Source organism: Aquarana catesbeiana, linkage group LG06 (genome assembly GCF_042186555.1).
Source record: "Aquarana catesbeiana isolate 2022-GZ linkage group LG06, ASM4218655v1, whole genome shotgun sequence".
Classification (NCBI taxonomy): Eukaryota; Metazoa; Chordata; class Amphibia; order Anura; family Ranidae; genus Aquarana; species Aquarana catesbeiana.
Window position 1 is genome coordinate 56,762,351 of NC_133329.1, and position 72,089 is coordinate 56,834,439.

The window sequence follows — 72,089 nt, forward strand, 5'->3', positions numbered from 1 at the left end:
CATCCGTTGACTTCGGGCACCTTTGGGTCTTGGCCGTCCTGGTAGGTTTGTCCGTGTAGATTGGCCATCAGTGGTGTTCCGGAATCCCCCATACGGTTCCTTCTCTGGATGTTTCACACACATTGGACTCTCGGTTCTGTTGACCGGCTCATGGACATCTTAGTCCTGTAAGGGAAAATGGATTCCGTTAGAAAAGACATATATAGTCTCCTTTTTTTTTTTACATGATCTGTGTTTGAGATCTCAGTGTTAAGCTGGTATCCTGGGCTTCCCCAGAGCCCCTTTTTTTTTTTTCCATTGTGTCATCAGTCCTTTAACTAAACACTCTGGATAGCAGGACAATGTATGAAACATTTGCTATGGGAGACCAAGCTCCAGGGCTTATTAACATGAGGACATTTCTTTAGAGCTGTGGATACCAGACATGATTGACTGACATTCTTCAGAACCATTTTTTTTTTTTTAGCTTACTTGTAGCGGTTCTGGAATAATAACAATTAAAACATTTAAGTTTGACATGTGACACTTATTGTCAGTACTAAGATATTTGACATTATAGTCAACCTTCTACTTGTGAGGAATAAAACAAATAAAATCTCCCCCCTTTGGGGTGTCAATACAATTCGTTTGAGGCAATCAAACTACCTTATGCGGGTGACTCCTCATCTTTTACCAAAATATCAAACCATTTAGGCCTCCTGATATTAATGTCTTTAGGATTCGGTCTTCCTCTGGAATCACCGTCTTAGGCGACTTCTTGAAATTAGGCTGTTTGGAGCGACCTGTGTATGTCAGAGGAATGAAGTGACCACTGAAAAATAGGAGAATAATTAATATCTAACAACCACCATCCCCCGGTAGGGATTTCTGGATCCTCATTACTGTGACCTGGGGAAAAACATGGTGTTAGAGCTTCTGTCTCCTGTACCTTTTATTCAGTGCATTCCTCTGATTTATTTTAACATGGGCGCTTCAAAGGCTCTGTGGCACTTGGCTGGCCACAGGATTTGCCCCTTGAAGAATGCTATTCACGTTCCGTACAGCAATAAAACCGTGTAACATATTCATAATTTGAACGATTTTGGATTTTGCATTGCTTACAGGTTGATCAGAATTGGGTCGTGGAACCCGGTTTCTGTACTTTCTAGGGGCTACTGGCTCAGTTTGATCAGACATATCCCCATCAGAACCACTGTCTTCATTCTGGGATAGTTGTCTGGGCCTTAGTTGCTCCCTATTTTTCCGGGGATTTTGGGGTGTCCTACCCTGTGATTGCTCCCTATTTACCTGTGTAGGCCCCCGGGGGCCAATTACACTGGTGAGGGTGTCTACCCTTAGGTTTAAATCTGACCCGTGGGAGATACACCCTATAGTTTCTTTCAAACTTTGGGGCAGGATCCCATGGGTGATACTCCCGAGGTGGTCTTTGCTCCCCCCTTCTATTTGGTGGGGTATCTGGTCTCCTGCTGGGGAAACTCTTTGGCACGTCTCCTCTGACTATGTCAGCGTATGTCTCCTCCTGAAGCTCAACATGTAATGATTTAGGAGATACATGAATTTCATCCGCAAATTTATTCGAGGGTTCAGGCCCCCTTTTGTTTTCACCAGTCTGTTGGATAGAATACAAATTGTTACTCTCTTTTACCAACGACTCCGGTGAACACCCCCCTTTGTAATCTTTTGCTAAACTCACTTTTATGTAGTTAGGTAGGGCCTCGAAAAATGTGGAATTAAACTCAGGGTGGTTGTGATCTGGCTCCTTTTCTGCTACGTGGGAAGCATTTTTGAGCACAGCCAGATTTTCGTTGGGGCTTTGATTACTGTTACATCTGAGGTTGGGTATAGCCGCTGTAGCCGCGGTAACATTTTCATAAGGGCCAAATTTTAGATGACAGCAGTGTTTAATTTCTTGCTATGAAGCACCATACAGACCTTTTAAAGATTCGCAGAATCTACGGTGTTTGGTTTCAAATACCCACGGCAAGAAATTAATCCTAGACTGGTCATCATCTAGGCCTAAAACTGATAGGGTATTTTCATAGGTCTCGATGTGGTCAATAACGCACATGGATCCCTCTTCCTTAAAGACTGGGACAGCATCATTTACAAATTTTATTATTTCTGCTGTGTCTTGGTTAGGGGTGTCTGTCTTTTTCTCTGATCCCAAAGAAAACTGGTTAGATCCCCTTTCATGTGGTGGTTCACTTTTTACCCCTCTTTGCTCTACAGATGGCTTGGGGTAGGATATTGGTTCTTTTTCTGATTCCTCCTCAGTGTCTGACTCCCAACTTTCATATTCAGAATCAGATTCAGAGTCAGATTCTGAAGTACTGTCAGACTCGTCACTAAAGACTGGGATAGCATCATTTACAAATTTTATTATTTCTGCTTTGTCTTGGTTAGGGGTGTCTGTCTTTTTCTCTGATCCCAAAGAAAACTGGTTAGATCCCCTTTCATGTGGTGGTTCACTTTTTACCCCCCTTTGTTCTACAGATGGCTTGGGGTAGGATATTGGTTCTTTTTCTGATTCCTCCTCAGTGTCTGACTCCCAACTTTCATATTCAGAATCAGATTCAGAGTCAGATTCTGAAGTACTGTCAGACTCGTCACTAAAGACTGGGATAGCATCATTTACAAATTTTATTATTTCTGCTGTGTCTTGGTTAGGGGTGTCTGTCTTTTTCTCTGATCCCAAAGAAAACTGGTTAGATCCCCTTTCGTGTGGTGCTTCACTTTTTACCCCCCTTTGCTCTACAGATGGCTTGGGGTAGGATATTGATTCTTTTTCTGATTCCTCCTCATCGTCTGACTCCCAACCTTCAGATTCAGAATCAGAGTCAGAATCAGATTCAGAGTCAGATTCTGAAGTACTGTCAAACTCGTCCCTTTCAGGGATGCGTATCTGAGTATTACCCTGGGGCATAAACTTCATTTGTTCTATTAATTTTTCTAATTGCTTAATTAGGGATTCCTGCCAACTTCCTGAATTTCCACTGCCTATTACTCGGCAACTTCCTAAATTTCCACTGCCTATTACTCGGCAATTTTCGTCAGGAGACTCGTTTTCCTGCAGAAAACTCTCCCTCTGCTCTATTAATTGTTCCCACTTTTTACTTATTTGGTGAAGTCCGTCCATAATTATTTTAGCGTCTTTTTCTGATTGTTCAAATTTATCTAGAAAATCTAAGATATCATTCCTCTGTTGGGTACTTTGATATTTAAACTCATTATGAAGATACATCAGGATAAGGCATAATTCCACAAGAAGGCGATCACACCTTTTTATTCCCTTTACCTCAGGGAATCTGTCTGTGAGTCCACGGATTTGCCATCCTACAGTCCACATGCCCTTTTTTAAATTATTGGCGTGGTTTCTAAGGCCTTTAACAAATACTTTTAGATCAGACTCATTAGACAAACTTTTTCCAGCTTGATCCGCCGTTTCCATTTTATAAATTATTTCCAACATTTCCTGTACCTGTATCAATTCTTCCTGAGTGCTCATACTACCACTAAGGGCTGACTCTTGATAATCCCCATCAACATAAAATTCACTTTGACCAGACATTTTGACATAAAATAAAAAACATTTTTTTAATTAATAATTAATAATTTCATGCAAAATATTATGTATGTCACCACTATAACTATGATTGATCTTGTACAAAACATCGACGTTAGCTCAGCAGTGCCTCCATTATGTCGTGAATATTCAGTCAGAATAAGTTGTGCCTTTTTAAGGACAGGTTTCCCGCACAATAATTATCCTTGAGTAATTTTTTAACGAAGATATTTTTAAGATACAAAATCAATCAATATGACACAGTCTATGCTTGTGAAACTTATTCACGAGACGTGTGGTCATACGAAATAGAAATTTATTGGTAAACAAACACAAATAATCACATGAATTTACGATACCGATTGGGTTACATGAACGTCTTGAAAATCAATAAAAACACTTGCAAAATGGGCGTACCATCCCTATGACCTAATACCACTATGATAACTTCTCAGTAGAATCAATAACCTTATGAACTTGACAATAAAACAGAACGTCTGTATTTCACACGTGCAACCCTTACTTTGCTGCAGGTAAGTAAGTGGTTAAAATTGTGAAATAAATTAGACGTTTGTTTTGTCAATAAATGTGGCAACTATGCAAAAAGAAAAATATAATGAAAAATTTGAATCTTTAGAGAAAAATCTACAAGGCGGTTATTGATTCGGGAGAATGATTATCCACTGTAAAATATTCAATACATCAATATTTGAGAGAACATATCAATATTTGAGAGAACATACAAGGTAAAATCAACATGACATAATTAGACATTCCAAGATGGCTACAGTTCCTATTGGCTGGTTACCAGAGTTAAGATGGCTGCCGTAGTTTCAAAATGGATACTCCTAAAGAGGATTTACTTCTTGTGACCTCCGAGTTCTAAGTATTAGGTGTTGAGGAATTTTCATGAATGTAAAGATATGTATTCATGCATGGTGCATGAGTGTCAGTCTGGGAGTGTATTGTCTCCCAGTGTCCCCCCTTCAGGGTGGATCCCTGAGCTCTCCCCCTGAGCTCCCTTCCTCCTTTCGTTGTTCCCTTCCTGCCATCTTCCTTGCCTCTAATTACCATTTCAGATAATAAGACCATAAAAATTATAATGGCTCTGCCCAAAAGGAGGTGGCTCACTTCCCATTGGGTTAGGAGACGTAATGATTAACTTCCTCTGGAAATTTAGTGAGTTCAAATAATACCACCTTCAACCACCAGGTGTCTCACACGTGTTTTGAGTCCATCCTTTTAAATTAATACATTCTATTTTCATAAGGTGTATAATGGTAAGGATAAGTATATACCTTTAAATATTCTGGTACTCGGTCTAATGTAAAATACACTCAGTATAAGTTTGATTAATCATCATTACATAACTTGGTTATATAACTGTATCTCTATAAATGTAAATCTGTAAAAACTGGTCTATCTAGGAAATACACACATTGTTATATATTTCATCAATACCACATAAAAATGATTATCTATATGGATACCTGTATAACTTCTGGTACCTCCACTGAACATTTGTTTATCTTAAGTGTAGGCTACAATCTTATATGATTATAATCATGATTATATGTTTTTCCTAATACTAATTCATTACTTAAAATACTTCTACTTATAAAATCACATTTTTATATCCATTTTCTTCATAGCAAAGTTGTTGGGTCCGCAGACGCCAACATTATAATGTCTCTGTGACCTACAATGTCATAGATAGTTTAAAATGACTTATAATAACCTTATCGATACTTTAAAATATTTTTGACTGGCACAATATTCAACTTTCTCTAACGTGTTGAGATGGACCGTGAACGTTCTCACTGGGTGTTTAGAAATGACTTGTTTGTCTAAACCATCCTAAAAGTTCATACAATGAGTTTTGTTAGCCAAGGTGTTAGCTATTTAAACAGTTCTTCACTCGAACACAATAAGTTAGCTTATCTCTTGCGAGAAAAGTCTATATAACCTTGTGTCCTGTGGCAGCTTTTGTTTATTCCCCATACTATGTAAATATCTCCTTGTTTTGTGACGAGGGCAGCCTTTATTCCAACAGTTTCCTTTAGAATACATGCTTGTAAAAGTCTTCAATATTTGAAGAAGTAGAGAAGGGCTTGTTCAAACATGAGAACGTCCATTTTGTCCTAAAGGTCAAAAAGGCAACAGTTCATCTGCTGTTTGAGGCCTAAGCATCTCTCATGTTTCTGCCAGGAAATATAAAATATGTTTCTTCATGAATTCACAACAACCCCTTCACTGCCAGTGACAATTTACAGTAATCAGTGCATTTTTAATCGCTGTATTAATGCCCATGGTCCCAAAAATGTGTTAAAATTGTCCGACGTGTCCGCCACAATGTCGCAGTCACGATAAAAATCACTGATCGCCGCCATTACCAGTAAAAAAAAAAATTATTAATAAAAATGCCATAAAACTATCCCCTATTTTGTAGACTCTATAACTTTTGCGCAAACCAATCAATATACGCTTATTGCGATTTTTTTTTTTTTTACCAAAAATATGTAGAAGAATACGTATCGGCCTAAACTGAGGAAAAAAAAAAATTTTTATAGATTTTTTGGGGATATTTATTTTAGCAAAAAGTAAAAAATAATGCGTTTTTTTCAAAATTGTCGCTCTTTTTTTGTTTATCGCGCAAAAAATAAAAAACGCAGAGGTGATCAAATACCACCACAAGAAAGCTCTATTTGTGGGAAAGAAAGGACGCCAATTTTGTTTGGGAGCCACGTCGCACGACGACCGTGCAATTGTCAGTTAAAGCGACGCAGTGCCGAATCACAAAAAGTGCTCTGGTCTTTGGCCAGCCAAATGATTTTTGATGATAACCAGGGCGCTTCTTGGTTAAGGAAAATACAACAAAAGTAGAAACTGGGCTATTTCTTATTAGATTACGATGATGGTTGAATAACTATGATATCGTTTAAAGATAATATAAACTCGGAATATTAATAACAGTAATTTGTACTTGCCAAGAGAATGGCAGGGGTAAAATAGAGGTTGTGTTATATAGATGAGATATATGCAGGGGATTGATTCAGCTCTCAAGTGGTACCCATTTAATGTTCAACTCCAGGATCTAGACAAAATCTACGCTTGTAGTGTAGGGGTGAATGAGTAAGATGGAATGCTTACCCCATTGCTTGCTTCATCAGGGTCCCTCCTGAGGTCCCACTAATCCTGCTAAGCCTCCTCTCTAATGCTTTCTTGGCCATGGTCGGACTTCTGCCTCCTTCATGTACAATACAAGGTTAATAGCCCTTTATTGTACGTGATGACTCTGAGGGACCTCCCCCAGCCCTGAGTACAAGAGGAAGAAGAGCCCCAGAGCTGAGCAAAGCAGGGGTAAGAAAAGTAATACATCCTCTGCAGCCCCCCCCAAACCTAATGAGTGTAACACCCTCTTAGATAGGTAGGTTGTTACATTTGTGTGTTTACATTTTGTTTTTGGCTCCTCTGCAATCAGTGGAGCAGTTTGTGATTGCTTTGGGTTGTTCTGGACTTCACTGGATGCAGTTTTGATTAGTTCCCCGTTTCTTCTGGTGGATTCTAGAATGTAGTGGGCAGGAAAAGGCAAATTGGCAGCCTGAATATTTACGTTATCTCAACCAATTCCTCTGGGAGGGTGCCTACTAGATGGTTGGGGAGTACATAAATAGTCTGGGGTCTGGAGCAGCCCTGTTCTTTTCCAGGAGGAGAAGTTCCCAGCCTGAAGGGCTGCTGTCCTTCTAGGCATCACAGCTGATTTTCTACCTGTCCTTATCGGGGTCCCAGCTATGCCAGAGCTGGGGGACCTATTTTATCAAGAATCTCTGGAACTAATCAAGGGATTTGACCTGGAGTCTGGTCTGGAGGGCTTGTGGGTGTATGTCTGGCTGATATTGGAAGGAGGCATCCAAGTATCCAAGGACATTGAGAGTACAGACTCGAGTCTAGGATCCTGGTGACTGTTTGCTGTTACTATCCCTTGTGCATCGGTGCTAATTCTTGCTTAACTAGGGCAATCCTTATAGTATCTCAGAGTTGCTCATTGCCTTAGCTGCAACTGGGAACTGGGCTAAGAAGCTTTGACAAAGTTGAGAGTGTCCTCTTATTGCTGAACAGTGTTACTGGAGTATCCCACAGTTCCCTTTGCCCCATTCAATTTTTTTCAACAACAAATCTCAAAAAGACAAACCCCTAGACTGTTCAGTGAGCCAGAAAAAGTGATTGTTGCTGTGTACCTGGCTGCTGTTTCACTAACCTGGGAAAAGAACCTGGGGCTAATCAGCAGGCCCTTTTGGAGGTGAGCACTACATGTGTGGGCCCGTCTGGGATTTCTCTTTAGTGTATGCAGCCGTTGCTATCAGCAACCAATGAGAGGATTGGAGTTTGGCATGTTCTGTGGACGGTCTAGTGTATGTGGATACAGAAGAGGATTGATGCAATAGTGTGTTATAGGGGCAAGGTTATTCTGTTAGATAGAACCGCTGCCAGGCGGGTGCATTTTCTAGTGGACTGTAAAGAGTTTGGGTGGGTGGAGCGAGAGAGGCTCTGGCGTCAAAGAGACTGGAGGTGGAGTTCAGAGCTGCACAGGTAGAGTGCAGACGCGGGAGAAGGAGCGTTCAGCATGTGGGCAACACGTGAAAGCACCAAGATGGCGGCACACATCTGATTTTTTGGTTACCAGATCGTGACAACTACCCAGAGTGATACTGCTCGGAGGTATCCAGACTGGCTGGCAGTGCTGCAGGAGGAGTGGCTCACTGATACAGGAGTGCACTTGGCACACAAAGAGTGCTTGGCCCTATGTACCACAAAGGGGTCTGAGCACATTGCAATAGCCTGCGGGCAGTGCAGGTAGGTAACCGCTAAAATAGAGGCATGGAATTGCTGTGATCACTGTGGAGAAGCACTGCTAGATCTACCACCAAATGTACTAAGAGTTAATTGGGACAGCAGTTTCTGCACTGAAATGGCAGAACTGTCTGGACAAGCTGCAGCAGGGCAAGAGGCTGTCAGCAAATCTATCAGCACTTAGCGCGGGTAAGGCCGAGTTGTCTTTAGGGCCAGGACAGAAGACAGCCAGCTATACCTCTGGTCAGGGGCATAGATTTGCTCTAGGGAAGGAGACACAACGTCTAGCACTATATGGGAGAAGCCCATATAGAGATAGAGCACCTGGGAAGCCAGATGCTGCGATGGCACCAGGTGAGTCTCAGGAGAAAGAGAATGAGAAGGGGACAGACCTGGGGTCACCCAAGTTTGGGGATGGATTTGAATTGCTAGAGGAGGAGGATTGGGATCCCTCAGGAGAGTCTGAACAGGAATGGGACAAGGGGATGCCCTAACTGAAGAGTGTCCAGTACCAAAAGTGACTGAAAGGGTGATTGACCCTGAGTCTGCAGAGGAAAAAGGAATCAGTTACACTACTGGAGTGTGCCCCAGGGCTACAGTTAGAAACGTGTAGCCAGGAGCTGGCTGATATTGCCTGCTTGTCAGGAGACACTCTGCAGCATTGCTACAGTAAGACTGCTTCCCACTAGTGCTCAGCTAAAACTCTATGTTAACACATCTTGCCAGCATAGTGATCAACACCAGGGAGAAAAGTAAAGCATCTTGGGAGCTGTAGTCCCAGGACTCAGGTTTCACACTCAGGCTGGACTGTAATAGACTACAAATACTAGCCGCCTGGAGTAGGAGAGGGGAATGCTGGGAGAGGAAATAAAAAGCTTGTGCTGGGCTGTGATCGTGCTCTTGGGACCCCGGCCTGGATCTGCAAGCAAGTGACTCAGGCAAGTGTCAGAATGTGCTGTAGTAAAGTAAGTGAAATGTAGCGCTAAGAAAAGATAACACAGTGAAGTGAAAAAAACTCTAGTATACATCTAATATAGTGATGAAGTCCATCATTGTGGGATAAATGATGTGAAAATAAGTTTCATAAAATGAATCCAGTCCTAAAAAGGAAAATGGGATGGGAGTCCACAACTATGAAGTGATAATCTTCAAACAAGTAGAATGAGATGGCTGAAATACGAAACATCCAGGATGGTGAGTCCCCGCTAAGTATATGAGATGAAACACTTTTACTGGAACCGGTGGACCCGGATGTCAGCGACACCGACTCATAAAGGCATGGATATCCAAAGTATAAAAAATTAGGTGATTGTCGCTACCCTATAGCCACTGAGTAAATACCAAAAGGTTATGAAAAATATGCAGGTGCTAAGCTTATGAACCAACTGGGCGGCACAGTGGTGTAGTGGGTAGCAGTCTCACCTAGCAGTAAAAAGCATTGCTGGTTCAAATCCCAACCATGACACTACCTGCCTGGAGTTTGCATGTTCTCCCTGTGCCTGCGTGGGTATCCTCCGGTTTCCTCCCACACTCCAAAGACATGCTGGTAGGTTAATTGGCTTCTGTCCAAAAATTGGCCCTAGTATATGAATATGAGTTGGGGACCTTGGATTGTGGGCTCCTTGAGGGTAGGGACTGATGTGAGTGTGTACTCACTCAGGTTGGACTGGTGTCTTTATTCAACCTTACTAATTGTATATATATATATATGTGTCCCACTAGTGGGTGTGGTAACAAGGTGGGCATGTGATAAGTGTATCAAATCATAACTGAAATAATCAAACAATGAGTGACAACAAAAAAAAATATAATGATAAGTAGCATATATAAAGTGAGTATGTGTAAATGTGTAACTAGGTAAGGCTGGGAAAGGCACTCAGGTAATTAATAATAAGGCACACATACTTCCTTAATCAACCAACCTTATACCCAGCCTCAATTCCTAATTGTATCAACGTATGAATTTAAGTTGCACAATTTTGTATCTTGATTAGTTACAGGCACTTATGCACATACTAGCCACTATTATAATGTTACATTGTTACATAGTAGGTGAGGTCGAAAAAAGACACGTCCAACCTATGTGCAATGTGAATAAATATCTATGAAATATCTTTGTATTAAAACATTTATTTGATCATTTGCACGTTTTGGATATACTTCACTCTGGGAGATTCATTTTAGTGAATAACATTTCACTTTGGCACATGCATCATTTGTTTTTTATAATTTGTGAAATATCCTTTATTTATTGATTAAGTATACTTCCATCACTCTAATAGGGCGTACACACGGTCGGACTTTGTTCGGACATTCCGACAACAAAATCCTAGGATTTTTTCCGACGGATGTTGGCTCAAACTTGTTTTGCCTACACACGGTCGCACACCACGCGGTCACGTACACCACGTACGACGAGACTAGAAAAGGCCGGTTCAGAACCAAGCGCGGCACCCTTTGGGCTCCTTTTGCTAATCTCGTGTTAGTAAAAGTTTGGTGAGAGACGATTCGCGCTTTTTCAGACTCGTGGCTTTCAGATCGTTTTCTGCCGTTCAGTTTGTGCTTGTGGGTTTGTATCTGCTCTTCAGTGCGTGCAGTCAGTTCGTATCAGAGTTTCCTGTGTGATCTTGCCTGCTTGTTGCTGTTTTTCAGGTCGCTCTTCACAGGCCTTGCTGTTCTTCAGTGCGTTCTGTTACTTCGTTCTGAGTAGCCGACTGTTTTCTAGCCATGTTTCGTATGCGTACTCCTCGTAGAGTTCGTGCTGTGCGGGGGCTTGGTGTTGGGGTCCTGACCTTGACACAAGTCCAGTCCATGAACAGGGTGGGGAGGAGTTCATGGACCAAGAATTGGTTGCTTCAGCGTGACCAGTTCTCTCATATGCCTTTGCTCCGTGAGATCCGTGAGAATAATCCTGATGATTTCAGGAACTTTCTCAGGATGACGGACCCCGTGTTTCACCGTTTGTTGGCTTCGCTGACCCCCTATATCAGCAGGCAGGATACCTGCATGAGGCAAGCCATCACTCCGGAGCAGAGGTTGGTCGCTACCTTGCGGTATTTGGCCACAGGGAGAAGTCTGCAGGACTTAAAGTTCTCGACAGGCATCTCCCCCCAGGCTCTGGGGATCATTATCCCAGAGACCTGTTCTGCCATCATACAGGTCCTGCAGAAGGAATATATGAAGGTAAGATTTTTATCCTTTTATATCACATTTTATTGTATTGAATGTTTGATAATATATTTTATTTCTCTCCTCATTCCCTAATTACCATGATTGTAATATGCTGTGAATGTCCCCTTTGTCCTCATGCATGCTGGAATTTTATGTAATTATTATTTTCGGTCCTTCATACATATTTGCCCTTCACTAACCTCCCCAGCATGGTGTCTCCTGCCCTATATTCACCTCATGTAGTCACTTAACAATGTATTTTATCAGCTCCATAGTAGTGCTTTACCCCAAACACCCCCTAAAATGTTTGGTAATGTTATTTTTTATTTAAATTCAGGCAGAGTGGCAGAGGCTTTTTTTTGTGGTGTCCCCAAATAATTTTTAGTAACCCTCCCTCCCCCAACTGCTGAGTCAGCTGATTCCAATTCTCTATCTATCCTCAATCATCTATCTGCTGACTTTGCCAAACCCATACACACTATACCCACCTCTTTAGTGCTCAGATTTATGAATGAATTCCCCAAAGCATGTAGTGCAAGGGCCTGCCTGTATACTTTTCAATGGTACTGTTTAAAGTTTTTGTAATAGCAGAATGTCCAAATGTCCTCAAATGTGTACAGTGTGTATTTATATCTTTGTATTATGACACTTCTTACCTGTCCAGTGGGCTGCCAATAGTGTAACTAAGGAGGGGCTGTTCCAAGTAATACCCATTATTTAGGCATTCATCTCTCAATGAAGTGAAGAGGGTTACCTGTCCAAGAGTTCCCCCCCTACAATGTTAGAAATGGCCCATGAGAGGGGGGGAGGGGGAATATGATAGGTGTACCTTATACTTTGGCGTTGTTAAATTCCCCTTAATAAATGCTATCTGGAGGTTGCCCCATAATGTTTGTGTATAATCTGCTTGCCATGTTTCTGTGAAAAAATAGTAATGTTTATTGTTTTTTCCTCAACAGTTTCCTTCCACGCCACAGGAATGGCAGACTGTGACCTCCCACTTTGCCCAGCGGTGGGACTTTCCTAACTGCGGAGGGGCAATTGATGGGAAACATGTCCACATCGTCCCACCACCCAACTCGGGGTCGTACTATTATAATTACAAGGGGTTTAATAGTATAGTGATGTTGGCGGTGGTGTCGGCTAATTACGACTTCTTGTATGTGGACGTGGGGAAGAATGGCCGGATGTCCGATGGTGGAGTGATCGCCCAGACGGAGTTCTACAGGCGTCTCCAGAATGGCAGCTTGGACTTGCCAACTCCAGAGGACAATGTGGAAGGTCTCCCATTTGTGTTCGTTGCTGATGAAGCGTTTGCGCTGGGGGATTCCATTCCCGATGAGGACCCTCACCCCGGAACAGAGGGTTTTTAATTACCGGCTGGCCAGAGCCCGAAGAGTGGTGGAGAACACATTTGGAATCCTGGCCAGCCGGTTCCGACTATTTCTGACACCCATCCATATGGCGGAGTATAAACTGAACCATATAATACTGGCGTGCTGTGTTCTCCATAATTTTTTAAGAAAACATTCTGCCAACTATGCTGGCTCAGTTGGGCCTGAGGCCGGAATCCTACATCCAACAACACCGACGGCGCTTGAAAGTGGCCGTCCTGGCTTGCCCTCCCTGAGTGCCCGTGATGTCCGGTTACGCTACCTGGAGTTCTTTGCAGGGGCTATCAATATGCCAGACAATATGTGAAGCCTTTTTCAAATAAAAAAAAAAAAAAGAAATTCTTTGTGGACATTTACTGCTTGTGTTTGTTTTAGCTGACCCTGACAGAAATGTGTGGAGTCCAGAAAATGTCGTGATTGTGTAACCTTATTATACAAAGCACTGTTGGCTGGTATTTCCTACATGCAAAAACACATTTCACTCCAAGTGCACTTGCAACTGCACTGAACCTGCACTTGTAGTGTAAAGTGGATTTGTCCTTAGGAAATAACCCCCATTTTTGCATAAAACAGCAACTACATCACCCCAAAAGTGTTGTAGTGTTGAGACAATAATCCACACATTCTTGGGTAAGCCACTTTTTTTATACCTGCACAATCACATGTGCATTTACCAAAGGTTTTTAAAACAAACCAACATGTTTGTTGTATAACAATTTTTGCAGTAGTCAAAAATCGAAATATCCATTTCGGATAAAACAGGCCTGTGTAAAACCAACAAGAAAGCCAAAAAACTTGAACTTACAAAGTTCACATTAGGTAAAACCTGAAGGCTATATCAGACATCAGTATTTAGGAACTGGGTTTGATATAGCGTTCAGATGGGGGGAAATCACCCCTGGAAAAGCCAAATTTGGAAGATGCACACCAATTTACGAATGTCAACATGTGCTATCTGCCATCAGGGGGGATCAAGGGACGTGCTTTGGGGGAGCAAGCCCTTCCTCAATGCTACTTTACAATTGAGGAAGGGGTTGCACCCCCAAAACGCGTCCATTGATCTCCCGTGATGGCAGATAGCACATGTTGGCACACTGTATGCATCCTCCAAATTTGGCTTTTCAAAACATTGCAAAACATTTTAAAAGATTGGACCACAATAAAACAAGTGATTTTGTGGGGTTTAAATTCGCCCCAAAACATCAATGATGTTATTATTTTTTTAATCACATCATTGATTTTTTGCTGGATGTTTTGCAGTTCGGAATTACACCCCATGATCTCCCCGATCAGGATCTGGGCACTTTCAGAAGTAAAGCGTTCTCTATCCCTCACATCACGATCACCTAAAAAGAGATAAAGAAAAAAAAAAAAGGTCTCAAAAATCTGCCACCATCCATCTCTTTTACCTGAGCCTGTGGTCGCAGACACTCACCTGTTGTGGTGCCAATCTCCACCACATCTTCTTCTTCCTCCTGCTCTTCTTCTTGGGTTTGGGGTATTTCACCTTCTTCCATAGGTGGGTGGTCTGTGTTCTCCTGGGATGAGGGGTGTCCTCCGAGTCTTTTCTCCTCTATGTAAAACAAAAATGGTATAATTAGCACACAGATATTTGATGGCAGAACTAGAAATAGGAAACATTGCTTGGAAGTGGGGTACAATTGTCTATTTTAGCCAAGTTCCAAGATGTATATTTTTTATTGGCCTTTGTCAAGCTGCAATACTTTACCTGTTTGGTACAAGCTTCACAGATGTAGCCCCCCCTATAGTATACACTGGAGCACCTGTGTGGCCCCCCTAATAAAAATGGTGTTCTGGGTTCCCACACTAGTGCTCCAGTGTCCAGATGTGAAAACAGCTGCTCAGTGTCCCTTCCTTACACACAATCTAGTTGGCATTTCATTCTAGTAACAAACCCATCTACAAAAACAAATATTTGGCATCCAAGTAGGCCCAAAAAAATGTGTGAAAATGCATATAGCCTAAACAATGGTGTTCTAGAGGCCGAAAGAAAAATGTTTGATACTGAAATAAATGGCTTAATATTGTATAAAAAGCCTTCAATAATGATGATTTCTCGTGAGACGAATTTTGGAATTATTTCTGCTTGAGTCAGCTTAAATCAAACTGTGTGTTTTATTGTACACACATAAACTTGGAAAATACTTACAAAAATAGTACATTCATATTCAGAATTAGTATTGTTTCATATAGGCAAAAAATGTTCAAATATAGTTCATTTGTTTCAAAGATCTGAAAAAAGTTCTTAAAGTCATTAGACCATGTGCTTCCCTTTGAATAAGCTCTTCAAGATGGCCGATTAACTTCTTGTGTCCTGGAAGGAATTCTGTGTGCATAGGAGAGCTGTGTCTTGAATAGGTATATGTGGCTTGGAAGCAGAAGATGTGTGTGCAGAGGCAGAAGACTGAATTCCTTGTGTCTATATGAACTCAGTCTTTCAAATTCGCGCCCAAACACAAATCCCTCCCATACACTCCCTTTTCTCCTCCTTCCTAAGAGTGGGGGCTAGAGTGGATATACAAGCCTCTTTAACATCTGTTTCACTTTAACCAACCCTCTAAACATGAAACAGGATATATGTGAGAGAGCCTATAAGACCACTTAAAACATAAACGCATAAATCAAACAGAGTATTGGTTACATAGGAAGATTTTCAACCCATACATATATTATTTACAAAATCCATCAAATTCTGACAGGGACCTGCATTTTCAGTCAGTGAGTCGTCATCTGGATATCACTAGCTCAAAGTCCTATCACTCACACAAATATGGAAAATGCATATTCTTTTTAATAAAGCCAATTAAAATTTAGATATTGAGAATATAACATTCCCCTCTGAAATATGAATAACAATCATATTTTATCCATTCATAACATACATGTCCCATTCATACTGACTGATCCAATAACTCCAAATGTATTTCCATCACCAACCGAGTCTGCAATACCAAAACCCATCTTTCTCTTAAGTTTATTTTGCAATAAATCATCTCCTTTCTTGATTTCATTTCTAATTCGATAATATAATTTTTTCATTCTAAACATCAAACATAACTGAAATATAATGAATGAATATAATGAATAACATAATAATAATAAAAAGAATAACTATAGGATGTGATAAAATATTTCCTGCTGCTGAGGTTATTGAAGTTTTTCCCCAAATTGATACACTATTACTGAATTTTTTCCACCAATTACTTCCTGAAAATTCTGACCATTGATGAGATATCTCTTGCAAATTACCTTGTTCATGTTTAAACAATATTTCTGCATTCTGAAGTTCCTTAGCCAAAGCTATCAATAAACCTTTATCCTTATGAATTACATTTGCCCATTCTTCCCAAGGAAATTCATCTATCTGAGATATATTATATTGTGTGGGAAGAGCACTTATATTTTTCATAAGCATATTTGTTAAATTTGTTCTAAACCCATTAATACTTATTGCTACAATGTCTCCTTCTATACAATACAAGCCTTGATTTAGGTTTTCTGTATTTGTACAAGAAGAGAAAAAAGTTTTAACCCTTTCTGTATCTGACATGATCTGGAAACAAACTTTCTTTTTATCTACACGAGTAATTAATTCAGAAATTGTTTCAACTTTTTCTATTCTTGCTGAACATAATGTATGATTATGATAACAAGAATGAAAAATACTTTTATCTTGATTAGGTAAACATATAACTTTAGACTGAAATTGTAAACATGATGACAAATCTAATTGTTCTAATTCAGAATTTTCATTGTTAAATGCAAAATCTGTATACTGTAATTTATAATACAATAATTGTGTATTGCTGACGAGTAATCCCAAGACAGTGATTGGAACCAAAATTTGTTCTTGTCCTGCTATTGGAATCATAGAAGAACTATAACAAACATCCTGTTTACATCCTATCCATTTATTTACCCATAAATCTGTATGATTTATAGCATATACATATTCTCTGGGTAAATTCTGTAAAATGCCAAGAGGGGTTATTCCACTCTGAAATGCTTGTGCAATTATTTTAAAATTAGTGGAATATTCAGTCTGGATCTCTAAACATGCTCTGGCAATATGAGAATGTTGTTCACTTAACATTAAATCAAGAGTAATATTTTGAAGATGTAAAATAGATTGACCCATTATATTAGCTGTTTTAATAACCATATTTTCTAAAATTTCATTTAAATTTCTCTGTATTTTAATCCCGTTACTACCCACTAAACCAGCTGTCTCAAGATCAGACTTTAAAGTATTAATGTCCATACTATTAGTAATACTCCCAATTGTGCCAATCCCTCCTAAAATACCTTCAACAATACCACGCTTATTTCTGTTATGATTTCTATTATTAATTCCAAACCATCTTTCAATACCCAATTCCATATTAACCAAATGTCCTTGACATTGTGGAAACCTTGTAGAAATTTTCCATTCTGAAACATTAAAGTTCCACAATATAATGACAAACTTTCCCTCTCTCAAAAGAGTTCTGGATTGGAAATGGTTAATCTGAAATGGATTTGCTGAGACACTTTTCTTACCAACACATGGAGTTTTCCTAGGAGACCTTACAACAACACTTGCCTTCGCACATTTCATTGGATAATTTACTATTGATATGCAACATTCATATATACCAGTATCATTCAAAGATACTCTCATTTGTTGATAAACAAATGTATTATTGATCCAATTCACACTACCATAAATTCCTTTATGAATTATCATAGTAGAACTGTGAAGAAAACTTCCCAAAAATTCATCGTTCCTTTTCCAAGTTACCAATGAATCTTGAGGTACATATATTTTTGTTTTACATATCAAATGCAAACTATCATTATCTTCAAAAATGTTCAAAGATTGTTACCTTTTACAAATACTGACCAAAAACTCCTTCCCAAAATATTACATTTAAAAGTTCCGGGTTCTGTTGTTTAACCTATAAGATCCCAGCATTTTAACAAAATTTGTTTTGGATTCTATTTTAACGTTTACCTCAACATTATTACTATGAATGAAATATAATTCTATACAGCAATCATATCCCTGTCCTACAAATACATATCCATAAAATTCTTCAGCTGTATTAATATCAACATATCTAGAATTATATTCTGTCATTTGTATTAAGATCAAACTCTTGTCCTCTGTATTAATATCAATGTCTTTATCACTTTTATCATCTATATTGATATCAGTGTCTAGATCTCTTTTGTCTCTGAATAATGTAATGATTTTGTTGTGTAATTCTTCAATCCTGTTAACCTCTGCATAGCTGGAACAGTTTGTGATATATTTTACCACAGATAAAATTGTCACTAGGAAAAAGATGAATCCTGTGATGATGATAAATCTTCTCTCTTTAACACTTTCTTTTGTTGAACTGTCATCTTTCTTCTTTTTTAGAATCCATGATTCCTCCAGGTTAGTGAAATATAATTCATTCCTAGGAAAAATAAAAGCAGCATCATTTATCTCAGAATATTACATTTGTTATACCCACATTTTTATTTATACATGCTTTTTCACTAAATTGAGAAATCCTTGAACTAGTACCATTGTCCCTTGAACATCCAAGATGTCAAATGGACCTTCCCAATTACTTTGCCATGGTCCACTTCTCCTGAACCTTTAATTCTGCCTGTGACGTGTATCTCACCATCTCTGGGTGTGACCTTACACATGGCAACTCTTTGATCACCATTTTCTTTCTGTATAAACTTATGCTAACAGCATCTAATTTTTGATTTAAATAAATCTTTCCATTCTTAATTATTAATCTTGATAAACCGTTTATCTTGAATAAAAGATAATTTTGGTTTTAATAATAAAATAACAAAATGTTACAAGAATAAGATATGTGTGTGTGGATATAACAGCAATTCTCATACTGTGTATATGTCTTGTGTATACTGGAGTGAATGTCTGTTGCAACATCTGCTGGAATGCATGTCTGACAAAAAACTCTGTTACAGGCATTCTACTCCCAAAAAAACAAACCCCCTCCTTTTCTTATTCAGAAAGGTTCTTTTTTGTCTTGTAGTCCCACAGATGCAGACTCTCAATGAGTATTCCCCCCTCCTTTTTAAAAAAGTGGGTGTCACATCACTCTCAAATTCCTAAGGGTGGGGCTATGAGCTCTGTGAGTAACCATTTAACTTATACAATACAAGTTTCTTTAAACTTCTAAAACAAATACTACATATCAGTATATATACAAATTGTCTCTTAGTAATCTCCTAAACAAGGAATATTGTAAAATAAGAAATTATGATCTTTTAACTCAAACTTAAAAATGTGTGGAAGGACCATTTTTTTCATACAAGTAACTGCATGTAACACAATTCTGTTCAAATTGTCCTGTATCATCTATAACCAATACACTCTTATGCAAAAGGAGCACAAAATACCAAAAAGAAATATCTTTCCTGAATGACATTCAATACCTTTAAATAACATCCTAATATCCCTTCTCAAATCACAAGCATTGCAGTATAATACACTTCAGAGGGACACTAACTATCCTTGCTGTATACTGCCAACAATAGTTCATTGTGAAACAAGTGACAAAGTAAATTCTTCCTGTCAATAATTCAAATGAAGAATACTTTGTAACTGAAAAAACTGTACCTGCAAACTGTGAATGATATGATACATGAAATCTCTGTCCTATTCCCAAGATGTTACACATTACCTGCATGATTTTACCTATAAAATGGAATCCTCTGCCACTACTGGGATTTGCTAGTATACCTCAAACTAGAAAAACATGATTAATCAACATCCTAGCAATAATTAAAATATCTTTGTACACAGATTAGACAAGATTTAATTACTCTATCTACTGTCTCTTTCAATTTGTCCAAATAGAATTTCTCTTTAAGAAATTCAAGCAATTTTTGCTTACCAATGTGATCTAAACTGTCATAGTTAAATTTAGTGAATTCCACCTGTAGGTGTTGTGGTACATTAAAATATAGAAAATCCATCTAAGTCATGATATTAGATCCAGTTATCATAAACAAAATATAGATATTATATCACCCGATGAGAACTCAAAAGATAGATCCACCTTTTAATTCTCTGAAAACGAAGGAAAATCTTATATTTGTTTTTTCCACAACATAATTTTGACCATATTCAGGTTAAAATCACTAATTCTCCAAACAAATCTGCATCCTTTGCTAATTAAGTACAAAGCTGTTAATTACCCCCTTATCAGGTGAACTAAACCTCTCAATGTTCCATCTGAACAAAAAATAAAAAATTAAAATCATAATAATCATAACTGGTAAAAATTAATAAAAAATTAATAATCCAAAGGATTATCCTTGAAAGTATTAAAAATAGATCAAATAAAAACCAAATCTCTGAACCTCAAATCATAACCTTATTATCCATAGCAAAGAAACAATAACCAGAAAATCCTTACCATCCATGCAGTTCATTTAAGGACTGCTAACATTGTTTTTCACAGTGTTATATGATACATAGTGATACCTTTCCTGTCTTAATGGACTATTTGTAGTTTGCAATCTTTGCATTTGGGTCTTAAAAGGGAAATTAGTTTGATTATTATGGCCTCTATACCTCAAATTACTACACCAGCGCACAGAATACACTTCATAGCGTCTTGGCATCGTTTTCGGATAATACAACGTCTTTTGTATATCATTATTATTAGCCATCACACAAAACCTAGCTATGTGACCCTCTCTTTTGCAAACTAAACATTTAAGAGTAGTTTTTTTTGCATATACCTTTCTTTGAGAATATGGCGATGAAAATTTACATTTCTGTTGAATATTACTATTATTCAAATCAACAGACTTCATGCTTTCATTGTCTGAGGAAATATTAACCTCCTAAAATGACTCCACTGAGTCAACTCCAGAATCAGCATCATTATCCCTCGCCTCTGACTTTGTCACGTGTTCATAAGCTAAACACTGAGCATGTGCAGAAGACTGAGCTTGCAATAATTGCGTTTTAAGCAAACTTATAACATTCTCTTGTTCAATTTCTTTCTGAGTTAAAAAAGCAATACAACTTTCTTTTTCTTTAACCGATTCCAATAATGCATTCATTTTATGTTCTAATGCATCTTTTTCAATCATTAATTTTTCAATATGTAAATTCTCCTGTGTTTGTGCAATTTCTGTTACACTTTGCCTTTGTTTTCCTGGCATATCAAAAACCATTGCATTGAAGACTGTAATTAATTTCATCACATTGCTTAATTTTCTCTTAGATTTAGCTAATGAAAATCTAGTTTTATCAATTTCATTATTTGCCTGTAGGCATTGCTGAAACATAGATTTCCACAACTTAGCATCAGAAAAATGACTGGCTAAACCTTCAAATTCTAAATTACTTTCTTCAGCTAACACATTTATAAATTCCATATTTTGGTACTCACCGAATATAAAATTTTTCCGTTTTCCGCTGGACCCTAATTAAACCGTCTGTCAAGACTTCTGTATCCAAAATCCTCTGGTCTTCACACAATCATCAAAAACGTCAATCAAACGATTCTTCTAGGTTCTTTCAATAATTGCAAAGTTTTTTCCTGTTCCTCACTTTTTTCCCCTCTGTTCAACGGAATAAGTGGCAAAAACTTCTGACAATTGAAACTGGCTGGCGTCCGCCAATGAAATAAATGGCTTAATATTGTATAAAAAGCCTTCAATAATGATGATTTCTCGTGAGACGAATTTTGGAATTATTTCTGCTTGAGTCAGCTTAAATCAAACTGTGTGTTTTATTGTACACACATAAACTTGAAAAATACTTACAAAAATAGTACATTCATATTCAGAATTAGTATTGTTTCATATAGGCAAAAAATGTTCAAATATAGTTCATTTGTTTCAAAGATCTGAAAAAAGTTCTTAAAGTCATTAGACCATGTGCTTCCCTTTGAATAAGCTCTTCAAGATGGCCGATTAACTTCTTGTGTCCTGGAAGGAATTCTGTGTGCATAGGAGAGCTGTGTCTTGAATAGGTATATGTGGCTTGGAAGCAGAAGATGTGTGTGCAGAGGCAGAAGACTGGATTCCTTGTGTCTATATGAACTCAGTCTTTCAAATTCGCGCCCAAACACAAACCCTCCAAACCACAAACCCTCCCATACACTCCCCTTTCTCCTCCTTCCTAAGAGTGGGGGCTAGAGTAGATATACAAGCCTCTTTAACATCTGTTTCACTTTAATCAACCCTCTAAACATGAAACAGGATATATGTGAGAGAGCCTATAAGACCACTTAAAACATAAACGCATAAATCAAACAGAGTATTGGTTACATAGGAAGATTTTCAACCCATACATATATTATTTACAAAATCCATCAAATTCTGACAGGGTCTTGACCTGCATTTTCAGTCAATGAGTCGTCATCTGGATATCACTAGCTCAAAGTCCTATCATTCACACAAATATGGAAAATGCATATTCTTTTTAATAAAGCCAATTAAAATTTAGATATTAAGAATATAACAGATACGAACGAATAATGGGCCCATGAACATTAAAGTTGCCCTTTTAAACGTTACAATTAATAAAAGCATATGGAGCAGAACGAACGGAATAAAGACAGAAAGAATAGGAACACAGCACAACTACTTACTTTTTTGCAGCACTCTCCAGATCTTTCGGTACTGCTCTGGCTCTCTCAACTTCAGGTCCGACCACCGCTTCCTGAGCTGATCTTTAGATCTTCGTACCCCAAATTCCTGTGAAGGCTTTTGATCACTTTAGCAATGATTTTGGCCTTTCGGATGTTGGGGTTGGGGTAAGGCCCATATTTTCCGTCATAGTCGGACTTCCTCATGATGTCGACCATCTCCAACATCTCCCCAAAGGACATATTTGTGGCCTTAAAACGTCTCCTTCTGGATCGGGACGTGTCCGGATCCGGGCTTTCCTCCTCCTCCTCCTCATTGCTATAATTAGCACACACCTGCTCTAAATCCGCCATCATGCTCTTCACCCACTGCGCCAAACAAAAAGGGGCGGGGAATAGACTAGAAAGAACGTCAGGGGCGGGCGGAGTTACATGCATGCCCAGTGTGTATAAAGCGTAACACGCGTGCGTATTACGTACGATCTGTGAGCGGAGGAAGGAGCATTGGACGCGCCGATCATAAGAACGAAGGTAAGAGACAAACTTGTGCCTATACTGCTTCTAGATTGAGGCCTATATTGTAACAAGATTAGGAGAGTTTTGTCTGACATTAGGCTTTGTCTTGTGTTGTGTCTTGCAGTGAACATGGATATCTTACTGAAAGACAATGACTTCATGTCAGTATTCATAGATATGCTAAGGGAGCTGCCCTGTCTGTGGGAGATTAAACACCCCCATTTCAAGAACCAAGCAAAGAGGAAGGCAGCACTGGAGCAATTGTGTGAAATTGTGAAGCAGGTGATCCCCACGGCAGACATCACCTATTTAAAGATATTAATTGGTTGCCTGAGGAGCACATATCTAAGGGAGCGCAAGAAGGTCCAGGATTCACAGAGATCCGGAGCAGCAGATGACATCTATGTCCCCAGGATGTTGTACTACGACAGGCTGCACTTTCTGGTAGGCCAGACTGAACCCAGGCCATCCCTCTCAAGTCTTCCTTCCACGCTTCCTTCCCCCCGGCTGAGGCTTCTGACGCCCAACCTGGGCCCTCCAGGCCACATGTGGAGGAGCCCAGATTGAGCCAGGTATAGCATTCCTCTAAATATTTCTGCTTGTCCAATCAATGATGTTAACTAGATGTTAGTTGGGAGTAGTAATTTATGATTGTGATTGATGAAGCAAAAACTAAAACCATGTCCCTTTTTCATACACAGGGAAGTCTCAGCCAGGAGGTGGCCGGGCCGAGCCGGCTGGCTGATCTGCAGGTCCCTCCACCCCCCCTGAAAAGAGAAAGTGGCAGTAGGAGGAGTGCCCTAGAGGAGGCTGCTATAGGATTCTTTTGGAGGGCTACAGAGGTCCTGGGAGCACCCCACACCATGGAGGAGAACATTGCTGCCTTCATTGCATATAAAATGCAGAGGATGGAGGAGGGCCAAAAAGCCATGTGTGAGGCCCTCATATCAGAGGCTCTGGAGAAAGGTATGAGGGGCCAAATTACACCTCAGACACACCTTTGGGATGGTCCTCCTCCTCCTCCTGCAGGTCCTCCTCCTCCTCCTCCCTCTCCTCCAGGTCCCCCCAGTCCTCCTCCAGGTCCCCCCAGTCCTCCACCTCCTCCAGGTCCTACTCCTCCTCCTGCCACATCTCCAACTGCACAGCCACAGCCCGGAAGGAAGCGTGGAAGGAAGACCAGACAGTGATTGCCCTGGGTTCAGTCTGGTCGGCCAAAAAATGCAGCCTCTTGTGGTACCACAGCCTGGTAAAATAGATGTCATCTGCTGCTTTCCAGATCTCTGCGAATCCCGGACCAGACTGCCCTCCCTTAGATATGGACTCCTCAGGCCACCAATTTTGATGTTGAAGAATTGATGTCTGCCGTGGGGGTCACAGGCTTCACTAATTTCTCCTGTTGATCCAGTGTTGCCTTCCTCTTTGTTTGGTTCTGAGCCCTTAATAAATGATTTTTGTTTTGAATTCTACTCTCCTATGTGTTTTACTTCAAAAAAGACAGTTGGTTTGTGAGGATTCAGGTACATTTCAAATATACAATGTGAAATGAACAAGGGACACCAACACCAAACAATCTCCTGGAGATTAAATAATAAAAGATATCAATGGTGTTGGGGTAACTTGACACACAAAACACACACAAAAATATTCTGGAGTAAAAATAAAAATAACATTGAACAAAGATCAGCCTTGAAAAAAATCCAAACATTAAAGAAAAAAAAAGGCTGAAAATACAAAAAAAAAAAAAAAAAATGTCAGATGTGACAACTAATAACAATATATTCAGGGAATCCCACTAAAAAAACACAAATAAAAGTTTGTGAGAAGTGTGTGTGAATATGAGCAGCAAAACTACTTAATTCTTGTCACATTATAAAGAAGAAGAGAGTGCGCTGTATTAAACCATTTTGAACATTGCAGCGTGACGAAAGTGCTGTATCCATTGCGAACGCTAAGTTTACCAGAATGAGCTGTCCCGTCTCGGAATTTCTTCTGAGCATGCGTTGCACTTTGTGCGTCGGAACAGGCCACACACGGTCGGAATTGACGCGATCGGATTTTGTTGTCGGAAAATTTTATCTCCTGCTGTCCAACTTTGTGTGTCGGAAAATCCGATGGAAAATGTCTGATGGCGCCCACACACGGTCGAATTTCCGACAACACGCTCCGATCGGACATTGTCCATCGGAAAATCCGACCGTGTGTACGGGGCATAACAGCGCAGCACCAACATTACATCACATTCCCATTTAGTAATAGCTACTTAACAAGCTTCTTTAGACACAGCGGAATATTTAAAAGCTTTAATATTTCATTATAAGGGAACGCTGGAAAGGTAGAAAGTAAAAAAAAAGCCAAGAGTCTGGCTGGCTGGTTGGTTTGGTTGGCTCTCCTCAGTTCTTGAGGTCACTTGGAGCCATCTTTACAGTAGTAGCAGCCGGGTTGGCTGCCCCAGTGGAAGCCGATGCTGGTCAGGACTGAGGTGGTATATCGCCCGCTAATGTAGCGTAGTACAGTCCCCTCGAACAGTGGAAAATCGTTGAAGCTTGTGCCTGATGGTTGCCCAAATTTAAATATTCTTCCACGGCTTGTCACGAAGACCAGCTCTTTTACATAGGATGCAACTTTCCCTGATACCTGAGTGATGTTTTCACCACGGTACAGCAGGACCTCAAAAAGAGTACCGGAGGAGCTTCCATAATAAGGTGCCCAGATGCCACCATATTGGAGCTGGATCCTGGAGAAAAACGATATAAAGAGATGAGAAGAAAGACTAAGCAGTATTATAATTTTTCCAATGCCGCGTACACACGGGCGGACTTTTCGATGGACTAGGTCCGGTGGACTTTGACGGACTTTACGACGGACTTTACGACGGACGTTCGAATGAACGGACTTGCCTACACACGATCAACCAAAGTCCGACGGATTCGTACGTGATGATGTACAGCCGGACTAAAATAAGGAAGTTCACAGCCAGTAGCCAATAGCTGCCCTAGTGTTGGGTTTTTGTCCGTCGGACTAGCATACAGACGAGCGGACTTTTTGACAGGACTCGAGTCCGTCGGAAAGATTTGAAACATGTTTCATTTCTAGGTCCATCGAACTTTTGGGGAAAAAAAGTCCGCTGGAGCCCACACACGATCGAAGTATCCAACGGAGTCTGGTCCACCGGATCAAGTCTGCCGTAAAGTCCGCTCGTGTGTACGCCGCATAAGGGTTGTGATGTAAGGCTGAAATCAGAGCCCTCTGTGTTAAAGCGGTGTTCCAGCCTTTTTTTTTTTTTTCAGCAACTACAAAAACATTATAGCTGCTGACTTTTAAGGGCACTTACCTGTCAAGCGAGCCCGTGATGTCAGCCCCCTGAGGCCAATCTGTCCATCGGATCGGGTGCCGGCGCCGCCATCCAAAATAAGGGAAACAGGCAGTGGAGCCTTGCGGCTTCACTGCCCGTTTCCTAATGCGCATGCGCGAGTCGCGGGGCGCTTTGTGAATGGCCCTGTCGTCTTCTGGGACACACACATGTCCAAGAAGACAACGGGGCAGCTCGCCGAAGAAGAGGAAGTAACCGAACAGCTCCGCGGAATAGGCAGATTAGGAAGACTGCCTAGCAACAGGCGTTTCTGGTAAGTAAAAAAATTGTTTTTTTTTCAAATTTTTTTTATAGATTTTTTTGGAGAATGTTAATGTAATTTTTTATTCTAGGGTGGACCTCCGCTTTAAGTCCATGCATGCTCAGTAATGTATCTTACAAGTATGTCACTCACAGAGATCACAGTACTCCCCCTGACAATGCCTTCATCTGCTTTTCTCTCCAGGAGGTTGGCGCTATTTTTGTACAAGCATTATCCAGGGTCACTATCTACTTCCTGGAGATGATGGCCAGTGATGGCCGCTCCATTAGGGCCGCAGGGGCGCCGCCCCATAATCCATGCGCTCAGCCCCTAATCTACATGCAGGGCACTGGATACATGGATTTCAAAGGGTTTTTTTTTAAGCACATGATTAGAGCTTGAGGCTCTAATTGGCTTCAAAAAAGTTGTGCGACATTAGCAAATTAATATTCGCTAACGTTTTACTGCTTCTCCTCCCGGCAAATCAGGAAGCAGGTCCTGAGACCCGATTGACCGTGAGTCTTAGGACTTCCAGCCAATTGGGTCTCAGGACCCACTTACTGCTCTGCAATGGCCCAGGCTCTTCCCTCGGTAAGCTGGAGCGCGGAGCAGCATCGGCCTCCTAAGGTAAGGCCACTGATCGCTGACGTCCGTCTCCCGCGTGTGGGGGGGGCAGGTTTGTTTGCCGCCTCCACCCAAAATATTGAGCACCAGCCACCACTGATGCTGGCTCAGAGAGGACACAATCATGTTAATCCTGGTGAATGTGCAGTTCTTGGCTGTGTTCACAAATGTCTCATACACATCACCCCCTGCTGTAATTTCTCACCTTGTCGCTTGCTACAAAGTTACAATGTTGCAGTATGATCACTGGGAGAGAGGAGACTGAGGAAATGCTACCTCCTGCCTGCAATACACTAATGACCTCAGCTGAGCCTAGGCAATTTACGTTACAGATTTGTACATGAAATGTGCTGAAGATGTTGATGTGATAGAAAAGAGATAGTGTGAAGTCCTTACCCAAGTACATGGCTGGGGTTCTCCCTGACGCGAATGCCTGTTATTTGCCCGTTCAGTTGATCCGAAGAGTAGGAGAAGATAGTACCTCCACCAGCTCCAAACTCCCCAGTGTAGGAAGAGAGCCGCGACTGAACTACAAGGGTGAAAAAAATGGAGAGCAATCAAACAGGAAGGTGTCTCCTACTGGAAATGTGTATATTGCATGTGAGTATACATATAGTGTACAGAGAGATTGCTGTGAAAGCAACTTAAAATAGGCACGTCTTAACAAAATGAGTGTGGTTTTAATCAAATATGTTGATATTTGAGGTTGGAGATTTAGGGGATATGTAAACAATAGGGATGAGCCGAACACCCCCCTGTTCGGTTCGCACCAGAACATGCGAACAGGAAAAAAGTTTGTTCGAACACGCGAACACCGTTAAAGTCTATGGGACACGAACATGAATAATCAAAAGTGCTAATTTTAAAGGCTAATATGCAAGTTATTGTCATAAAAAGTGTTTGGGGACCCGGGTCCTGCCCCAGGGGACATGAATCAATGCAAAAAAAAGTTTTAAAAACGGCCGTTTTTTCAGGAGCAGTGATTTTAATAATGCTTAAAGTCAAACAATAAAAGTGTAATATCCCTTTAAATTTCGTACCTGGGGGGTGTCTATAGTATGCCTGTAAAGGGGCGCATGTTTCCTGTGTTTAGAACAGTCTGACAGCAAAATGACATTTTGAAGGAAAAAACTCATTTAAAACTACCCGCAGCTATTGCATTGCCGACAATACACATAGAAGTTCATTGATAAAAACGGCATGGGAATTCCCCAAAGGGGAATCCCGAACCAAAATTAAAAAAAAAAAAATGACGTGGGAGTCCCCCTAAATTCCATACCAGGCCCTTCAGGTCTGGTATGGATATTAAGGGGAACCCCGGCCAAAATAAAAAAAAAAAAATGACGTGGGGTTCCCCCTAAATTCCATACCAGACCCTTCAGGTCTGGTATGGATTTAAGGGGAACCCCGCGCCAAAAAAAAAAAAAAAAAAACGGCGTGGGGTCCCCCCAAAAATCCATACCAGACCCTTATCCGAGCACGCAACCTGGCAGGCCGCAGGAAAAGAGGGGGGGACGAGAGTGCGGCCCCCCCCCTCCTGAACTGTACCAGGCCACATGCCCTCAACATTGGGAGGGTGCTTTGGGGTAGCCCCCCAAAACACCTTGTCCCCATGTTGATGAGGACAAGGGCCTCATCCCCACAACCCTGGCCGGTGGTTGTGGGGGTCTGCGGGCGACCCCCAGATTCCGACCCCCCCCTGTGTGAAATGGTAAGGGGGTACTTGTACCCCTACCATTTCACTAAAAAACTGTCAAAAATGTTAAAAATGACAAGAGACAGTTTTTGACAATTCCTTTATTTAAATACTTCTTCTTTCTTCTATCTTCCGGCTCTTCTGGTTCTTCCTCCGGCGTTCTCGTCCAGCATCTCCTCCGCCGCATCTTCTATCTTCTTCTCCTCGGGCCGCTCCGCACCCATGGCATGGGGGGAGGCTCCCGCTCTTCTCTTCATCTTCTTCATCTTCTTCTCTTCTTCTTTTCTTCTCTTCTTCTCTTCTTCATTTTCTTCTCCGGGCCGCTCCGCAATCCATGCTGGCATGGAGGGAGGCTCCCGCTGTGTGACGGCGCTCCTCGTCTGACAGTTCTTAAATAACGGGGGGCGGGGCCACCCGGTGACCCCGCCCCCCTCTGACGCACGGGACATGACGGGACTTCCCTGTGGCATTCCCCGTGACGTCACAGGGAAGTCCCGTCAAGTCACCGTGCGTCAGAGGGGGGCGGGGTCACCGGGTGGCCCCGCCCCCCGTTATTTAAGAACTGTCAGACGAGGAGCGCCGTCACACAGCGGGAGCCTCCCTCCATGCCAGCATGGATTGCGGAGCGGCCCGGAGAAGAAAATGAAGAAGAGAAGAAGAGAAGAAATGAAGAAGAGAAGAGCGGGAGCCTCCCCCCATGCCATGGGTGCGGAGCGGCCCGAGGAGAAGAAGATAGAAGACGCCGTGGAGGAGATGCTGGACGAGAACGCCGGAGGAAGAACCAGAAGAGCCAGAAAAACCAGAAGAACCAGAAGATGAAGGAAGATAGAAGAAAGAAGAAGTATTTAAATAAAGGAATTGTCAAAAACTGTCTCTTGTCATTTTTAACATTTTTGACAGTTTTTTAGTGAAATGGTAGGGGTACTTTTGTACCCCCTTACCATTTCACACAGGGGGGGGGCCGGGATCTGGGGGTCCCCTTGTTAAAGGGGGCTTCCAGATTCCGATAAGCCCCCCGCCCGCAGACCCCCACAACCACCGGCCAGGGTTGTGGGGATGAGGCCCTTGTCCTCATCAACATGGGGACAAGGTGTTTTGGGGGGCTACCCCAAAGCACCCTCCCAATGTTGAGGGCATGTGGCCTGGTACGGTTCAGGAGGGGGGGGCCCGCACTCTCGTCCCCCCCTCTTTTCCTGCGGCCTGCCAGGTTGCGTGCTCGGATAAGGGTCTGGTATGGATTTTTGGGGGGACCCCACGCCTTTTTTTGGGTTTTTTTGGTGCGGGGTTCCCCTTAAAATCCATACCAGACCTATGGAATTTAGGGGGAACCCCACATCTTTTTTTTTTTTTAATTTTGGCCGGGGTTCCCCTTAATATCCATACCAGACCTGAAGGGCCTGGTATGGAATTTAGGGGGACTCCCACGTCATTTTTTTTTTAAATTTTGGTTCGGGGTTCCCCTTTGGGGAATTCCCATGCCGTTTTTATCAATGAACTTCTATGTGTATTGTCGGCAATGCATTAATAGCCGCGGGTAGTTTTAAATGAGTTTTTTCCTTCAAAATGTCATTTTGCTGTCAGACTGTTCTAAACACAGGAAACATGCGCCCCTTTACAGGCATACTATAGACACCCCCCAGGTACGAAATTTAAAGGGATGTTACACTTTTATTGTTTGACTTTAAGCATTATTAAAATCACTGCTCCTGAAAAAACGGCCGTTTTTAAAACTTTTTTTTGCATTGATCCATGTCCCCTGGGGCAGGACCTGGGTCCCCAAACACTTTTTATGACAATAACTTGCATATTAGCCTTTAAAATTAGCACTTTTGATTTCTCCCATAGACTTTTAAAGGGTGTTCCGTGGCATTCGAATTTGCCGCGAACACCCCAAATTGTTCGCTGTTCGGCGAACTTGCGAACAGCCAATGTTCGAGTCGAACATGAGTTCGACTCGAACTCGAAGCTCATCCCTAGTAAACAATTAAAACTAAGCACATCATGAAAAGATGCATAAGGAAAGGTGACCTGCTAGAATCGGTCCACCAATTCTAGTGTTTGGTGGTTGCTGGAGAGTAAAACACTTGATAGTTTCCTCGGGGGACTTAGCTGGTGACTTCCTGGCTCTGTACCCTTACCATGCTCATTATGAGGGGTTCCCACCATCCCTGCAATAAGTCCCCATGCTTACACACCTGCTGTGCCTATTATAAGGGGTTCCTACCATCCATGTGCTGAGTCCCTGGGTCTGTACACCTGCTGTGCCCATTGTGAGGGGTTCCCACCATCCATGTGCTGAGTCCCTGGGTCTGCACACCTGCCGTGCCCATTATGAGGGGTTCCCACCATCCCTGTGCTGAGTTCCCGGGTCTGCACACCTGCTGTGCCTATTATGAGGGGTTTCCACCAACCCTGTGCTGAGTTCCCGGGTCTGCACACCTGCTGTGCCTATTATGAGGGGTTCCCACCATCCCTGTGCTGAGTTCCTGGGTCTGTACACCTGCTGTGTCCATTATGAGGGGTTCCCACCAACCCTGTGCTGAGTTCCTGGGTCTGTACACCTGCTGTGTTCATTATGAGGGGTTCCCACCATCCCTGTGCTGAGTTCCTGGGTCTGTACACCTGCTGTGTCCATTATGAGGGGTTCCCACCATCCCTGTGCTGAGTTCCTGGGTCTGTACACCTGCTGTGCCCATTATGAGGGGTTCCCACCATCCCTGTGCTGAGTCCCTGGGTCTGTACACCTGCTGTGCCTATTATAAGGGGTTCCCACCATCCCTGTGCTGAGTTCCTAGGTCTGTACACCTGCTGTGCCCATTATGAGGGGTTCCCACCATCCCTGTGCTGAGTTCCCAGGTCTGTACACCTGCCGTGCCCATTATGAGGGGTTCCCACCATCCCTGTGTTGAGGTCCTGGCTTTGTACACCTGCTGTGCCCATTATGAGGGGTTCCACCATCCCTGTGATGAGGTCCCGGGTCTGTACACCTGCTGTGCTTATTATGGGGATTCTCACCATCCCTGCTGGATTTTTGGTTAATTTCTATAATGTGGAGAGCGGCTATTTCATTCAAATAGGGACAGGTGAGTATGAGACTAAGAAGGGGAGAGGGCTACCTTACCAAGGGTCCAGCTACATTTTTAAACAAATAAAGTGGATGGTGGCTCTATCTCCTGGTTAACATTACCAGTCTTCTGATTTAATTTGTTGCTTGGGGTGACCCTTTAATTTATTTTCGATTGATTTAAATTAAATAATTTATGAATTATTATTATATTCCTCTATCCCTGGGTTCTGTTTGAGGTGGAAGGGGAACTTGTTTGATGTGGTTCTTCTGGGTACACCATCTGCATGGAGTTTGTACATTGTTTATTTGTAATTAGCTCCTTACAAATATTTCTGCTTCCTCCCACAATCCAAACACCCCCTAGTAGAATAATTGGCACCTGACCACACTGATTCCAAACAGGGTGAATGGTTCTATGTACCTTGTGAAGCGATGGCTAATAATATGTCAGCACTAGATAAATAGTTGAAATAAATTATCATCGTCAATCATCATTAATCAATCATGAACATCAATCATCATCCACTAGTACAATAGATTTATAGGGTGCTGTAATAACTCATACTCACTTTTTGATGCTGCTGTGGAGCCCAGCGAGAAGCACACACACAGGATGGTCAGCATCTTGTCTTTTTTCAGTTATCACCTAGAAGTTATGTGTTATAGTAATACAATTTACTGTAAACCAAAACCATAATTCATACAATACAGACCTTCATTGGGACTACCACCTCTGACACCCCAAAGGCAGGATAGCACCTCCAGAGCCAGGGGCGGGCTAGCCCTTCACCCCAGGGCTGAGTCCATGGTGAAGGAGTTTATTGGTATAAAGATTACAAAAAATTTTATCCAACAAATGATAAATTTCATAATTCATACCCCAGCAGAAGTCTTAGAGGACGAAACGCGTCGGATCTGTTTGTTTTACCCTAACCATTACCTACTGCGCTATCCAGCCCATTTTGAGCCTAATTTTTACTGCCCAGTTTTTATCATTTGTTGGATAAAATTTTTTGTAATCTTTATACCAATAAACTCCTTAACGCTTCAAACGGATTTACACCATGTGGAAGTTTTTCTTTTGTTCCTTGCCCCTTCATGTGGATGGTCGTTGATGAGGTGGTATCTGGCTGATGATTGAAGCTGGTTCGAAAGGACACCTGGGTCCGGTCCAACCCACTCAGAGACACACCATCTGGTGATATTTTCTGCTCCTTCTAGCCAAGTCTACCGGCAGGATCCAAATCCGAACAACTCTACTGTTTGATCTACTACACCATTTCACGGTACAAGCCTTTCTGACTCACCGCCAACGGCCTGTGAGTCCACCCTGTCTGGTAAGGACATTTTATGTTTACCTGCCTGAGATTATATTGTCATGTTGAGAGAAGATCTTACCCCACATGCAGAGATGTTCCTAACAGTCCCTGTTTAACACATATGAGGACCGGGAGCACCTACAGTGCCACACAGACACCGTGACCAACTCATTCTGCAGTGACGGACACTAATATTTCATATATTTATTTGTCTGATACACTCAGGGATTTGGGACTACATAATGAGTCTGATAGACACATACTGTTGAATTTACCTATACTACATCTATGTGTGTTATTCATAATATATTCATTTTGATCCAGTTTTTAGGTCATTTAATTATTTGGGTCACTTCAGTCACAATAGATTCACTGTATCACGATTGATTATTATGAGTTATATGTAGTTTATTCTTCAATACTCCTTATATTTATTTTTCACTAGTTATTTACTTTTCATTGTTTCTGAGGAGATACCTCTGTATTTATACTTTTTGAGAATATCAGGGGTTCAACATTAGGGTAACGACCCCCTCTTTTATATTATCACTACATACTGTATTTTGTTGCTTTTTCACTAATACCTTACTAGCGCCACACTTTGTTGTTCCTTATATATTCACAATAGTCAGATTGTTGTGTTGGCGGCTTCATTTCTTCCCCCCTCTCAATGAGAGTTGGCGCAACATTTCCCACACATATTCCTACAATATATTTTTTACTAGTAATGGTGGTGATCTGCGATTTTTAGCAAGACTGCGACATTGCGGCGGACAGATCGGACACTTTTGACACATTTTTGGGACCATTGACAGTTATACAGCGATCAGTGCCATAAAAATGCACTGATTACAGTGTAAATGTAACTGGCAAATGTAAACATATGTGTCAGCACACGTCCCTCACTCCAAAACAATCGAGTATTAATCTGCATGTTTACCCCCTAAGCATATATCCCCCCCTCCCAATTCCACCTCCCTACTGAAATTCCCTCTTTCCCAGCACAAATCTTTGCCCCCCCAGCTCAAATCCTCTCTCTCCCCATATGCCCCCAGCATAAATCCCTCCCCAAAAAGAACATTTTTTCCCCCTCCTAGCACAAATCCTCTACCCCTCAAATGTCCTCCCTGAGCACAAATCCTCTCCCCCCTCCCATTCCAAATCCCCTCCAGCACAAATTCCTTTCCCTATCTATCCTAGCACAAGTCCCTCCCTCCCAAAGTTCCCCTCCTAGCACAAATAATCCCTGATAGCACAAATCCCCCCCCCAAAAAATAAAATTCCCCTTCTAGCACAAATCCCCTCCCCCCTCTACTATATCATGTTTTCTGGCACAAACCCCCAAAATTACCACTCCTAGAACAATTCTTACCCCCTGCTCCTCCCCCCAAATTCCTCCTTGCAACACAAATCCCATTCCCCAGTCTCCTTGCAGTACCTCACATGATACCACAGTGCCCAGGGCAGCTTCCCCTCCTGCCCACCCCTTGTCCCAGCCCTGGCATCAGGATTTTATCAGGACAATCCATGACTCGTTTCCGGTTTGGCTTGAAGTCTCACGTCTCTTTCTGCAACAAAGTTCTTTACAAGATGTCTATTTTGAAAGGGTGATCATTGCTTTTGATAATTATTGTGGATTTGTTTTTATTAATTGCTTTTAAATTGTATTAATAAGAGAAGATTGTTCATTTAAAGGGACAATACACTCTATGTATGTATTCTTAACTATGAAAAGTCTCATATGTTGCTCTCAGCCTCCTCAATTTCCTTCTCTTTTGCTGCTGTGATCTGACTTCCTGTTAGAAGGTGACTACATTGGTGACTACGTTGGTTCTTCATGGTCCCACTGTATTTAGGAACATAGCCACCCTCTCTTGCTCCCTCCTTGCTCTTGTTCCCTCCTTAGACTATAACCTCCTATATGTTCTCCATTGGCCATTGTGGAAACTTCAAGATCTGTATCTTTATAATAGAACCATGCGTAGGCTACATTGGACATTTGCTGTCAGAATTTCCGACAACAAATGTTTGAGAGCTGGATCTCAAGTTTTCCAACAACAGAATTTGTTGTTGGAAGTTCCAAGCGTATGTATCCAATTCCGAGGCACAAAATTCCACGCATGCTCGGAATCAAGCAGAAGAGCCCCACTGGCTATTGAACTTCATATTTCTCGGCTCGTCATACGTCTTGTACGTCACCGCGTTCTTGACATTTGGAATTTCCAACATTTGTGCGATCATGTATACAAGACAAGTTTGAGCCAACATCCGTCGGAAAAAAATCCATGGTTTTGTTGTCGTAATGTCCGATCGTGTTTACTCAGCATAAGAGAAGCAACCCTGTATATGGTATAATTATATATATATATATATATATCTATATATCTATAGATAGATATATATATATACACTGTATCTATATATATATATCCTATGAGCTACATCAACTGCTGGTGCCATGACTGTTGGCTCTCGCTGAGTTCCACCCATAAGGAAGGACTCTTTTCATTGCTGTTCATGGTAGAAGAAGCCTCAGTGGACGCACACATCACTGAGAGCATGAACAAAGTTTATGTGAGTCGGTCAGTGCTGATCATCCTTTCATCCCACATTATCCATGATTATAACTCAGGGTCAAGCTATATAATTTTTTTCATATATGGCATTGTTAACCCCCCACTGGAACCCCAAAAATAGTTTTCAGGCTTTGGGGAACCCTTACCTCAACTAAGTCATTAGGGGTGAGTGGGAAAAATGACGCTTACATTGGTAGTCAGTGAGAAGAATGCTCCTTACATTGGTGGTCAGTGGGAGAAGGAGGAGGACACACTGAAGGAGCTGAGAAGAAGGTGGGGGTCCTGACTGTGTGGGTCCAGGCCCTGGTTAGAATGTGGATGTCTTTAGACTGAAGATTATTGATAGTTTTTGGGCGATTGGAAGAGCCAAGGGGAAACTTAAAGGATTGAAAGCTGAACACAAATCATTCAAGGCCAAATACTGCCAGGCCTGGAGTAAGAATTGTTTAGCCATGAAGCCAGAGTTACAACAAATGGATGAAAAGATTAAGAAACAATCTTTATTACTGGAAAGTTAACATCCAGAAGTGGTTCTTTTACCAAAAAGTTTGATAATGAGAGGAGATGTCCAGCCAGACATCAGCAATTTCCGTGGATCAGCAGCCTCAGGTAACAGACAACCCGGCTCCATCTGCCTCTGCACCTTTCTCCCCATGTCAGGGCTGGGAATCGCTAGCGGAAAGCAGCCATGGGGTTGAGAGTGAGCACGGCACCCTAAAGTTCATCCAGCAGATGGAGTCACCCCTGAGGGCAGACAGTTTTGTCTTTTCTGATGATCCCTCAGAAGTTCCTAAAGAGGATGAGCAGAGGAGATACAAACCAGCTAAGCCAGTGCAAGTGGAGAAATCTCAGTACACCATGCTGCCTTCAAACATATCTGACCCACCGGCTGTGATGGATGTTGCCTGTGGAACTTTCTGCTGTGGAGAAACCCTGTGCAGACATGGAGAGAAAACCGCTGACAGGTGTCACCAGTAGTTCCTCTACAGGCAAGATGGCTGTCACCTCCAAAGAGTCTGCTTCACCTGACCCTCTGTGGGTTCCAGAGCTAATTGATGCTGGTGGGGGAGGGGATCAGCACAGTGCACCATGTGGAGTGGAGGCATCCATGGAAGTCTCCTGTAATGATTGTGAAGATGGCGGGCCAGTGAAAAGTCTGAGTGTCTGACATGGCAAGCTCCCGACTTATCCATATCTGAAAATACTTCGGCAGTGGCAGGTGACAATGGAGGATATCAAGCCCCTCCCAAGGAAGCTTCTGGAGAAGAGGATTTTAGGCTCTGCTTTCAGTGTGTAACTGGCCTTAATGGATTGCACAGGCTCCGTAATGATAGAGGCGTTGCATCTAATCAATTTGGAAAGAATCCCTTTGAAATTTAGGGATAAAGCCTGGTTCGCTTTCCATAGAAGGCTCTATGTGAGAGGGAACCTGAAGCAACCCCCTGTGGATGGTTGGGATTGTCCTAGAGCGGAGTGTGTTGCTAAAGTGGAGTCTATAGACCACTTTTTGCTCCAGTGTCACTTGTGAAGAATGGGAAGGGAAGATTGCTCCTTACATTGGCGGTCTTTGGAAAGAATGCTCCTTACATTGGTGGTCAGAAAGCAGAATGTTCCTTACATTGGTGATCATAAAGCAGAGTGCTCCTTACATTGATGGTCAGTGGGAAGAATGCTCCTTACACTGGTGGTCAGTGGGAAGAATCCTCCTTATATTGGTGATCAGTGGGTAGAATCCTCTTTATATTGGTGACCAAAGGGAAGAATGCTTCTTACATTGGTGGTCAGTGGGAAGAATGCTCCTTACATTGGTGGTCAGTGGGAAGAATACACCCCTTATGTTTGTGCCCAGACTGCCACCCTTACACACAGCTAAAAAAAAATAATTGTAGTCATGCTGCTGGCTTTGACAAGTGGCATTTGCCCCAATGTTTTAGGGGTTCTGTTAGATGGGAGGTCAGTCAGCCACACTAAAGAATCCCTAGCAACCTCTGAAGGGACCCTGGTTGAGAATGACTGGTCTAAGATAACAAGTGGTACTCCCAGTAAAGGTCTGAATTGTTGTATGAATTATGGTTTTGGTTTACAGTAAATTGTATTAATATAATCCATATCTTCTAGGGTGATAACTTAAAAATACCAGGATGCTGACCCTCCTGTGTGTGTGCTTCTTGCTGGGCTCCACAGCAGCTTTGAGTGGTGAGTATGGGTTATTACAGCACTCTATACATCTATTGTACTAGTGGATTGTGATTGTTGATGATTGGTTAATGAGGATGTTTAATGATGATGACTGATAGTGATTTTTTTCCCGCTATTTATCTAGTGCTGACACTTTATGCATTACTTCATGAGGTACATGTAGCGCTGACAACTTTTGTTTTTAGTCATAAGTGTGTTATAAAGGTATAAGTTGATCTAGTGCCATCTAGTGGACAATTAAAAAGGTACAACACTTTTATGTTTCATGATTAAGAGAAGTGACATGGAAGTGATTGATTGTTTACTTCTGAACGTTAACTGCGACCTACCCACAATGCTCCTGGACAAGAGAAGAACTGAACTGCATTATGGGAGGGTGTAAAAGGTTTGGGAGCGGCCATCTTAGGCCTCTTGTTCCTAGGACGTGTGGCCTGCCAGCAGGACTCTGTGGGTGTGTGTGTCCCACAGGGTTGCGGCCTACCTTGTGAAGGAGCGGAGCAGCAGCAAGGTTCCTGCCATCGTATTACAGTGTGCTGAAGCAGCAGAAGTGATTGTTCCGGAGACCAGTGGGGGAGGTAACCGAGGACTCCTGGTCTTTAGTAAACGGAACAGTGTGACGGCGTGGTGGTGGCTCCATACGGACGGAGAACTGCTGAAACGGAGACATCTATCTGCCGGATCCCGTGTAGTGAGAGGGTTAACACCTGGAAGTTTGTTTAATACTACACACACACTTAGAACTTTTACAGATTGTTGCTGGGACCGATAGTCCCACGGAACAAGTTGAGTTGGAAAATATTACATTTGCTTAGACTGCAATATTCAAGAGCTGACACTAGATGTCTGTCTTCTTCGTATAAGAACACTTAATCAGTTTGCTTGATTACAATTGCCTTTTTTGTATTACCTTACACAATTGCCTTTTTTGTATTACCTTACACTGCGCAACACCTCAGAAGAACTCTCTGTGGATTACAATTACCATTTCATAGCTAGTGAAGATTGAAGACGTCAAGACTATTGCCCCGTACACAGATTTTCCGATGGAAAATGTGTGATAGGACCTTGTTGTCGGAAATTCCGACCGTGTGTAGGCTCCATCACACATTTTCCATCGGATTTTCCAACACACAAAGTTTGAGAGCAGGCTATGAAATTTTATAAGAGATGAAAGCTATTGGCCACTGCCCCGTTTATAGTCCCGATGTACGTGTTTTACGTCAGCGCGTTCAGAACGATCGGATTTTCCGACAACTTTGTGTGACCGTGTGTATGCAAGACAAGTTTGAGCCAACATCCGTCGGAAAAAATCCTAGAATGTCCGATCAATGTCCGACCGTGTGTACGGGGCATATCTCTTTTATTGCAGGGCCCTGCATCTAGTTACAAAGGGTAGTGACTTTACGGTTTAGAGCAGGGGGAGCTCCCTGGTATAAATATATATTTAGATATATTTGTGTATGTCACCAAGACTGTCATAACTATTTACTATACTGTTACACTACATTGGTGTGATAGTGTAGTCACTGTAATAACTCTTTATATAAAATATATCATTTACCCAAAAAAGAAGTTATTTTGGTTATTACAGAAGTTTGTGTGCAGTGTTGTTATTTCTCCTGCAGGTGGAGCTACAAGCACCCAGGTAGAGGTAAATATAAATATAAGTGTATATTGTGGGTTAAAGTTGGTACTCATATCATTACAACACTGCACTACAGCTGTGTCAAGGGGATTGAACAACTTACGAGGGGTGAAAAGAATAGAGGACAGGCCCAATAATAAACCAGCAGCTCCACTGAGAGTTATTGCTACATACATAAAACCATTATATGTGTTTGGAATTCTTGTCATCAAGAGCCCCTCTTAATGGGCACAGCAGGTGTACAGACCTGGAAACTCAGTGCAGGATAGTGGGAACCCCTCATAATGGGCACTGCAGGGGTACAGACCCAGGAACTTGGCACAGGGATGGTGGGAACCTCTCATAATGGGCACATCAGGTATACAGACCTGGGAACTCGGCACAGGGATGGTGGGAACCCCTCATAATGGGCACATCAGGTATACAGACCTGGGAACTCAGCACAGGGATGGTAGGAACCTCTCATAATGGGCACAGCTGGTGTACAGACCAAGACATTGAGTGCAGGGATCTCGTTTTGGTAAGCTGTGCCTATTTAAATTGCTTTCACAGCAATCTTACATAGGTGGCTGAACTCTATGCACATACAATATACACATTTCCTGTAGGAGACTCCTCCCTGTCTGACCGCTCTTCTCTCTTGCACCTTTCAGTTCAGTCGCGGCGCTCTTCCTTCTCTAACGAGTTTGGCATTGGTGGAGGTACAGCTTTCTCTTTCTCTTCGGATCAACGGAATGGGCAAATAACAGGCTTTCGCATCAGGGAGACTACCGCCAATATAGTTGGGTAAGTTCCTTCAGAATATCACTCGTCTATCACACCAACATCTTCAGCACATTTCAGGTATACACATATAATTCAAATCTGTAATGTAAGTTCCTGTCAGGTGATTTTGTCTAGGCTGAGCTGAGGTCGTCAATCTGCTGCAGGCTAGGGGAAGCATTTCCTCAGTCTCCTCTCCCCTAGTGATCAGACTGCAACATTGTAACTTTGCAGCAAGTGATAAGGTGAGAAGCTGCAGCAGGGGCTCAACTGTGTCAGACGTTTGTGAACACCTCTAAGACCTGCATAGACAATAGCCAATCGGAAGGCCAGATTACTTCATTGGCCTTTTGGCTTTTTTTTTTTCGTTTCATAATGCCTTTTGACTTTTTTACTTTCTTCCTTTCCAGCATTCTCTGAAATAATAAAGCTTTGAAATCATTTTTTGTTTTCTGTTATGTTTGTAGAAGCTCTTTAAGTAGCTATTACCAAATGAGAAATGTCCAAAAACTCAGTTATAGATACAGTATATTAAAATGATATTTTTATATATTTGCACTCACACTTACACTAAAATAATGTTCAGGTCTTGGGAACACCTGTCATGGAATGTTAGCAGATTGGTGGTCAGTGAGAGATATCCCCCTTACACTGGTGGTCAGTAGAAAGAATACCGTATTGCTCTGGTGGTTATTGGGAAAAATGCTCATTACACTGGTGGTTAGTAGTGATGACCTTTGGTTTGGCCCGACCAACATGCAGTGGCCATGTAGTGGAAAGAATGACCCCCCTTTACAGGCAACTAACATGATCATTAGTGATCAGTGAGGGACATTCCCCTTACACCAGTGGTCAGTGGAAAGAATGGTGGTTATACTGGTGGTTATTGGGGAGAAGGCTCATTTAATTGGTGGTCAGTGGTGATGGGCTTGGGTTTGGGTTCAGTCCGCAGCCAAGTTTGTCTGAACCTGGGAGTTAGCTGTCATTGTTGGGCTGTCACACTGGAGGCTATTAGTTTGTCACAGTATATTGGTGGTCAATAAGAGATGTACCACTTGCACTGGTGGTGGAAAGAACATCCTGTTACATTGGTGGTTATTGGGAAGAATAGCCATTACACTGGTGGTCAGTAGTGATGAGCTCAGAATTGGGGTTTGGGTTTAGTCTGTACCCAAGTTCGTCCTAACCTGGAAGTTAGCTGTCATTGCTGGGTTGTCACACTGGAGGTTATTTGTGAGTCATACTATATTGGTGGTCAATGAGGGATGTCCCTCTTGCACTGGTGGTGGAAAGAACACCCTGTTATGCTGGTGATTATTGGGAAGAATGGCCATTACACTGGTGGTTATTCGGAAGAATGGCCATTACACTGGTGATTAGTAGTGATGAGCTTGGATTTGGGCTTGGGTTCAGTCCGCACCCAAGTTCGTCCAAACCTGGAAGTTAGATGTTATTGCTGGGCTGTCACACTGGGAGTTAGTGGTGAGTCATACTACATTGGTGGTCAATGAGAGATGTCCCTCTTGCACTGGTGGTGGAAAGAACACCCTGTTACACTGATGGTTTTTGGGAAGAATGGCCATTACACTGGTGGTTATTGGGAAGAATGACCATTACACTGGTGGTTATTGGGAAGAATGGCCATTACATAGTGTAACGAGCTCCTTGTGTACCACTCTCCCGACACTCCTCTGCAGCTATTGAATCAGATTGTAACGTCTGATGGTTTGGTCATCCAATGCTGCAGGATTAGAACTACAGCTATGTGCCGTTCTAACCCAGTTGTGATAGCTCAGAACAAGTATGTAAGTTCAAACAGGAATCTCTTTTATTGCAAAATACAGGCTTTTATACACTAAAAGAGGAGGTGCAGACCTCCTGCTCATATTACTCTAACAATACAGCTGTAACCTAATTAACCTAATTAACATGAGCTAATTAACTAATCCCTTTAGACAGCCTAGATGACTCAGACATGACCTTTAGGCCAGACTGGCCATCTTGTAGTTCAGAAAATCCAATCAACATTATCACAATAGCAGAGTTAATTAAACACAAACAACAATGGGGATCTAATGACTCTTAGATCCCATACTAGAGACTTATTTACAATACACATTTTAGCAGACAACAGACAGGTAGCTGGAATTGATGACATTAGCATTTAACAGAAGGAGTTCCAACCGTATGAATCATTCACTATTCCAATATGGCAAATCCAGGGTCCCCAGAGTCTGTGTGTCCTGGGGGACCAGGACCCGAATCCACAGTAATACCACCTCAAGGGTCTCCGCGCATACAGCTCACAAAGAACACCGTTCCCCCAAATGCCAGGGCTCACGATCAATCGGCAAGAGGCTAGCATACAGTCCCCTCCAAAAGTCTCTCTCCCGGCTAGGTCTGTCACGCATAGCTGGCCAGTAGTGATGAGCTTGGGTTTGGTTCTTCTGAACCCAGAAGAATGGCCATTACACTGGTGGTTATTGGGAAGAATGACCATTACACTGGTGGTTATTGGGAAGAATGACCATTACACTGGTGGTTATTGGGAAGAATGGCCATTACACTGGTGGTTATTGGAAAGAATAGCCATTACACTGGTGGTTATTGGAAAGAATAGCCATTACAATGGTGGTTATTGGGAAGAATGACCATTACACTGGTGGTTATTGGGAAGAATGACCATTACACTGGTGGATATTGGGAAGAATGACCATTACACTGGTGGTTATTGGGAAGAATAGCCATTACACTGGTCTTTATTGGAAAGAATGGCCATTACACTGGTGGTTATTGGGAAGAATGGCCATTACACTGGTGGTTATTGGGAAGAATGACCATTACACTGGTGGTTATTGGGAAAAATGGCCATTACACTGGTGGTTATTGGGAAGAATGACCATTACACTGGTGGTTATTGGGAAGAATGACACATACACTGTGGTAACACAGATTGAACAGGAAGTGTGTCCTGAGAAACGATTGGTCAGTGTGTCCTGAGAAACGATTGGGAGTCCTAAGACTCCATTGACAATCGGCTCTCAGGAGCTGCTAGCTGCTTGGCTGGGAGGAGAACCTTATGAGGAAGATTACAAGGATGCGGGGTAGGGCTGCTGCTCCTCGCTCGGGGGCCTTTGCTTCTCCTCCCGGCCGAACAGGAAGTGGGTCCTGAGACCCAATTGGCCGGGAGTCATAAGATTTCCTGGCCAATTGGCTGGGAGGAGAATCAGGAAGACAATAGGGAATATTAATTTGCTATTGTCACACAACTGGGAGGGCTCGAGGCGCAGTGCTCTGCGCCCCGAGCCCACCCTTTTTTGAAGCCAATTGGAGCCTCAGGCTCTAAACATGTGCTTCACAATAAAAAAAACAACCCATTGGAATCCATGCGTCCAGCGCCCTGCATGTTAATTAGGGGCTGGAGCATGGATTAGGGGGGCGGCGCCTCTGCACCCTGTATGGATGGGTCCGTCACTGGTTACATCACTTCCACATTCAATGTGAAACATGTCATCACTTTCACACCTGCAGACCATGTAGTGTTTCCATATCTTTATCCAATCCCTTGTATCTGTACTATGTACCTCTAGTACATACGGTGTATCTCTATTTTCAAACTAGTCTTGCTTTTTAAAATTGTTCTGCTGCTGGACAACTGTGCACTGCATTATCCTTTAAGAACACACCTGCTTGTGCCCTCCATCTCTACTACATTATTTCCTAGTCTTAAGCTGGCCATACATGGATCAAAATTCAGCCAGTTCTGCAGGGAACTCCAGGGGACGCCTTTTAGTGTATTTGATTTTATTTTTGTAGTTTATACTCAGGGGCGGACTGACAACTCATGGGGCCCCCGGGCAATAGAAGATCATGGGGCCCCCTGTGTCTCCGCCCACATGCAAGCCGCACCTACACAAAGCCCCACTTACATGGGACACACAGTAAGGCACATCACATGGCACACAGCAGAGCACGGGGCACATCATGGGGCACAGGGCATGGGGCACACAGTAGGGCACATCACAGGACACATAATGGGGCATCCAGCAGGGTTTATTATGCTGTACACATCAGGGCACATTATTGAGCACAGCATGGTGCATCACAGAGGGTACAGGGCACATCAGTGGGTACACAGCGGGGCACATCACAGAGCACATCAGGAGATACACAGCAGGGAGCGTGCCGCACATCACAGGGCATGTGGCAAATAGTAGGGCACACAGTAGGGCACATCCTTGGGAACAGGACACAGGCGGTACACATCAGGGCACACATCCCAGGGCATGGGGCACACAAAGCACATTACAGGGCACACAGTAGAGCACAACAGGTGGTACACAGCAGGGCACATCACAAGGCACATCACAGGGCAAGGGGCACAGAGTAGGGCACATAAGGGGGTACACTAGCAGGGCACATCACAGGCCATGGGGCACGCAGTAGGGCAAATAGCAGGGCACAAACCAAAACACAGGGCACACAGTAGAGCACTGGGATCCTCCAGACTTAACACAGTGTCTTTCAGGGTAGCCATCAGGGGGGAAGGCGACACAGTGGGGGTGGAGGACACAGGGAGACACCATGGGGGGGGGGGGGTTGGAGGGCACAGGGGGACACTGTAGGTGGGTGGAGGGCACAGGGGGACACTGTGTGTGAGTGGCACAGGGAGACACCATGGGGGGGGGATGGAAGACACAGGGGGGACACTGTGGGGGGTGAAGGGCACAGGGAGATACTGTGGGGAGGTGGAGGGCACAGGGGGACACTGTGGGGAGGTGGGGGGCACAGGGGGACACTGTGGGGGGGTGGAGGGCACTGTGGGGGGGAGGTGGGGAGCACTGTGGGGAGGTGGGGGGCACAGGGGGACACTGTGGAGAGGTGGGGGCACAAGGGGACACTGTGGGGAGGTGGAGGGCACAGGGGGACACTGTGGGGAGGTGGAGGGCACAGGGGGACACTGGGGGGGGTGGAGGGCACAGGGGGGCACTGGGGGGGGTGGAGGGCACAGGGGGGCACTGTGGGGAGGTGGGGGGCACAGGGAGACACTGTGGGGGGGGGGTGGAGGGCCCAGGGGGGCACTGTGGGGAGGGGGGAGTTGGAGGGCACAGGGGGGGCACTGTGGGGGGCACAGGGGGACACTGTGGGGAGGTGGGGGCACAGGGGGACACTGTGGGGAGGTGGAGGGCACAGGGGGACACTGTGGGGGGGGTGGAGGGCACTGTGGGGAGGTGGAGTGCACAGGGGGACACTGTGGGGAGGTGGAGGGCACAGGGGGACACTGTGGGAAGGTGGGGGGGCACAGGGGGACACTGTGGGGAGGTGGAGGGCACAGGGGGGCACTGTGGGGAGGGGGGAGGTGGGGGGCACAAGGGGGGACTGTGGGGGGCACATGGGGACACTGTGGGGAGGTGGGGGGCACAGGGGGGCACTGTGGGGAGGTGAGGGCACAGGGGACACTGTGGGGAGGTGGAGGGCACAGGGGGACACTGTGGGGAGGTGGAGGGCACAGGGGGACACTGTGGGGAGGGGGGAGGTGGGAGGCACAAGGGGGCACTGTGGGGAGGTGGGGGGGCACAGGGGATCACTGTGGGGAGGTGGGGGGCACAGGGGGTCACTGTGGGGAGGTGGGGGGCACAGGGGGACACTGTGGGGAGGTGGAGGGCACAGGGGGGCACTGTGGGGAGGGGGGAGCACAAGGGGGGACTGTGGGGGGCACATGGGGACACTGTGGGGAGGTGGGGGGGCACAGGGGGGCACTGTGGGGAGGTGGGGGCACAGGGGGACACTGTGGGGAGGTGGAGGGCACAGGGGGACACTGTGGGGAGGTGGGAGGCACAAGGGGGCACTGTGGGGAGGTGGGGGGGCACAGGGGATCACTGTGGGGAGGTGGGGGGCACAGGGGGTCACTGTGGGGAGGTGGGGGGCACTGTGGGGAGGTGGGGGGCACAGGGGGACACTGTGGGGAGGTAGAGGGCACAGGGGGACACTGTGGGGAGGTAGAGGGCACAGGGGGACACTGTGGGGAGGTGGGGGGCACAGGGGGACACTGTGGGGAGGTGGAGGGCACAGGGGACACTGTGGAGGGCACAGGGGGACACTGTGGGGAGGTGGGGGGTACAGGGGGACACTGTGGGGAGGTGGAGGGCACTGTGGGGCACAGGGGGACACTGTGGGGAGGTGGGGGTCACTGTGGGGAGGTGGGGGGCACAGGGGGTCACTGTGGGGGGTGGAGGGCACAGGGGGGCACAGGGGGACACTGTGGGGAGGTGAGGGGGACACTGTGGGGAGGTGGGGGTCACTGTGGGGAGGTGGGGGGCACAGGGGGACACTGTGGGGATGTGGGGGGCACAGGGGGACACTGTGGGGGTGGAGGGCACACGGGGGCACTGTGGGGAGGTGGGGGGCACAGGAGGACACTGTGGGGAGGTGGGGGGCACAGGGGGACACTGTGGGGAGGTGGGGGGCACAGGGGGACACTGTGGGGAGGTGGGGGCACAGGGGGACACTGTGGGGAGGTGGGGGACACTGTGGGGAGGTGGGGGGCACAGGGGGACACTGTGGGGAGGTGGGGGCACAGGGGGACACTGTGGGGAGGTGGGGGGCACAGGGGGACACTGTGGGGAGGTGGGGGCACAGGGGGACACTGTGGGGAGGTGGGGGGCACAGGGGGACACTGTGGGGAGGTGGGGGGCACAGGGGGACACTGTGGGGAGGTGGGGGACACTGTGGGGAGGTGGGGGGCACAGGGGGACACTGTGGGGAGGTGGGGGCACAGGGGGACACTGTGGGGAGGTGGGGGACACTGTGGGGAGGTGGGGGGCACAGGGGGACACTGTGGGGAGGTGGGGGCACAGGGGGACACTGTGGGGAGGTGGGGGGCACAGGGGGACACTGTGGGGAGGTGGGGGGCACAGGGGGACACTGTGGGGAGGTGGGGGCACAGGGGGACACTGTGTGGAGGTGGGGGGCACAGGGGGACACTGTGGGGAGGTGGGGGACACTGTGGGGAGGTGGGGGGCACAGGGGGACACTGTGGGGAGGTGGGGGCACAGGGGGACACTGTGGGGAGGTGGGGGGCACAGGGGGACACTGTGGGGAGGTGGGGGACACTGTGGGGAGGTGGGGGGCACAGGGGGACACTGTGGGGAGGTGGGGGACACTGTGGGGAGGTGGGGGCACAGAGGGACACTGTGGGGAGGTGGGGGGCACAGGGGGACACTGTGGGGAGGTGGGGGGCACAGGGGGACACTGTGGGGAGGTGGGGGACACTGTGGGGAGGTGGGGGCACAGGGGGACACTGTGGGGAGGTGGGGGCACAGGGGGACACTGTGGGGAGGTGGGGGACACTGTGGGGAGGTGGGGGGCACAGGGGGACACTGTGGGGAGGTGGGGGACACTGTGGGGAGGTGGGGGCACAGAGGGTCACTGTGGGGAGGTGGGGGGCACAGGGGGACACTGTGGGGAGGTGGGGGCACAGGGGGACACTGTGGGGAGGTGGGGGGCACAGGGGGACACTGTGGGGAGGTGGGGGACACTGTGGGGAGGTGGGGGGCACAGGGGGACACTGTGGGGAGGTGGGGGCACAGGGGGACACTGTGGGGAGGTGGGGGACACTGTGGGGAGGTGGGGGCACAGAGGGACACTGTGGGTGGGAAGCTGTGCAGCAACTTTCTAGCTGCTGCACTTTCCTTCCTACATGCAGAGTAGCGCGGGAAGCGGCTGTATACAGACCTCTCGTGATGCGCTCCTCCTCCTCCTCGCCGGCCCCTCCTCTTTTCTGTCCGTCCGAGGTGATGACAGATACAAGCACCTGGGGTGGACGGGAGGGAAGGAGGGGCCGGCGGGGAGGAGGAGGAGCGCATCACGAGGTGTGTGTGTATACACTGCAGTCTCTTAGCAGTGAGCAGGGACCCGATCAGCCCGTCAATCACAGCTAGCTGACGGGTAGATCGGGTCCCGAAGTGGAAGCTGCCATGGGGCCCCCTACTGGCCACGGGCCCTCGGACAGCGTCCGAACTGCCCGATGGTCAGTCCGCCCCTGCTCCGCACTCCTCTCCTGTACCATCTACCCACCGCCATACACTCCGCACTCCTCTCCTGTATATACTACCAGCCGCCATATACTCTGCACTCCTCTCCTGTATATACTACCCACCGCCATACACTCCGCACTCCTCTCCTGTATATACTACCCACCGCCATATACTCTGCACTCCTCTCCTGTATATACTACCCACCGCCATACACTCCGCACTCCTCTCCTGTATATACTACCAGCCGCCATATACTCTGCACTCCTCTCCTGTATATACTACCCACTGCCATACACTCCGCACTCCTCTCCTGTATATACTACCAGCCGCCATATACTCTGCACTCCTCTCCTGTATATACTACCCACCGCCATACACTCCGCACTCCTCTCCTGTATATACTACCCACTGCCATACACTCCGCACTCCTCTCCTGTATATACTACCTGCCGCCATAGACTCTGCACTCCTCTCCTGTATATACTACCCACCGCCATACACTCAGCACTCCTCTCCTGCACATAATACCCACCTCCATACAGTCCACACTCTTTTCCTGCACATACTACATTCCGCCATATACGCCACACTCCTCTCCTGTACATACTACCCACCACCATACACTCCGCACTCCTCTCCTGTATATACTACCCGCCGCCATACACTCAGCACTCCTCTCCTGCACATAATACCCACCTCCATACAGTCCGTACTCTTTTCCTGCACATACTACACTCCGCCATACACGCCACACTCCTCTCCTGTACATACTACCCACTGCCATACACTAAGCACTCCTCTCCTGCACATAATTCCCCCGCAAAACACTCCGCATGCCTCTCCCTGCACATACTACCCACCGCACTCCTCTTCTGTATATACTACCCACCTCCATACAGTCCGCATTCCTCTCCCTGCACATACCACAAACCGCTATACACTCCACACTCCTCTCCTGTATATACTACCCACCTCCATATACTCTGCACTCCTTTCCCCACACATACTACCCACCGCCATACACTCTGCACTCCTCTCCTGTATATACTACCTACCGCCATACAGACCACACTCTTTTTCTGCACATACTACCCACTGCCATACACTCCACACTCCTCTCCTGCACATACTACCCACCGCCATACACTCCGCACTCCTCTCCTGTACCATCTACCCACCGCCATACACTCCGCACGCCTCTCCCTGCACATACTACCCACCGCCATACACTCCGCACTCCTCTCCTGTATATACTACCAGCCGCCATATACTCTGCACTCCTCTCCTGTATATACTACCTACCGCCATACACTCCACACTCCTCTCCTGTATATACTACCCACCGCCATACACTCTGTACTCCTCTCCTGCACATACTACCCACCGCTATACACTCTGCACTCCTCTCCTGTGTATACTACCCGCCGCCATATACTCTGCACTCCTCTCCTGCACATACTACTCACCGCCATACACTCCGCACTCCTCTCTTGTATATACTACCCGCCGCCATACACTCAGCACTCCTCTCCTGCACATAATACCCACCTCCATACAGTCCGTACTCTTTTCCTGCACATACTACACTCCGCCATACACGCCACACTCCTCTCCTGTACATACTACCCACTGCCATACACTCAGCACTCCTCTCCTGCACATAATCCCCCCGCAAAACACTCCGCATGCCTCTCCCTGCACATACTACCCACTGCACTCCTCTTCTGTATATACTACCCACCTCCATACAGTCCACATTCCTCTCCCTGCACATACCACGAACCGCTATACACTCCACACTCCTCTCCTGTATATACTACCCACCTCCATATACTCTGCACTCCTTTCCCCACACATACTACCCACCGCCATACACTCTGCACTCCTCTCCTGTATATACTACCTACCGCCATACAGACCACACTCTTTTTCTGCACATACTACCCACTGCCATACACTCCACACTCCTCTCCTGCACATACTACCCAACGCCATACAGTCCGCACTCCTCTCCTGCACATATTACCCACCCTGGCCAACCTGTACATGGGTTGGTGGGTAGCGGTCCCTCATCTTTGGGGTGGAGAACCCTTTAGACCTCGTATTGCACTGTATTTGAGATACATTGATGACCTCCTGAAGGTGGTCACCAATGGCAGAGACTTGCTTGACCCTCTTTTGAGTTACCTTAATGACAATAATAAAAACCTGTCATTTACAGGGGTGGCGAACCCTAGGGAGATGTATTATCTAGATGTTTGCCTTACAGGCGAAGGATTGGAAGTGAGCACTACTTTAAATAGGAAACCTTTATCTGGGAATACGCTACTTTCAGCCCAGTCAGGACATCCCAAACATACTATCAAAGGTATCCCCGTAGGACAATTCTTGCGCTTAAAACGGATTTGTAGTAATGATTTACAATTTGATAAAGAGTCTAGTGCTCTGTATAAGCGCTTTTTAGACAGGGGTTACCCAAGTTGGATGCTTAATAGAGCCCTCAATATTCCTAAAAATAAGGGGGGGGGGTTATTAAATTTCAACGTGATCAAGAAAATGGATCCATATAAAAATAAATTAACTCTGGCCATTCCTCTTAGTAATGAATTTAGTGAGGTTTGTGCTATCAAATGTAAATATCTGCCAATTCTTTATATGGATAACACATGTGTCAACATATTGCAGAATCCAGAATGGTATTAATATAGTACCTAGAAGGGCACTCATTATCACCCAGTTTTTACGATAATAGAGACAAATCTCAATCAATTACATGGCTTATTTTAAGGGTAAATTTAGGTGTGGGTCATGGTCATCATGTTGCCCTTGCTGTAGTCATATTCTGGGGGGCAACATGTTTCAAGCGTTCTCTAACCAAAGAGAATATGAGATCAGGTCCTTTTATAACTGTAATACTAATTATGTTATATACTTGGTTACCTGTGACATGTTATGTCCAATATGTGGGCCGTACTACGAGACGGTTGAGAGACCGTTTTTATGAACATATTCACAGTGTGGCCAAAAAGGGGACCAATATAGCCAAACATCTCAGAGAGTGTCATAAATGTAATATCGTGGCCATGAAGGTCCAAGTCATAGAAAAGGTGTGTGTGCCCAAAAGGCGGGTGGGTTTGTCTTCCGGATGTTGTGCCGAAGGGAGTTTTTTTTGGATCCATCAGCCCCAGACCCATATCCCTTCTGGCCTCAACCTCAAGTGGGATGTTAGCCACTATCATGACTAGAATGAAAAATGGTCTCATTATAAATTAGTGGATTTAATGACATATATTTATTCTTTTATTAACATTGGTTCTAAGAACAGCTAGTTAGATATGGTTTCTATGGTGGTCCACATATGCATTATATATCTACTCAGTCAATGAATTATTTATTTATTTATTATAAAATAATATAATATAATATTATGAAAATAGAGTGTTTGACAAGGGGGCCACCAGATCCCGCTCCCCCATGTGAATGGGTATTGACACCAAAAAAGTGTCAAAAAGTAAAAACTACAAAATACGTTTTTGATAAGTCCCTCAAGGTATATCTATCATCAATCACACCGCCCGCCGGACCCGCAAAAAAGAAAAAAGGCAAAAAATGCTTTGCCTCCTAAGAGGCTACCAGCCGTATGCCCTATTATGCCTGCAATTCAGAGACATTGTGTAGTGTTATTAATGTGGAGTTGTCTACCTCTAGTGTTGTCTGGACTCTATGTGTCATTTCCTTTTTCTTTTGACAAAACTTAGAGCAAAGCATTGTGGGATATGTAGTTCAGAATGCTGAAGCTTCAATGCCAGCAGGACTGAACTACAACTACCAGAATGCTGAGAGGACAGAACGGAGAGGATTTAAAAGGGCTGGTCGCGGCCTGCATCGCTCTCTTGGGATGCCGATTGACTCTGCCAGCAGGAGGTCTGTCTGACAGTGAGCTGCTGTGATTCACGGCCTACACAGTGGAGAGCCGTCCAGCTATACCCAGGGGGATCTCTGTGGACAGCATCGCTTCTCCCTTACAGTGAACCGGAGGTTGTTGACGCCTGCACTTCAGATCCGAGTAGGCCGTAGCACGGCGCAGCGGATGCCATTTCCCAGAACCAGGATACAGAGATAGTTCCTGATAGAGTCTTCTTCATCAACTACATCGTTGCCAGCTGTATCTGAGTCCAGTGTGGTGAGCGGGCATAGTCCATTTAGTTGCTATAAGACATTCCTTACAGACATCATTTACTCAGCTCTGCTTGATGGTACTTGTAGTGCCACTGAAAAGTCAGTTCTTATACCATAACAAACACTGTAAGCAGACATCTATGCCTTGTTCACATTATTGCTTCTTTTACTGGATACAACACCACTAGGATCATACAAGAAGAGATTTAAGTAACATAAGGAAACCCCAAAGTTGAACCAAATTTTGCTATACCCTAAAATCAAGGATTACCTTAATAGTAATCACATTACAATAAAGCTCGCTGAAGACATCTGGATTTCAAGGAATAACCCTTCCACCCTTTTATTATCCTTTCTTCATCTGCTCTAGCCCATTTGGACTCTATTTAAGGGAGCCAGCCAATTTGAATATGATAGTTTGCATATTGTTCTTTTCATGCTGTGAAATTCTTAATGGCCTGTGGGTTGGAGGAGACAGAAGGGAGTGAGCCTGACATAGGAAATACAGTGTCAGTTTTCTACCCCTCTTCTGACCTGTTCACATAGGTTTTTGTGATTGGGTTAATATCTAATTGAATCTGAATCATACTGCATACCTCCCAACTTTTTGAGATGGGAATGAGGGACACCTATCAGCAAAAGTATGCAGGCATAGGACACACCCCTTGCCACGCCCCCTTAAAAGAGAATTGTACAAAACAAAACAAGATTGGTTAAACCCACAAGTGCTTTTTTTTACCACTACTATTCCTTTATATCGGCTTTTGGAATTTACAAATGCAGCAATTTAGAAATCAGATGAAAGGTTTAGCACTGGAAAACACTTTTTGATAGATAAAAAGTGCATTATATATATATATATATATATATATATATATATATATATATATATATATCAGACCAAAATGAGGGACAAATGAGGAGGAATGAGGGACAGAGGGACAAATCAGGGACAGTCCCTCTAAATCAGGGACAGTTGGGAGGTATGCATACTGTGTTGATCTGTGTTCACTTACAGCCTGAAGAGGGCTTTAAACCATTATATTGCCTTTTTCATCAATAAAGCCATAGTGTTCATATAAGTGTGCCTTTTTCATATTGCAGTGTTGAAATATACTTATTTCTGTGTTCTCACTAATACAGGAACAAACTTGAACTGTTTTGTTAATATTGTGTGAGTCTCTCGTTATTAGTACAGTTGGTAAGATGACTGAACCCAGAGTGTCAGAGGTGATGGAGGATTTACAGAGTCGAGGTAATCAGTGGGGTACAGGGTCTAATAGCAGCCCTCACGGGGGTACCGCTACATACAGGCAAGGGGCAGGGCCAGCCTTGTATGTCACTTCATGACACTGCCCCCTTCTGACGTCACGTGGTTCTGATAAGCCCCCACCCGCAGACCCCGACAACCACAGCCCAGGACTTTGTCCCCATTAACACAGGGACAAGGTGCTTTGAGGGGGGGCGCATAGCCCCCCTGCCCCAAAGCACCCACCTGCCCATATTGAGGGCATGTGGCATGTATGATTCAGAAGGGGGGGCGCTCGCTCGTCTCCCCCTTCCTGACCAGCCAGGCTGCATGCTTGGATAAGGGTCTGGTATGGATTTTGGGGGGGACCCCACGCTATTTTTTAAAAAAATGTTGGCGTGGCATTCCCCTTAAAATCCATACCAGACCCGAAGGACCTGGTATGGACTGGGGGGGGACTCAACGCCGTTTTTTTTTTAAATTTTTCTATTGCCGGGCAATTGCCAGCATTCTTTACCTTTACATTTATCTGTCAGTGGGGAAGCCCACTGACAGATGATGGTTGTTAAGGACGCGGGTGGCCGGCTTTCCGGCCCGCTGCTTAACAACCTGCTATTTCTTCACACAGAATTCAAATCGGTCCATCGTTCGTCGACCGATCCGAATTCTAAACGTTCTGAAAAGTTCTAAGTCACTAGAAAATTAATAAATGAAGGGAATTTTAACCTAAACTAAACCAAGCTAAGCGGATTCCGAAACCAAACTAAACAAATTTCATAACGAAACAAAATTAGTAACGTAACGAATCTATGCGTGAGTGGCTGAGACGGTAGTTGGAAACTTTCTTCTTGTGGTTTAGGTCTTAATTTACTGTATGGCCTCATTCAATTACCAGCCAGTCCGAAGGCCTCATCAGGAACAGCTAAAGAAAAAGGGTGAAACCATATAATCATAAACATTGTTTAAATATAGTAAAAATTTCCCCAAAAAAGCTGATAATGCAATAAACAAAAATAAATAACTACACTAAATAATCTATACATTTTTCATGATAACATATTATAAAATGTAACATACCTGATTGTCACAAGGTGATGTTCTTGGCCTGGGCCTCTCTAAAAGGTCATCAAATGCAGGAACAGACATGTGTGTGAAGGATGAAAAATGTATCTGGATAATTGCGAAGTTGTGCATACATATTTGCAAAATACCCCGCATAGAAACGCTGGGATTTTATAGGATGCATCCAGAACCGATGACAGCTGCTTCTCTCCTCCTCCAGCTGTCTCCATCTCCTCAGCCTCCATAACACAAGCAGCAGGATGGCCTCATCGCTTTCCAAAATGATGGGATCCATTATGCCCTCAGATGTAATCAGATGCTCTCTCTCTCTAACCAAAATGGCGCCCAAAAAAGAAGATTATAATATTTCTTTATGCATTGTGGGAAATTAGGATTGGACTATAGAACAGGAGAGTGGTTTCTAACCATCAACCTAATCCATAACCCTCCGCCTAACCCTCAAACTAATCCATAACCCTGAACCCAACCTCTAACCAACTCCCTAACCCATAACCCTCAATGCAACCCTTAACCCTCAAACTAATTCTCAACCATACCCCTAACTAGGGGTGTACCTAGGGGGGTCGCAACTGCGACCCGGCCCCATGCTCAGGGGGGCCCGGGCAGCCCCTGTACACCTGGATAGGAGGGGCTCCATATAGGGGAACTGATCTCCTTCCTCCTTCAGCTGCTGAATGGTCACTTCTCCTCCTTTCCCTCCTGCAGGCATTCAGCAGCTTCAGAAAGGAGAGGAGTGGTTCCTCTATATGCCACCACCTCTTCTGCCCCGCCTATCCAGCTTTTTAATGCTCCCCTGGGCCCCTGTCCTCTCTCCTGGTCCTCCTGTGGTCTCCTCTGGCCCCCCTTATCCCACTGTCAGGATGCTGTCAGGATGGAGAGCGAAGGAAGGGGCCGGTAAATGTGTCATCTACCGGCCCCTTCCTTGTCTGAATGAATAGTCTGTGTTTACTGTGTTTCAGTTTGTGAATGAATGGGAAGTTCTGTGCAGAGGTATTCCTGTCCATTCATTCTGTACAGCTGAGGCTGCAGAGAAGGTGATTGAGGACTGCTCCTTTCTCTGTCTCAAAGGTGAAACATCAGAGGTCTCTTTAGACCCCTGATATCTCACGAAAGCCCCCAAACTTTCCTAAAAAAATATGAAAAATAATATTGTAAAAAGCAAAGAATAATAAAATAAAATGGTAAAAAAAATAAAATGATAAAATAAAAAACTACTGACACAAGTGGCGGAACTACCAGGGTCACAAAGGTCGCATTTGCAACCAGGCCCTGGCGTTCCACCACTGGGGTCAGAGGGAAGGGCCCCAGCCAGGGGTCAGGAGGGCCTTGCACCCGGGGGCTCTGAAGGTTCTAGTTACCCCAGTGCCCCTAACCCTCAACCTAATCCATAACCCTCGACCCAACCCCTAACCATCATCCTAATCCATAACCATACCCCAAACCCTCAACTGAATACATTACGGAAAGGGTTATTAGGAGGGTGAAGGGCAGAATATGTTTAATAAGACAACAAAAAGCATAAATTAAAGCTACATATTACCTAATATGTTAACTTTATCTACACCTTCCAGCTCCCCTTCACACATGACATGACTGACCAAGAACAGGCGAGTGGGGTATGGAAGGAGTTAATGTGGCGTCATTGAAGTTAAATATTATCTGACACTAGAGAGTTCTTGTGAATTTAGAAAAAATGTCGCAATCAATGTGTCTATATACACACTGAGCTATACTGTATATATACCGGTAGAAGGGAAGATAGATTCATCCAGTGACCAGGAACGAAAGGTGAGTTATGGCTACATAGTCTGTGGCAGACTCTTGTACAGGGTTTTTATGATTTATAGAGTGATATACACTATATTACAAAAGTATTGGGACACCTGCCTTTACATGCATATGAACTTTAATGGCATCCCAGTCTTAGTCCGTAGGGTTCAATATTGGGTTGGTCCACTCTTTGCAGCTATAACAGCTTCTACTCTTCTAAGAAGGCCGTCCACAAGGTTTAGGAGTGTGTCTATGGGAATGTTTGCATAATAAAGGTGCATTTATTATTTTTTTCCCAAAAAGTGAACTTATCCTTTAATTCTGTCATATGATGACCAGAAGTTCAGTGAAGCAGCACTGAGAGAGCAGGAGCCAACAGCATTGATAGTTTGAAACTGCCAGTGCTGGTGGTAAGAATTGTATTGTAAGTTTACTTAAGAATGTTAACTGCTTCAGCCCCGGAAGATTTTACCCCCTTCCTGACCAGAGCACTTTTTGCGATTCGGCACTGCGTCGCTTTAACTGACAGTTGCGCGGTCGTGCAACGTTGCACCCAAACAAAATTGACATCCTTTTTTCCCCCACAAATGGAGCTTTCTTTTGGTGGTATTTGATCGCCTCTGCGGTTTTTATTTTTTGCGCTATTAACAATAAAAGCGCGACAATTTTGAAAAAAAAACGCAATATTTTTTACTTTTTGCTATAGTAAATATCCCCAAAAAATATATATAAAAAACTATTTTTTCCTCAGTTTAGGCCAATATGTATTCTTCTACATATTTTTGTTAAAAAAAAAATCGCAATGCGCATATATTGATTGGTTTGCACAAAATTTATAGCGGCTAGGGGATAGATTTATGGCATTTTTATTATTAATTTTTTTTTTTATTATGGCGGCGATCTGCGATTTTTATTGGGACTGCGACATTATGGCGGACACCTTGGACACTTTTGACACTATTTTGGGACCATTGTCATTTATGCAGCGATCAGTGCTATAAAAATGCATTGATTACTGTGTAAATGACACTGGCAGTGAAGGGGTTAACCACTAGGGGGGCAATGAAGGGGTTAAGTGTGTCCTAGGGAGTGATTCTAACTGTGGGGGGAGGGGCTTCAACACACATAACAGTGATCACCGCACCGATGACAGGGAGTAGTGATCTCTGTCATGTCACTGGGCAGAACGGGGAAATGCTCTCTTTACAAAAGCATCTCCCAATTCTACCTCTCCGTGACACGAACGCGGGCACCCGGCGGGCATCAAGTCCGTGGGACCCACGGTCATGGAGACCGCAGCGGGCACTGCTGCTTAAATGGCACGTACCTGTACGCCCTTTTGCCCACCAGTGCCATTCTGCCGATGTATATCAGCGTACGCTGGTCAGGAAGCGGTTAAAGCGGAGTTCCACCCAAAAATGGTAATTACGCTTATCCGGTCCCCCCTTTCCTCCGGTGTCACATTTGGCACCTTTCAGGGGGGAGAAGATACCTGTCTAATACAGGTATTTGCTCCCACTTCCAGCGACAGAACCTGCGGTGATCTACGCCATGTCCGGCCCCCCCTCCGCCATCTTCTGGGAAACACACAGGTCCCAGAAGACAGCAGGGACCAGGGAGGACTTGCAGCGTGAGTCGCGCATGCGCAGTAGGGAACCAGGCTGTGAAGCCGCAAAGCTTCACTTCCTGATTCCCTTACTGAAGATGCCGGCGCCTCCACCCAGGAGCCGAGGGACAGGTACCGTATATACTCGAGTATAAGCCGAGTTTTTCAGCACATTTTTTTGTGCTGAAAGTGCCCCCCTCGGCTTATACTGGAGTCAAGCACTTTTCTGCAGCATAAAATTTCATTTTCCGAACCGATTTTGGGGCCCCGTATTTCGGGGCCACTTTGTGCAAACTCAGTGGAACGAGAACCACAACATATCTAAAGCTGGGGTTCCTAGCACCAAGTTGTCCTGAGATATGGGGCCCCAAATCGGTTCGGGAAATGTCATTCTCTGCTGCAGAAAAGTGCTTGACATTTTCTGAACTGATTTTCGGGGTACCGTATCTCAGGGCCACTTGGTGCTAGGAACCCCAGCTTTGGATATATTGTGGTGTTGGTTCCACTGGGTTTGCACACCAAATTTGGGGTGCCTAGCGCTAAGTGGCCTCGAGATACGGGGCCCCAAAATCAGTCAACTGTGTCCATCTGCAGCAATCTCATTTCGGGACCCTTTGGGTCCAGAGACTCCAAATTTTGGCTGCAGCTAGGGGGCATCTAGGAACCCTTAACTACCGAGTTTGAAGCTCGGGGGACCTATGGCTGCAAATGGGCACAGTGAGGCTGCAAATGGGCTCAGTGAGGCTGCAAATGGGCATCGTTGACCCTCTTTTCCACTTACAGTAGCTGCGCATTTCTCACCCTAGGCTTATACTCGAGTCAATAGGTTATCCCAGTTTTTTGTGGTAAAATTAGGTGCCTCGGCTTATTTGGGTTGACTTATACTCCAGTATATACGGTAAGTGTCCTTATTTTAAAAGTCAGCAGCTGCAGTATTTGTAGATGCTGACTTTAATTTTTTTTTTTTTTTTCGGCGGAACTCCGCTTTAAGGTTTAAAATACTGAGGCTTTAATACAACTTTAAAGCAGCATTCTTTGCTAATGCACGACTTGTGCAAACCTATTCTCAATGTAGAATTAACAAAAGTGCGGATGGACAGACCCAACAGGGGAAAAAAGGGGGAGAGAGAATGAGAAAAATATTAAACTTTAAATAGAATTAAAGGATAAGTTCACTTTAAAAATAAATAAATAAATGCACATTTTTGCAGGTAAAAAAAATGTGCATTTATTATTTTTTTTATATTAGGAGCCTGTAAAGTATTGCACCAGCCATCAGTAGACCGCTGGTGCCATGCAGATCTCCTGTAGATCTGTCGGTGTATCTGAGTGCCTGTACATCCCCAGGTACACTGACAGGAAGAATCAATGAACTACTAAGAGCTGTGTGAATGAATGACGCGGCTGTGTAGGTGGAGCCCCGCAGGGCCGCGCTGATTTCAAAAAGTGACAGCTAGTAAGGGGAACTTCTCCCTCTACTGCTGTCACAAGGACAGGGGGAGGGGGATGGAGCAGCGGCTGCAGCATTGGGGACATGTTACTCTAAAAACAGGTGGAACATGTAACATGTTCCCAAAGGTGAACTTATCCTTTAAAGGGAATATTTACAAAAACTGGAGCACTCAGAATCTGGTGCAGCTGTGCACGGCAGTCAATCAGCTTCTAACTTTAGATTGTTCAGTTAAGCTTTGACAATAAAACCTGGATGCCGATTGGTTTTTATGCAGAGCTGCCCCAGAGTATGCACTCTCCGGGTTTTAGCAAATCAACCCCAAAATGCATTTAGTTTTGTGTCTATTTGAATTACAGTAACTCACAATTTCTAATGATATTTTGCATTCCCATTTTTTTTTGCATGAGTTTATTTATTTTTTTTATTTTTTTTACTGTTGCCGCACAGAAGGTTTTGGAAGAATTTACTGTTTCGGCTGAGAGGCGCGGCTCTAGGTGATGACTGCTAAGACCAGGATGCTGACTCTCCTGTGTGCGTGCTTTCTGCTGGGCTCCACAGCGGCATCTATTGGTGAGCATGAGTTATTACAACTTACTACGCATCCCCTGTTATAGTGAACAGTCCATTATAATAATGAATACGGGAGGGCAGAAGCAGCTAATCGGCACAATCAATTATAAAAACTACTGTCAGTTATTTGCATTGTAAAAAAGTAAAAAGTAAAAACCTGACTGAGGCTCAGCCCCTCTTAAAATAATAATAATGCTCTCAAGATCCATAGGTGGAGGGACTTAAAAGACAATTAGGCAGAATATCCATACATATGTAATTGTATTATATAAAAAAAAACACAAACAATACCAAAAACCACAAGATAAAATAATAATTGGCCAATTATAAACTACCCCCCCAGCTGCACAAGGAAGCACCCCTAAAAAAAAAACAGGGTATATCCTCAATTTTGTGTATGAGACACAGACTGGAGTGTCCAATAGGTGATGTGGAAAGCTTGCATAAACAAAAAAATGTGTATAGTTCCTCTTAAAGGTCAGCATATGACGACATATTGCATCCACACATATGTTGTATGACCTATCAGTGGATCCTATTGCATAATTTGTAGACAATATGTGCAATCCTAGATATAATAAAAAAATCTCCAGGCCCCTGCTGTATGAATCCTTCTATCTCCAAGGTATCTCTATAGGAGAAGAAGGGGAAAGGAGTGCTGTGAATTTCCTGCTTGGGAAATCAGTGGATCAAAAATGTATGTCAGAAAACTCTACACTGGGCTTAGATGTTCCCAATGCACATGATGCACCTCCACATACAAGGGTGTATCATGAAATGAGTGAGCCCGTGTGCAAGATCAAAAGCAGCCCTTAGGCAATGATAAGAGAAAAAAAAAAAAAAAAGCGCCACGCTTAGAGCACCAACGGCGCACAGTGGCCGTGATTTAAATTGTGCTAGATATTGGGCGTGGCTTAAAGGGGTGTGGTTAGAGTCTGAGATGACTTACATAGTACAGAATGTTGTAATGTTAAAGCGGGATTCTGGCCAGCGAAAAAAAAAATTTAAAGTCAGCAGCTACAAACACTGTAACTGCTGACTTTAAATAAGTAGACTTACCTGTCCTGGGTGCCCGCGATGTCGGCTGCCCGAGGCCGACCCGTCCCTCGGCTCTCAGGACCCGGCACCGCCATCCTAACTAAGGGAAACAGGCAGTGGAGCCTTGCGGCTTCACTGCCAGTTTCCTACTGCGCACGCTCTAGCGGCGCTCTGTGAATGGCCCCGTGGTTTTCTGGGAACACACACAGTTTCCAGAAGGCAACGGAGCCGCTCACCGAGGAACAGGACACGCCGCGGAATACGAAGAGGCAGATTAGGAAGACTGCCTAGCAATAAGGGTTCAGGTAAGTTTAAATGTTTTTTTTTTTCAGGGTGGCCCTCCACTTTAACTATGGAATGTACAATGCAGAGTGTACGGTGGTGGGTAGAATGTGCAGGATGGTGTCAGTAGGGCAGTGGATAGTGTCAGTTGTTTTTTTGTTTTTATTGTTTTATTTTCTATAATTTTTTTTACCATTCTAACACTACACTAAAACTATACTCACACTACACTGACACTACATGAATGCTACACTAAAACTACACTGACACTACACTAACACTACACTCACACTACATTACACTACACTAAAACTACACTGACACTATACTCACACTACAATAACATAACACGAATGCTACACTGACATTACACTGACACTACACTCACACTACACTAACACTACACTGACACTACACTCACACTACACTGACACTACACTGACACTACAATCACACTACACTAACACTACACTGACACTACACTCACACTACACTGACACTACACTAAAACTACACTGACACTATACTCACACTACAATAACATAACACGAATGCTACACTGACACTACACTGACACTACAATCACACTACACTAACACTACACTGACACTACACTCACACTACACTGACACTACACTGACATTACACTCACACTACACTGACACTACACTAACACTACACGAATGCTACACTGATACTACACTGACACTACACTCACACTACACTAACACTACACTGACACTATACTTACACTATACTCACACTACACTAACACTTCACGAATGCTATTCTGACACTACACTAACACTACACTCACACTACACTGACACTATACTCACACTACACTAACACTTCACGAATGCTATTCTGACACTACACTAACACTACACTCACACTACACTGACACTATACTCACACTACACTAACACTTCACGAATGCTATTCTGACACTACACTAACACTACACTCACACTACACTGACACTATACTCACACTACACTAACACTTCACGAATGCTATTCTGACACTACACTAACACTACACTCACCCTACACTGACACTATACTCACACTACACTAACACTACACGAATGCTACACTGACAGTATACTCACACTATTACACTGACACTACACTCACACTACACTCACACTATACTCACACTACACTAAGACCCCTTTCACACTTGTGCGAACTCAAAGTCGCACGATTTTACGGCCGCAATTTTGCTGTGATTTGGGAGCAGTACTACTTTGTACGACTTTGCCACAACTTTGGCAAACACTACACTAACACTACACTCACACTACACTAACACTACACTGACACTACACTAATACTACGCTCACACTACACTCACACTACACTAACTCTACACTACCTCTACACTCATCATGACTTTGTCCAATCAGGGCTCTGACAGTGCTCTGTGCCTAATCGAGCAAAGCCTTGCACCTGACCAGCGGTGCATTGCCTTTGCCAATCAGGGCCCTAGAAAGCACTGAGCAGCACACAGTGCATTGTGGGGCGCTCGGCAGGCAAACATCCCGCCGAGTGCAAGTTCAGGTTCTCAGCAAACACCCAAATGGGCACTGTTTGGGGCCAAACAGCTCACCCATCACTGTCAGTGAACACCACTACTACTTAGCACAGCATTATTTTGTGAACACTGTAGGGTTGGTAGTCGCATTTATAAAGTCAATCTCTCAGGTGAAGTTCCCCAGTACATAGTCCCCTCAGTACCCCCAGTGCCTACCAGTGTAGAAGAAGCCAGCCCTTGCAAGTTGCTCTTGGCTCACCCCAGTGTATTGGTACCAGTTGTACATGGTTCCCAGTCTCTGCCTCTTCTCCTGTAGCTTGGGGTACTCTACCCACCAGCTGTCATCCTCGTCCCCAGGCAGTCTCTGCAGCTAGCTCAGGATCTGTGTACCCATTGAGTTTGTAGCCCTCATGAGGGAAATGTTTCCCACATGTCTGCCTAGTACAATAGCACAGATGGGGAAGTACGTGTGATGCTTGGATCCTGAATGGTTCCCGGGCCCCCAGCTCTGTAGTAGGATGCCCCTGCAGTAGAAGCATAGCATCTGGGCCGCAGATATAAGGAGCCAGCCAGTGCCAGTTGCTGAGGGGAGTCCAGCCATCCTGCAAGCTCACCAGTTACCTGACCCCACTCCACATGTCTTTTTATAATGAAGTTCTGGGGTTGTCCAGGCTGGTGGGTTCCCCAGTAGCCCAACATCTCTCTATTCAGATCACAGTATGATCAGAGATGCCTCCCTTCCCTTGGGCTCCATGGCAGAAAATTTACAAACATTTCACAACAGGCCAGGTCTGAAGACTTTCAGGCTGGGTTCCCACCGATGCGAATTGGATGTGGATTTCCCTGCATCCAATTCGCATAGCAGATGATTGTGACCGGCTCTCTATGGAGCCGGTTCACACACCTCCCCAGTGGCTCTGGTGCGAATGGCAAAGGAGCCCTGTGCATCTTTTGGTCCATTTCAGGTCCGAATTCAGCCAAAAATTCTGTCTGAAATCGGACCTGAAATGGTGAATGGCGACACACCGGACTCCTGCGATCTCCAGTGTGAACCCAGCCTTAAAGATCCGGCAATGACCTGGCAACAGTGTTAACTTTAAAGTCAAATTTCTATTTAGTTTTAGTCATAGTCTTTTGATGAAAATGCCATTTTAGTTTTAGTCGTACTTTAGTCGATGGATGGCTTGCACCCGAGGGTACTTAGGGAACTTGGTCAAGTAATTGCCAGACCATTGTTCCTAATTTTTACAGACAGTCTACTGACTGGAATGGTACCAGCTGATTGGAGAAAAGCCAATGTAGCACCAATATTTAAAAAGGGCCCAAAAAACATCTCTGGGAATTACAGACCAGTTAGCCTAACATCAATAGTATGTAAACTCTTGGAGGGGATGATAAGGGACTATATACAAGATTTTAGTAATGAGAACGGTATGATTAGCAGTAATCAGCATGGATTCATGAAGAATCATTCTTGCCAAACCAATCTATTAATCTTCTATGAGGAGGTGAGTTGCCAGCTAGATAAAAGAAGGCCCGTAGATGTGGTGTATCTGGATTTTGCAAAAGCATTTGACACAGTTCCCCATAAACGTTTACTGTACAAAATAAGGTCTGTTGGCATGGACCATAGGGTGAGTACATGGATTGAAAACTGGCTACAAGGGCGTGTTCAGAGGGTGGTGATAAATGGGGAGTACTCGGAATGGTCAGGAGTGGGTAGTGGGGTTCCCCAGGGTTCTGTTCTGGGACCAATCCTATTTATTTTGTTCATAAACGACCTGGAGGATGGGATAAACAGTTCAATCTCTGTATTTGCAGACGGTACTAAGCTAAGCAGGGCAATAACTTCGCCACAGGATGTGGAAACCTTGCAAGAAGATCTGAACAAATTAATGGGGTGGGCGACTACATGGCAAATGAGGTTCAATGTAGAAAAATGTAAAATAATGCATTTGGGTGGCAAAAATATGAATTCAATCTATACACTGGGGGGAGAACCTCTGGGGGAATCTAGGATGGAAAAGGACCTGGGGGTCCTAGTAGATGGTAGGCATGCAATGCCAAGCTACTGCTAACAAAGCAAACAGAATATTGGCATGCATCAACTCCAGAGATAAAACGATAATTCTCCCACTCTACAAGACTCTGGTCCGGCCGCACCTGGAGTATGCTGTCCAGTTCTGGGCACCAGTCCTCAGGAAGGATGTACTGGAAATGGAGCGAGTACAAAGAAGGGCAACAAAGCTAATAAAGGGTCTGGAGGATCTTAGTTATGAGGAAAGGTTGTGAGCACTGAACTTATTCTCTCTGGAGAAGAGACGCTTGAGAGGGGATATGATTTCAATATACAAATATTCATAAAGAAAAAAAATATTGCTTTTTGATAAACAGAAGTGCAACTTTGAAATATAAAAAAACAACAAAAAAGAACGAAAAAAAAACTGTAAACTCTATTGGCTGTAATGCCATTTCACATATTACTTGAGTATAAAAAAGCCTTTTTCTTACTTTTTTATTTTTTTTTTATTTTTAGGAGCTTAGTAGATGCCCCCTTCTTATTCTTATGTGTTAAATTTTAACAGTATTAATTTTGACGTCGCATTTCGATTTAGTTTTAGTCATAGTCTTTTGACTAAGATGCCATTTTAGTTTTAGTCGTATTTTAGTCATCTGAATTTTTTTAGTTATAGTCGTATTTTAGTCATCTAAAATGGTGTTAATTTAGTCAATGAAAATATTTTTATCGACGAAATTAACACTGCCTGGCAATGTTAACAAAATTCCAACATTGCCAGGTAATTTCCAGCAAATTCCCAGGTATGGCCATCACCCATCCCCAAGTCTCACCATAGCTGGTCTAGCTGAATGCATGCAGAATTGCAGATACATTATACACATTCATGTGTAGGTGACCCCTGCCTGACTGCTCTCCTATATCTCACTGTTGTAGAGAGTGGAGTCTCATATGGAGACAATGGAGACAACGCTTTTTCCTTCTCCGATGAGCAACAACATGGGCCAATTACAGCCATTCGCATCAGGGAGGGTCCCAGTTGTCTGAATGGGTAAGATTTGTCTGACTATAGCTTTTCTACTACACTTTATATACATACAACTTTTTCAGCACATTTCAGTAGAACGTATAATGTCAGTCTGCTGCAGGGAGAAGAAAGCATTTCCTCAGTCTCCTCTCCCCCCCTCTCCCCCAGTGATCAAGCTGCAACAGTGTAACTTTGTAGCAGCATGTCCAGGCCCGGATTTACTCCCTTTGCCACCCGAAGGCCTGGTCCTTCAATGCCCCCCCCCCCCCACACACACACACACCACCATTCTCGGCCTTTATCGATGACTGCTACAATAGATCAATTAAAAACATATCTCCACACATGAGAACACTGAAAATAACTGGCTTTAATTGTACAGACTGAAAATACTCTGTAATGCAGAAAATGCCTTTTAAAGATTATAGCAGTAAGAAACTCCCTACAATTTTCACCTGCTGCGCTCGCCCCAGACGTCCTCTTCGCCACTCAGCCTGGCCATTGATTGGCTAGAGTGGATGGATTGAAAGCAGCGCAGGCATTGGCTCGCGCTGCTGTCAATCACATCCAATGATGTGGCGCACCGGGGGGCGGGGCCGAGTGATACAGTGAGCCGCCGGCTGTATCACGGGAGCGCGCCCACAAGAACTAACCCATATGCGAGAGTGCTTGCATGAAGAGGGTTAGTTCTTGCGGGAAGGAGCCGAGACAGGTGCTGAGGGACCCCAGAAGACGAGGTTCGGGGCCACTCTGTGCAAAACGAGCTGCACAGTGGAGGTAAGTATAACATGTTTGTTATTTTAAAAAAAGAAAAAAAATTGCCTTTACAACCCCTTTAATGAGACTGTTTCACAAATCACTTTATTGCACTTTATTTACCCACTGACATACATGACTGACCTGACTACTGACATACATGACTGACCTGACTACTGAGATACATGACTGACCTGACTACTGACATACATGACTGACCTGACTACTGACATACATGGCTGACCTGACTACTGATATACATGACTGACCTGACTACTGACATACATGACTGACCTGACTACTGACATACATGACTGACCTACCTGACATACATGACTGACCTGACTACTGACATACATGACTGACCTGACTACTGACATACATGACTGACCTGACTACTGACATACATGACTGACCTGACTACTGACATACATGACTGACCTGACTACTGACATACATGACTGACCTACCTGACATACATGACTGACCTGACTACTGACATATATGACTGACCTGACTACTGAGATACATGACTGACCTGACTACTGACATACATGACTGACCTGACTACTGAGATACATGACTGACCTACCTACTGGCATACATGACTGACCTGACTACTGACATACATGACTGACCTGACTACTGACATACATGACTGACCTGACTACTGACATACATGACTGACCTACCTACTGACATACATGACTGACCTGACTACTGACATACATGACTGACCTTACTACTGACATACATGACTGACCTACCTGACATACATGACTGACCTGACTACTGACATACATGACTGACCTGACTACTGATATACATGACTGACCTGACTACTGACATACATGACTGACCTGACTACTGACATACATGACTGACCTGACTACTGACATACATGACTGACCTGACTACTGATATACATGACTGACCTGACTACTGACATACATGACTGACCTGACTACTGACATACATGACTGACCTGACTACTGACATACATGACTGACCTGACTACTGATATACATGACTGACCTGACTACTGACATACATGACTGACCTGACTACTGACATACATGACTGACCTGACTACTGGCATACATGACTGACCTACCTGACATACATGACTGACCTACCTGACATACATGGCTGACCTACCTGACTGACCTGACTACTGACATACATGACTGACCTGACTACTGACATACATGACTGACCTGACTACTGACATACATGGCTGACCTGACTACTGACATACATGACTGACCTACCTACTGATATACATGACTGACCTATCTGACATACATGACTGACCTGACTACTGACATACATGACTGACCTGACTCCTCACATAAAAGACTGACCTACCTACTGTCATACATGACTGACCTACCTGACATACATGACTGACCTACCTACTGACATACATGACTGACCTGACCACTGATATACATGACTGACCTACCTGACATACATGACTGACCTACCTGACATACATGGCTGACCTACCTGACTGACCTGACTACTGAAATACATGACTGACCTGACTACTGACATACATGACTGACCTACCTACTGGCATACATGACTGACCTACCTGACATACATGACTGACCTACCTGACATACATGGCTGACCTACCTGACTGACCTGACTACTGACATACATGACTGACCTGTCTACTGACATACATGGCTGACCTGACTACTGACATACATGACTGACCTGACTACTGGCATGCATGACTGACCTACCTGGCATACATGACTGACCTACCTGACATACATGGCTGACCTACCTGACTGACCTGACTACTGACAAACATGACTGACCTGACTACTGACATACATGGCTGACCTGACTACTGACATACATGACTGACCTACCTGACATACATGGCTGACCTACCTGACTGACCTGACTACTGACATACATGATTGACCTGACTACTGACATACATGACTGACCTGACTACTGACATACATGACTGACCTGACTCCTCACATAAAAGACTGACCTACCTACTGTCATACATGACTGACCTACCTGACATACATGACTGACCTACCTACTGACATACATGACTGACCTGACCACTGATATACATGACTGACCTACCTGACATACATGACTGACCTACCTGACATACATGGCTGACCTACCTGACTGACCTGACTACTGAAATACATGGCTGACCTGACTACTGACATACATGACTGACCTACCTACTGGCATACATGACTGACCTACCTGACATACATGACTGACCTACCTGACATACATGGCTGACCTACCTGACTGACCTGACTACTGACATACAGGACTGACCTGACTACTGACATACATGACTGACCTGACTACTGACATACATGACTGACTTACCTACTGGCATACATGACTGACCTACCTGACATACATGACTGACCTACCTGACATACATGGCTGACCTACCTGACTGACCTGACCACTGACATACATGACTGACCTGACTACTGACATACATGGCTGACCTGACTACTGACATACATGACTGACCTGACTACTGGCATGCATGACTGACCTACCTGGCATACATGACTGACCTACCTGACATACATGGCTGACCTACCTGACTGACCTGACTACTGACAAACATGACTGACCTGACTACTGACATACATGACTGACCTACCTACTGATATACATGACTGACCTACCTGACATACATGACTGGCCTGACTACTGACAAACATGACTGACCTGACTACTGACAAACATGACTGACCTGACTACTGGCATGCATGACTGACCTACCTGACATACATGACTGACCTACCTGACTGACCTGACTACTGACAAACATGACTGACCTGACTACTGACATACATGACTGACCTACCTGACATACATGACTGGCCTGACTACTGACATACATGACTGACCTTACTACTCACATAAAAGACTGACCTACCTACTGACATACATGACTGACCTACCTGACATACATGACTGACCTGACTACTGACATACATGGCTGACCTGACTACTGACATACATGACTGACCTGACTACTGACATACATGACTGACCTGACTCCTCACATAAAAGACTGACCTACCTACTGTCATACATGACTGACCTACCTGACATACATGACTGACCTACCTACTGACATACATGACTGACCTGACCACTGATATACATGACTGACCTACCTGACATACATGACTGACCTACCTGACATACATGGCTGACCTACCTGACTGACCTGACTACTGAAATACATGACTGACCTGACTACTGACATACATGACTGACCTACCTACTGGCATACATGACTGACCTACCTGACATACATGACTGACCTACCTGACATACATGGCTGACCTACCTGACTGACCTGACTACTGACATACATGACTGACCTGACTACTGACATACATGGCTGACCTGACTACTGACATACATGACTGACCTGACTACTGGCATGCATGACTGACCTACCTGGCATACATGACTGACCTACCTGACATACATGGCTGACCTACCTGACTGACCTGACTACTGACAAACATGACTGACCTGACTACTGACATACATGGCTGACCTGACTACTGACATACATGACTGACCTACCTGACATACATGGCTGACCTACCTGACTGACCTGACTACTGACATACATGACTGACCTGACTACTGACATACATGACTGACCTGACTACTGACATACATGACTGACCTGACTCCTCACATAAAAGACTGACCTACCTACTGTCATACATGACTGACCTACCTGACATACATGACTGACCTACCTACTGACATACATGACTGACCTGACCACTGATATACATGACTGACCTACCTGACATACATGACTGACCTACCTGACATACATGGCTGACCTACCTGACTGACCTGACTACTGAAATACATGACTGACCTGACTACTGACATACATGACTGACCTACCTACTGGCATACATGACTGACCTACCTGACATACATGACTGACCTACCTGACATACATGGCTGACCTACCTGACTGACCTGACTACTGACATACAGGACTGACCTGACTACTGACATACATGACTGACTTACCTACTGGCATACATGACTGACCTACCTGACATACATGACTGACCTACCTGACATACATGGCTGACCTACCTGACTGACCTGACTACTGACATACATGACTGACCTGACTACTGACATACATGGCTGACCTGACTACTGACATACATGACTGACCTGACTACTGGCATGCATGACTGACCTACCTGGCATACATGACTGACCTACCTGACATACATGGATGACCTACCTGACTGACCTGACTACTGACAAACATGACTGACCTGACTACTGACATACATGACTGACCTACCTGACATACATGACTGGCCTGACTACTGACATACATGACTGACCTTACTACTCACATAAAAGACTGACCTACCTACTGACATACATGACTGACCTACCTGACATACATGACTGACCTGACTACTGACATACATGACTGACCTACCTGACATACGTGACTGACCTGACTACTGACATACATGACTGACGTACCTACTGACATACATGACTGGCCTGACTACTGACATACATGACTGACCTACCTGACATACATGACTGACCTACCTGACATACAGATTGTTGCTGCTCAGTCTTACCTGTCCTGTAGTGTGTGAGTACACTCATTCCGGGCTCCGTCCACGTCCACGTCCACCACTCAGACAGCCCTGCAGACAGGCAGAGCCATGATAGAAGAGCCGCCCGTCCATTTACACAGAACGAGTGGCTCAGTGTGGATCTGCCAGTGCCCAGCGCGGCCGCACAGTGTCATTCCCACC

The 72,089-nt window shown here is 44.5% G+C and overlaps 2 protein-coding genes and 1 long non-coding RNA gene across 4 annotated transcripts in view; 1 reads left to right on the forward strand and 2 right to left on the reverse strand.

The window, feature by feature from the left end:
• Window positions 1-14,023: 14,023 nt before the first annotated feature.
• LOC141148451 (uncharacterized) lies at window positions 14,024-22,081 on the reverse strand. The gene is made up of 3 exons (XR_012245218.1): window positions 21,417-22,081; window positions 14,414-18,443; window positions 14,024-14,324 (listed from the first exon to the last, which is right to left on the reverse strand). It is a non-coding gene; the product is annotated as an uncharacterized lncRNA (long non-coding RNA).
• A 3,382-nt stretch (window positions 22,082-25,463) lies between these two features.
• Window positions 25,464-32,757, reverse strand: LOC141147596 (zymogen granule membrane protein 16-like). The gene is made up of 3 exons (XM_073634825.1): window positions 32,703-32,757; window positions 27,767-27,899; window positions 25,464-25,869 (listed from the first exon to the last, which is right to left on the reverse strand). Exons 1-3 carry the CDS (start codon window positions 32,755-32,757, stop codon window positions 25,539-25,541), a joined length of 519 nt encoding a protein of 172 aa, XP_073490926.1. The 3' UTR covers window positions 25,464-25,538.
• A 23,879-nt stretch (window positions 32,758-56,636) lies between these two features.
• Window positions 56,637-72,089, forward strand: part of LOC141148453 (zymogen granule membrane protein 16-like) — a 16,711-nt gene continuing 1,258 nt past the window's right edge. The window contains exons 1-3 of one of the 2 annotated variants that reach the window (XM_073635944.1): window positions 56,637-56,969; window positions 60,458-60,580; window positions 66,393-66,507. In XM_073635944.1, coding sequence (XP_073492045.1) covers window positions 60,508-60,580; window positions 66,393-66,507 — 188 coding nt within the window. In that variant the 5' untranslated portion in view covers window positions 56,637-56,969; window positions 60,458-60,507. The remainder of the gene's footprint in view (window positions 56,970-60,457; window positions 60,581-66,392; window positions 66,508-72,089) is intronic. The other variant, XM_073635945.1, reaches the window with a different exon arrangement.

What these genes read in the sequence shown, in the direction of transcription:
- LOC141147596 (XM_073634825.1), bottom strand. Translation starts at nt 32,757, where the DNA reads ATGCTGACCATCCTGTGTGTGTGCTTCTCGCTGGGCTCCACAGCAGCA. An exon ending in CTCCACAGCAGCATCAAAAA is followed by an intron (nt 27,900 to 32,702) that starts GTGAGTATGAGT and finishes TCACCCTTGTAG; the next exon opens with TTCAGTCGCGGCTCTCTTCC. An exon ending in AACCCCAGCCATGTACTTGG is followed by an intron (nt 25,870 to 27,766) that starts GTAAGGACTTCA and finishes GTTTTTCTCCAG; the next exon opens with GATCCAGCTCCAATATGGTG.